General features: G+C 39.9%; 1 protein-coding gene and 1 pseudogene across 2 annotated transcripts; both read left to right on the top strand.

Annotated features, from left to right (window-relative positions):
* Nucleotides 1-24,511: 24,511 nt before the first annotated feature.
* On the top strand, nt 24,512-42,375 carry LOC143627653 (expansin-A8-like; annotated as a pseudogene). The gene is made up of 3 exons (XR_013152629.1): nt 24,512-24,707; nt 24,797-25,109; nt 41,807-42,375. The product of XR_013152629.1 is annotated as an expansin-A8-like (transcript).
* An 11,613-nt stretch (nt 42,376-53,988) lies between these two features.
* On the top strand, nt 53,989-56,583 carry LOC143626244 (transcription factor MYB15-like). The gene is made up of 3 exons (XM_077096397.1): nt 53,989-54,293; nt 55,102-55,231; nt 56,176-56,583. Exons 1-3 carry the CDS (start codon nt 54,161-54,163, stop codon nt 56,504-56,506), a joined length of 594 nt encoding a protein of 197 aa, XP_076952512.1. The 5' UTR covers nt 53,989-54,160; the 3' UTR covers nt 56,507-56,583.
* The last annotated feature ends 10,239 nt before the right edge of the window (nt 56,584-66,822 follow it).

The raw sequence follows: 66,822 nt of genomic DNA, 5'->3' as shown, positions 1-66,822 counted from the left end.
TATTTCTCAATCTTCTAGGTTGCCCACCTTAGTGGGCCCACAAACCGGCTCAACTTTGGGGGTCTAAAGCGGATTCTATAGTTAGGGTCATGTTCGTGTATTTATTTATTTTTTTATTTTTAATTTTTGGATTCTAACACGTGGAATATGATGAAACACATTTTTTGTATATGATTTCTAAAAGACAGAATCACATAATTTTAACAAAAAATTCAAGAGATTGAGAGTTGTCTAAGTTGTGATTAGAAAGGAAGAATCGAAAACAAATCTAACATAGTCGAGCCCTAAAAAGATCGGGGGACCCTAAATATGGGTCTCAAGTTTCAACTTAATCTTTTGCACTATAAAGGCCGAGCCGTCTTGGACAGCCAATGTGAGTTGCTTTATGCTAAATATTGCATACCATTGAATCACAATCATGGTGACGATTTTACTCTCAGAATCAAATAAAACAAAATTTATATAAAAAAACCTAGTTTTGTAAGAAAGACTCGTGCAAAAGCCAAATTGTGTCTTAAAAAGATAAAATATGTGAAGAGTGCGAGAATCTATCATACTTTAAACAACTCTATATTATAGTACAGAAAGTATCTATCTAGTTTCGTTTATACTGATCGTAAACTTTAATAATTGAGTAGCATACACATGGGTTATCATTTAAATGATAAGTCCCTATGATAACTAACTCCTTAACCTCGCAATAGAGGACATGATCTATGGGTAGGGTTGGTGTAGCATACCTAACTTAACCGATATAAATGCACACATGCCCTAATATGAAGGTTGCACTGGCATGGAAACGTCATGTGGGCTCGTTGTCTGTTGAGTTCCTATACAAGATCACAATATTAACGAAACCTTTGATGGCTACAACCAAGACAATACATGGAACTATCATGTTAAACTTATTATTACAACCTACAATATCATAATTAATGTCAAGTAAAATAATATTAATTGCTTATATACATTGATGTTAATAGATTGTGCATTGAACATATAAAATAGATTGATCTTTGGATTTTTCATAACCGATAAGTATTAATTATATGCAGTTTGGTTGTTTCAGTTTATATGTTTTGGTTAGTTTAGTTAGCCAGCTGTGCAGTTCAAGTTTGAGCCAATTAGGGGTGTTCTTCGGGTTTCGAAGTTTTAACTTTAGACCCGAAAACCAACCCAAATCTCTCACGATTTTTCGGGTTCGGGATTTTTTGAGTTGAGTTAATCGGGTATCAAAGAAAACAAATAGAAAATAAGAAAAGTAAATAAAAGCCACAACACGAAAACTAAAACAACATATTCTTCTTTGTTCGTTATGTAAGTAACTAAATAATAAATAAGCATAACCCGGTAAAGCAACATATTATTCTATTACGGTTGTTATTAACCACAAATTGAAAAGATATATAAACATTAAATAATCTATTAACTATAATAGGTGGAACAGGAACAAGTGAAATGTGTAGAGTGTTCCGTATACTGCGTACATACAGATAATAAGATCATGTTTTTAAACAAATAGTTTATTCGTGTTGACCCGAAACCTATAAATCAGACCTAAGAACCAACTCATATTACTTTGGTTAGGGTTCGGGTTGGCCTTTTCTCAAGCTCGGGTTAGTTTGGGTTCAGGTTTTCTCAGATTGAATTTCGGGTAAAAATGACATTTCTAGAGCCAATTCAAATGGTTTCAGTTAATATTTTGGGTAAAAAAAAACATAATAGTTTCTCTAGGAATAGAACGAGACACACCTTATACATTATTTAACAAAAAGTTGTAACAAAATATTCATAAACATTATATGCTATACAACATTATAATTTGGAAAGTCGATGGATTTCTCAATTTTCACTAATTACTTATTACAAATTTTTATGTAAATGATACATGGGTTTTATAACGAATTCTCTAACATGGGTTTTGGCCAACACCCGCATATTCACATGCTAATTTTAATACGTTAAACATTTGATTATATGAACAAACATATGGTTACACTTTTCTTTAGCCGACCCTATGTCGATTATAGACTAGGTGTCATGTTATGATAAAGTATAATCAGTGGTTACATAATGATATCAATGCCTATCACATTTATGTGTTACGTGTTGCCCTTCTTTTAAAATAAGTGCAACAATGTATTTAATATACATTGTATAACAGTTAAAGTATACAGTTTTAGAAAGGAAAATTAGTTTTTATTGGTTCAAAATATTGTCTTTTGGTCAATGCCGGTCCCAACTAACGAACTGGCTGCTGATGGTCTCGACTTTTAACGTATTTGTTCCTAACGGTCCGCGACTAACAGAATTCTAATGTCGTTAGTTTCAGGTCGCCGGAAAAACGTTTTTGGCCGGAAAACACACATTTTTCCCGAAAACTCAATAATTTTGTCCCAAACACCATGGTAACTTTGTATCATATCTTTAGAAACCTTTTTTCTAGTAAAAGACCTAATTATTGAGGTCATTGGAACCATAGAACCATCGTCGGAATCAGTTGATGGTGCTTAAGTGATGATGGTTGGTTGACGATGTGTCAATTGGTGGTGGTGGCGGTGTTCAGGTGGTGTTTTCCGGCAAACAAATTGACTTTCCCGGCCAAAAACGTTTTTCCAGTGACCTGAAACTAACGCCGTTATGATTCTGTTAGCCGCAGAACGTTAGAAACAAATACATTAAAAGTTGGGATCATCAGCAACCAATTTATTAGTTGGAACCGGCAATGACCAAAAAACAATAGTTAAGACCAATAAAAACCAATTTTTCTTTTAAAAATATGCTTTAAATGTTGGCTTTAGGTAAAAAAAAATTAATAAAAAAGCTAAAATGAAAAGATATATAAAGAAACACTAACCGGACCCCGGGCAGATTACTGGTAACCTGGGGGTTAGATAGATGTTTCCCACGAGGGGTTAGACCCAGAGAAGATGGTTCTTCTGATAACCTGCAAAACAGACACCGTGAGCTTGTCACTGAGAAGGGGGGGGGGGGGGTTCCTCCTTGTGACCACCCTCCGGCGTGAGAATCAGACTATATTGCTCTTTAAATATAAGTGTATATTAAGAGATTGCTAGAGCAGATATCAGGTATAATATGATGATATAAGATAAGATGAGATGGTCATACCATTTGTGGTATTTATAGCCGAAGGTAGGTTTCCAAGGAGGTGTGGCCAGCTGCAACAGTGTTCCTGTTCCACCAACAGTGGCCTACGCACGTGCCCTGCTGGTAGTTGGTGGGTAGGCAGCGGCTGATAGTGACCAGGCCTGCTGTGTACTATTCCTTTTCCACCAACTGCCGGCTACGAACGTGGTATGGCAGTAGTTGGTGAGTAGGCAGCGGCTAATAGTGATACAGTACAGGAGCATGCTGCTCGCCATACTGTTGTCAATAAGCTGTCGTATCTTTAGTCAGATCTTTTTCCCATACCTCGTCAGGTACAGTACAGAAGATCTTCCCGTATCGTACGGACTGGCTTATTTGGGCGGGAGTATTCCCCCTCCCGCCCTTGTGCGGGAATGTTCCCGGCTTTGCTCATTCCCTCAGGTGACACTGAGTGATTGAGCGCTAAGTGCCTTGTGCGTGTAGCCTTGCTGCGCGGGTGGCCTTCCCTGATGGCTTGTATCCGAGGCTGCGGGGACAGGCGGAGTCCTTCACCATTGGGAGGCATTTCCTGCGGGAACAGCTTGCGTACTGCGCGTAAGGACGTCACGTCTCTGAGCATGGTTGGTCCTGCGGATCCAGTTGGTTTCTGCGCAGACGTCCCTCTTCAAGGTGAGTCTTGCGGGTCCAACTGGGCTCTGCTGGGACCTACCTCTTCAAGTCCCCCCAGTCCAATGTTCTTCTCATGAGTGTTTAATAAAGTGAGGTGAACTTTTGGACTTAAGCAAAGGGTTTTTGAAAAGGGTTTTTTAAGGTTTTCCATGGGGATTCTTCCCGCGGAAGTCCTTGTCACTTGCAGAAATTCCCGAGTTTCCTGCTTGGTCTTTGGGTATGATGCGGGTAGGTCTGTAACCTCCTCGCAAGTCAGGAGCGTTGAGTCCCACTTGTGTGGATTCTCCATGAGGTTTTGGTAGTTTTGAACATAGTGATCAATTATGTTAAAACCACCAATTCCATCATGGAGCTTCAAACAACGTAGTTCTCGACGTTCCCGCTATGCGGGGATGTTATTTCCGTTTCCGCAAGCATTGCCCAGAAGATCCTTCTTGGTTTCAATTCCCAGCGGAGCGCTAGGTATGTGAAGGGTTTTGCCTTAACACTGTACCTGCGCTCGTCTTACGGTTACTTTACTTCCAAGGTATTCCTGGCGTCAATTCCCTGCGGGTGCTAGGTATGTGAAGGGTTTTGCCTTTACACTGTACCCGCACCCGTCTTATAGTTACTTGGTTGCCGAGGTATACTTGGCTTCAATTCCCTGCGGGTGCTAGGTATGTGAAGGGTTTTGCCTTAACACTGTACCCGCATCCGTCTTACGGTTACTTGTTTGCCAAGGTTTACTTGGCTTCAATTCCCTGCGGGTGCTAGGTATGTGAAGGGTTTTGCCTTAACACTGTACCCGCATCCGTCTTACGGTTACTTGTTTGCCAAGGTTTACTTGGCTTCAATTCCCTGCGGGTGCTAGGTATGTGAAGGGTTTTGCCCTTACACTGTACCCGCATCCGTCTTACGGTTACTTGGTTGCCAAGGTAAGGGGTATTTTCCCGCTTACTTTTTGATCTTTTTGAATTTTGAATTTTGAAATTCGAAGAGTTGGTGGAAAGATAAGAACAGTCCAAACATCTGAAACGTCGTGCGACGGTTTCTTCTGACTGTGTCAGGACGTGCAGGAAGTTATGGTGACGTGACAGTACATGGTCATTCCAGACGCTTTTTCAGGCGCGTGGGCGCGATTTTTCGGGCGCGTGGCCGCGAAATTAATGGTATGCGTCCTGTCAACAGCTGTTGCCAGCTTGCTTTTTGCCACGTGTCATAGTTTCATTGCACCTTCGTTTTCTCTCTCTTCCGCATTAATTTCATCGCTTTAATTGCGATTAGTATATAAAGGGGGAGAGGGCTCTTTGTAATCCACACTTTCACTCTTCTCTTCATCTTCTTTGCGATTTCCGGTGAATACTCACCTTTTCAGGCAAGCATTCCCCCGAAATCGATTTCTTCTTCTTTTACAAGATGTCTCGTGATCTCGAATCTACAGTCGATGACAAGAGTACTGCTGGCGAGTGCCAGTGTGCTCTGCCTGGCGATCTGTATCGGTACGTCGTCAGGAAGTTCATGCTCGAGTCTCTCGAGCCTGAGTTTCCTGAACCCCACCAGACGGTGTACGATGCCCCAGAGGCAAGATCGGGGTTTATGCCGCATTCTTTGTCTATGGGAATCTTAGGTTCCCATTGACAAAGTTTGTTTACCGTGTCCTTGAGAGGCACGGCGTTCATTTGACCGAGTTGCACCCCATGGCGATCGCCAAGATTCGCCACTTCGAGTGGGTGTGCCGGATTTTGGGCATTGAGCCCTATGTTGACCGCCTGATGACCTTCTACACTTGGAGGTGCATCCAGGGGTGGTATACCCTGATAACCCGAATCAAGGGTTTGAAGATTTGCGCGACCGAGCGCAGTCTTCGCGCGTGGAAGCGGGAGTTCTTCTTCATTTCCGCTCGCGCCATCCCCCTTGCCATGAAGTTTAAGAACGGGCAAGTACTTCCCAGCCTTCACGCCTCCAACTACGAGGAGGCGGAATGGTTCTCGAAGATATCTCGGGTCCAATCTCCGGTTTACCGGTTTGCGGAATCCGGGATGGTGATGCTGGGGATGAGCCGGGTGTGGAAGGCTGCCGATGCGCAAAAGATCCCAATCGTCCTCGAATACGGTTTGAACTCTGTTCCTTACGGTATGCTTTGTTTCTTTTTGTTGATTTTGAATTTCTTCTAACTTCTTTCCTGTTTATTTCAGAGGGGAACGACTTGCAGTCGATCCTGAACCCGCGGGAGACTGACGGTCCCGCTCGGATGGGTACTCGTGCTCTAGACGAGAACGAGTTGCCCATCCTAGAACAAACGGCGGATCGGTTCGTGGAGGTCTATCCGCAAGGCCACGAGATCCTTAGCGCCAGGCGGCCAGGTAAGGCGCTATTCGACCCTCGACCCCTCAATGTTGAAACCTCTGCTGGAATTCCTTTAATCGTATGTTCTGATGAGGAATCCGCAAATGGTCCTCCGTTGGTGCGGAAGAAGAAGGCTGCCGGCGGAAAGGGGAAGGAGAAGGTGGCCTCCACTGCCGATCCGGTGCCTCGGTCTGACTCGGAGACCGAGAGCGAAGAGGTGGCGGGGAATCCCGGTGGTGATAAGATCACCATTCCGGAGGCTGTGACAACTGTCACCGAAGAGCCCAGGATGACGACGGTGAGCGGCGTGAAGAGGCCGGCTCCATCGGGTTCATCCCCTCCCGTCCACACTTTCAGGCTCAAGAAAACCCGTAAGTACAACTTTAGCTTTTATCTTCATAGTCTAATATCGTTAACACTTATCTTCTTTACGCAGGCGTGGATGTTGACGCATTCCAGGGTGGAGCGCAGAGGAGTACCTCTCCGCCAATGACGGTAGGCTTGGTCAGCCTACCTGAGGCGTCGACCCAGGCGCCTGCGCCTGCTTCCGCTGGTTTAGTTGCTCACTCCTTTGAGATGACGTCACCGCCGGCTGTGAGTGCTATTTTTACAGCATCTTTCACCGAGCCGGCGGTTACTTTTGCTGCGGATTCCGCGGCGGCGACCGCGGCGGCTGCTACCATGCCCCCGTCATCGGCAAAGACGGCCGATCCATCAGGTACGCATGGGGCTTCTCGCCAATCTCTGCCACCTTCCCATCTGCCTGACCTCTTGGATGGATTTCCCTTTGGGTTCAGGTGATGGGTTCGGCAGCTATCGGCCTGTTATTGACCCTACAGGTGCGTAGGGTTCTTTTGGCCCATTTTATATATTTTCTTTATCATCTTTTCCTAACTGCTGTGTTTTTGCAGTGTCGGATTCCAATGAAGTGTATGTTCCACGATGGAACATTCGCCGAGGAACAACCCTTCGCACCCCTGTGGAGTGCGTGGAATGGGCTCGTCACGCTGCTCCCAGTGGTGCGTTGGGGGAAGCCATGGCTAGCTACCAGGAGGGTAGGCTAACCAATGAGCTTCGGGTTCTCCTGGCCCGGATGCTGCCGCGTGTCGAGCTGCTTTGTCGTGAAAACGACAAGTTAAAAGCAGCTCGCGTTAAAGAAGTAGCTTAGGCGCGGGCTGTCCGGGAGGAGAACCAAAGGCTTTCCGCCGTAGCTGCGGAAAAGGAGAAGGCCTTCAAGGCCCTCGAGGTTGAAGTTCAGGCACGACTCGAGGCCCGTTCCAAGGCTGCCCAAGCTGTTAATGAACAGCTTCGGCTGGCTAAGGAAACTGCAAGGAACGCAACCGAGAGGGCCACCAAGGCTGAAGCTGTTGCTGAGCCTCTACGCGTGGAGAATGAGGAGCTTAAAGCCAAATTAGAGGCTCTCCAGCAGGCTCATGATGCCTTGGCGATGGAAGACGCCAAAAAGCTCCAAGAAATCCTGGACCAGAGGGGGGTGCTTGACCATGCTGAGCGTAAGCTAAAGGGCGTCGAAGAGGCTGCGGCTAAAGAAGTGTTGCTTGCCAACCTCAACAAGAGTGAAGCCGATCGCGCCCGTAACGAAGCTCAAGCTGCCCTCCAAGAAGCTCTGGTTGCCAAGGAATGGCTTCTTCGAGAAGCGTTGTCTCAGGTATGTTTTTCATGTCTTTACGCTTTTCTTTGTAAATAGAAAAGGTTTTGACACTTGTATGTTTTCTTGTAGGTTGTGCATCGGGTCTTTGCTGAGACCTCTTATGATGATGCTATGAGCGCAGCCCTCAACGCTTCTCACGAGGATGGGGAAAAGGTCGGCTTCCTGCTTGGTCTAGGGTTCGTTGAGAAAGGCATCCCGCCTTCCAACTTCCCTTTGTATAATGTTGATACTGAAGCTGTTTACGACCAAGCAGTGAATCAATACGCCGCCTTCCCGCATCCGGTGGTGGAGAAGGTGAATGAAGTTGCTGCTGCTGATGATGGGCTAGCTATCCTTAAGGCTTTCCTTGAACTGCCACGCTCTACTGACGGTGCTGGTCCAAGTGGAAGTGGCCCTGAAGCCTGATCCTGAAGATCCCTTCCCACTGCTAGAATAGATTTAGCTTGTATAGATTTATTTTCTTGTAAGCGGGTAGTTACCCGGTCATTCTTGTAATGAATCATTGTGAAATATAAATCTTTGTGCGGGTAAGACCGCTTCTTTTATTGGATTCCTTGCTTTATAAACGTTATATGACTTGCATACTTTGGTTTAAATTAGCAATTTTCCAAGTGTAGAATAAGTTAACCTTTGAACGTGGTAGATAATAGGTTGAAGTTTTGCTTCCTCTTTCGTGATTGTGCGGGTAGGACCGTCACTTGCACTTAGTAGGATGGCTAAACTTTACCTGCGTCTAACCTGCGTGTAGGTTTTCCTCATCCTTCTTGAGGATAAGTTAACCTTTGAACGTGGTAGATAATAGGTGTGAAGTTTTGCTTCCTCTTTCGTGATTGTGCGGGTAGGACCGTCACTTGCACTTAGTAGGATGGCTAAACTTTACCCATATCTGACCTGCGTGTAGGTTTTCCTCATCCTTTTTGAGGATAAGTTAACCTTTGAACGTGGTAGATAATAGGTGTGAAGTTTTGCTTCCTCTTTCGTGATTGTGCGGGTAGGTCCGTCACTTGCACTTAGTAGGATGGCTAAACTTTACCCATATCTGACCTGCGTGTAGGTTTGTCGTTTTTTGGGTTTATGCGGGTTTTGCCGCCTTCCCCATGCAACGACTTTCCACGTAATTATGCGGTGAAAACCGGCATATTAGTGTTGAATAAATTAACCGTTCGACGCGCGGTTGTTAATAGGTTAGTGTTCAGTTTCCTCTTATCATGATTCATGCGGATAGACCGGCACTTTCATTTAGTGGGATAACTGAACTTTTCCCCTTCAACTGACCTGCGTGAAGGTTTGTCGTTTTTTGGGTTTATGCGGGTTTTGCCGCCTTCCCCATGCAACGACTTTCCACGTAATTATGCGGTGAAAACCGGCATATTCGTGTTGATAGTTCATAAAAGTATAAATGTAAAATCATCAGCGTCAATGTTTTAAGGAGAATCATTTCCATTAGAAGTGGCTCTTGGCATTTTCTTTACAAATTTGGAATTGATTTACATGCAAACTGTGTAAATGAGCTCCCTTCCATGTTGTTGGGATGGGAGTGCCATCGAGCCGATACGCACCTGGTTCGGGATCTCGTTCTTTACGCAGCATGTAGTCTCCATATTGAAGCTGGAATTTTATTCGTGTTTTCCCCAGCTGGGGTTCTGCACGCATCAGCCTGCTCAGCGTTCATTGCGCCACGAGGTGCGCGAGCGTCCCATCTCTGACAAATGCTTCGACCATGTCCTTTACGTCTATACATTCTTCGGTGTTGTGGCCCTTTGTCCTGTGAAAGTCACAGTATTTGCTCCGATCAGCATTGTGGCGATGTCGGATTATTTGAGGCTTTGGCCATGGGAGCTCCTCGGTGGCGAATATCTCGGTGACGCTTTTGGTGAGCGGCGTCCATCTGGAGTTCTTGTTTGACTGTACGTTATCCCTTCCGCCTAACCGATTTTGCAAGCCGGATGAGGTGTCAAAGTTTACCCTTGACTGCCAAATTCCTAGCTTTCGCTTTTTGTTTAGTCGGGCGGTAAGGACGTTGCCTTCCCTTGTTTTCTGGGTGTAGAGGTTTGTGCTCTGTGGGAGATCTCTACCCAGTTGCTTCTCCGTTTCTGCAAAGCGTTTTGCTGCTGTCATGATGGCATCCCATGTGGATGGCATGCCATCTTTACCCGTTAAGGTGCGGATGAGCTCTGGGTCGTTCGCGCCCTGGATGAAAGCAGCGCGAACAAGATCTTCGCTAATGTTACCCAGACTTAACTTCTTCGAGTTGAAGCGAGTGATGAAGTCTAGCAAAGATTCATCTTTTTCTCGAATACACTTGAGGATTGTCCATTGCTCCTCGGTATACTTTCTTTGCTGGCTAAAGTGTTGGCTAAACTTCTGCTGGAAGTCAGCCCAGTCGTAGATATGGTTGACCGGTAGACGATCGAACCACGCTCTAGCAGCCCCGACAAGCGTCATTTGGAACATGTAACACCACGTGGGTTCCGTCCAACTACTGACGGTTGCCCCCGCTATGAATCTGTTCAAATGATCATCTGGGTCGGATATACCATCATATGTGCCTATGCTGGACATTTGCTTGGCACTTTTTGGGGCAATTGCTTCTGCAATGTCCCTTGCAAATTTGGACGTTCCCGCATTTGCAACGTTTGGTCTGAATGTTTTGGAGAAGTCTCGTGGACTTCCACCTGTGCTTTTTGGTTTGAAGGCTTGTCCAAAATGCCTTTTCGGTTGGGAGTCCGTTTCCTTACGCTTCCCTTTTGCCCTATGGCGAGGGTTCGCGTCGGAGTCGGACTCCTCCGAGTCATCGTCCCAGTATTCTTCGAATTCGTCAGCCTGTTGGACGGAACGCAAGTGTTCGTCCAACTCAGCTTGGAATTCCTTTTGACGTGCCTCCGCCCATGCCTCAACTTCATCGAGTGTTTGGCGGGGGAGTCTTGTTCGTTTCTCTAACTGGGTATCGGTGAATCCCAGTGAGCGATTATTTACTGCACTTGCCCCAGCTTGAGTAACTGGGGTAGTGTTCGTAAAATTTACTTCACTTGCCCCGGCTTGGGTAGCCGGGGTAGTGTTTGTAAAAACTGTGTTGCCGGTATTCCCCCCAGTAGCTGGGGTTGTGGTTACCGGAGTTTCTTTAACCATCTTTCGAGAAGTTTGAAAAAACTGGAGAAAAATGTTCTAGCTTTATGCACGGATGGCGCCAATGAAGAAACACTAACCGGACCCCGGGCAGATTACTGGTAACCTGGGGGTTAGATAGATGTTTCCCACGAGGGGTTAGACCCAGAGAAGATGGTTCTTCTGATAACCTGCAAAACAGACACCGTGAGCTTGTCACTGAGAAGGGGGGGTTCCTCCTTGTGACCACCCTCCGGCGTGAGAATCAGACTAGATTGCTCTTTAAATATAAGTGTATATTAAGAGATTGCTAGAGCAGATATCAGGTATAATATGATGATATAAGATAAGATGAGATGGTCATACCATTTGTGGTATTTATAGCCGAAGGTAGGTTTCCAAGGAGGTGTGGCCAGCTGCAACAGTGTTCCTGTTCCACCAACAGTGGCCTACGCACGTGCCTTGCTGGTAGTTGGTGGGTAGGCAGCGGCTGATAGTGACCAGGCCTGCTGTGTACTATTCCTTTTCCACCAACTGCCGGCTACGAACGTGGTATGGCAGTAGTTGGTGAGTAGGCAGCGGCTAATAGTGATACAGTACAGGAGCATGCTGCTCGCCATACTGTTGTCAATAAGCTGTCGTATCTTTAGTCAGATCTTTTTCCCATACCTCGTCAGGTACAGTACAGAAGATCTTCCCGTATCGTACGGACTGGCTTATTTGGGCGGGAGTATTCCCCCTCCCGCCCTTGTGCGGGAATGTTCCCGGCTTTGCTCATTTCCTCAGGTGACACTGAGTGATTGAGCGCTAAGTGCCTTGTGCGTGTAGCCTTGCTGCGCGGGTGGCCTTCCCTGATGGCTTGTATCCGAGGCTGCGGGGACAGGCGGAGTCCTTCACCATTGGGAGGCATTTCCTGCGGGAACAGCTTGCGTACTGCGCGTAAGGACGTCACGTCTCTGAGCATGGTTGGTCCTGCGGATCCAGTTGGTTTCTGCGCAGACGTCCCTCTTCAAGGTGAGTCTTGCGGATCCAACTGGGCTCTGCTGGGACCTACCTCTTCAATATACATTTATGTTGAGGTGACTTAATATAATGATATAAATTTCTTATTCAAAATAAGTCTTTATCTCATTCAAGAAATTGGGGCAACCAAAGACAAGCCCTTGTGAACAAACCTTACACAGGTCCCCGCAAACAACATGCACAGTTTGGATTAATTCAACATCACACTTTCCTTTTGTGGCTACCATTTAAGGTTGATTGATACTTGTCCCAAACAAAATAAACTTCTATTGTTTACATGTTTTAATATTCACAAATGAACAAGTTTTTAAAATTTTAAAAAAATATGTAAAATAAAAAATTGTAAGCACCACATATTTTTTTTATATAACACCTCATCCTCTTCAAACATGTTTCTTTATACGCCACTGATGTTATGTAAATAATGTAGAAGTTGCCCTTTGCTTACACATTAGTGTTGTTCATTTTGCAGTTGTACACACATATTTGTATTTTGATGTAAAAAAGTGTTCATGATGTTTTTATACAAGTATTGTAACACCACCCAATATATACATGATAATATTTGTGTTTTTAAGGTATTATCATATTGGATGCAGTGGTCCCTGTGAAAAAAAAATTAGTACCATATACGTGTTAAAATCATGTCCGACCCCTGCGACCCCTGTAAACAAATGAGATTGGAAGATGAAGATAAAATATTGTTTCTGGACTTGCCGAAAAATTTCCGATGACTCTGTGGACTTATCAGGCGGAGTTTGGTTAAAAGAGGAAGAAGACCGTTGATAACTTATTATTAAAAGTGTGAATTAAAAAATATAAATATATGTAAAAATTAGGTCAAGTATACACAGAATGTCAAATAGCATTGGTTTTTATTTTCTGTTTTTATTTTTTAACAGCCCAATGTTAATAGTTATTTATTTATTTTCTACAATAGTTAAAATGACTTTATGTTATTGTTGTATTCAAAATATTTCTTTACCTATTTATTTATTTTTTACTTTTTTTAATGGCATCTAATTCAAACTAAAAATATTATTAGACATGCATATAAAGGTAAACTTTTGCCATATGGATTATTTCGGGCCATGAAATTTAACTATTTAAGAAAATAAAGATTGAGACTTTTCATGTTAAGTCACTGAATATATAGTCACGCCAAAAACAATACTAAATATTATGTTTCACGTACTTTTTTTAGTTATATGATATTTTGTTTGATAATCTTATTTATATGTGAGTCCTTGGTTTTAAATGGCGTGAAGCGCTCTGATGCGTTATGTCCCAAAATTCGATGCGCGATGCGAGCGCATCACGTATCTGATGCGTTCTTTGTTAAAATAATTCTAAAAAATAATTACACATGATATTTTAACATCTTAACTTTTAAACTTAAAAAAATAAAAAAATATGGGTAAATAACATTAAATGAATAGTTTTGCTGATTTTTTACCCAAACTAAAATTTAGCTACTAACTTGGAAACGTGGGTAAAAGCAGTAAACGAAAATTCTGTTGATTGTTAGGCCCAATATATTGTATATATAATGTATTAAATAAATTGAAAAGCCTTTAGTTCAAATTTACAACTAAAAAAACTTCATGTACAAGTATATGATAACAATTTTAGGGTTTATATAATTATATATCAATTTAGCCGCCACCTCCTCCTCCATCTCCCAACCTTCTACATCGATTCTTCTTTATCATCATCTCCAGGTAAGTAGTAACTTCCATAACTAAAAGATCCAATCCAGTTTTCAATTGAAAAGGTTCGATTCTAGCCCTAATTACACGTTGAGCGCATCAGATCGCATTATGCAATGGGCCGCAATATGCGAAATTAGGCGCAACATGTAACCCCAACGCATCGCAGCAGTTGATGCGCCCAAGACCTCGCATCATCGCAATATGCACGCAATTTAAAACTAAGTATGTGACTCGATCAAAACAACCGAATCAGACCGAAAAAAAAGTTTATATACTACTTTAACCCGACCCGAACGCCGGACATGACCCAAAACAATTAAATAACAATAGCCAACTCGGTATCGATCAAAAAAAATTGTCAGACCCCTATGAACAAATTTTCTGGATCCGCCATTGATTGGAAGACAAATTATTAGAAGTAATAAACATTCGATTCATAATATGTGGAATGAGGAAAATCGACTTGGACTAAATTCTAATAATGTCAGCGGCTAAGGCTTAGCCTTTAATACCCAAAAAAACATACGATTTTAAAACTAAAAGTTTTCGGGTTGACCCGAAACCTAGAATTCGGACCTAAGAACCAACCCGAATTACTTTGGTTCAGATTCGGGTTAGTATTTTCTTGGGTTCGAGTTTCTAGGGTCAGATTAGTTTGGGTTCAGGTACGGGTTTTCTTGGGTTGAGTTTCATGTTACGGGTAAAAGTGGCAGTCCTACTTTCAACGATTATAAATAAAAATTACTACATTCATTTTAATCAACTTTAAATCGTCTAATATTCTTTTAACTCAGAATAATCACTATTATTCAAATATGGTTTTAATGTTAGTATGTATTTTTCATTTTTCTGACAATTACATTCATATGAAATAAACAAATCCTTTTGTTATATTTAAATTTTCGGTTTTTATGTTGCTTGATTATACAATTTTTAATTGTAAAATATAAAGTCAATTAAAAATTTGTCATACACAAAATATTAATGACAATAAATTTATCATGGGGTCAAGTTATTCTACAAAGGGTAACAAAAATGAGAAGTGTGAGAAGACATAAATAATTGACATGTGTCAATTGAGGAACAAAAGAAAAAGGGTATAGAGGTAATTTTACACATTTTCTCTCTCCACGTGCAATGCACATGTTAATACCACCATCATTTTAGAACGTTTATAACTTTTTCGTATGATATTTTTTTTTAAAAAAAATTCATCATAATAACAAGCGTTTTTTTATCTTTAATATGAGTATGATTTTTGTTATATAAAATTTAAAACAAAAATCACGTCATTGTGTTTTTTTCGCTTATCATTGTGTTTTTTGTCGTCATTGTGTCTTTTCGCACACCATTGTGTCTTTTTCGCTTATCATTGTGTTTTTTTCGTCATTGTGCCTTTTCGCACACCATTGTGTCTTTTCGCTTATAATTGTGTATTTTTTCGCACACCACTGTGTTTTTTCGCTTATCATTGTGTCTTTTTTTGTCATCGTGTCTTTTCACACACCATTGTGTCTTTTCGCTTATCATTGTGTCTTTTTTCGTCACTGTGTCTTTTCGCACACTATTGTGTCTTTTCGCTTATAATTGTGTCTTTTTTCGCACACCATTGTGTTATTTCGCATACCATTGTGTCTTTTCGCTTATCATTGTGTCTTTTTTCGTCATTGTGTCTTTTCGCACACCATTGTGTCTTTTCGCTTATAATTGTGTCTTTTTTCGTCATTGTGTCTTTTCACACATCATTGTGTCTTTTCGCACACAATTGTGTCTTTTCGCTTATCATTGTGTCTTTTTTCGTCATTGTGTCTTTTTTTCTTCATTGTGTCTTTTCGCACACCATTATGTCTCTTCGCTTATCATTGTGTCTTTTTTCGTTTTGTGTCTTTTCGCACACCATTGTGTCTTTTTTCGTCATTGTATCTTTTCGCACACAATTGTGTCTTTGTTCGCCATTAATACATGTTACACAATAACTTGAAACGTAAAACACAATAGTGAATACGTATAAAACAATGACCTAAAACGTAAGACACAATGGCCTAAAATGTAACACACAATGGTGAATATATATAACACAATGACTTGAAATGTAAAACACAATGGAAACAACATATTACACAATGACAAAATGAACAACAAAAAAACACAATTAAAAAACCCATTAATTTTTATTTTTATATAACAATATGATACTCATATTAAAGATAAAAATACGCTTATTATTATGGTGAATTTTTTTTTAAAATAATATCGTATGAAAGAGTTATGTACATTTTAAAATGATGGAAGAATTGACATGTGACTTGCATGTGGAGAGAGAAAGTCAACAAATATGGGTTATTACCTTAATGCCCTTTTCATCAATTTTTATTTATTGAATTAATCTTAGCCATTCAAATCTAAGATCAATGGACTGGATTCCTTCTCACCATTTTCATTTTTTGTTGTCCTTTGTATTTTAACTTTACCCATTTATCATGATCAATTAATTTCAAATTGTAAAAATTATAAGGATATCATCCAAGTTCAAAAACTCTATATAACATCATAGATGAATTAAACACGTAGATATAAATTTGTAAATGAGTATATCCTTTTCTTTTTAATTTTAAAAAACTAAAAATGTCGGTCATTGTTCCCCCTTTTTCCATCACAAATTTGCCCCTTGATCTACATGTGGAAAGTGTGACCCTTTTTAATTTTAGATTATAAAAATGCGGTTTTATAATTAGCGTCTTATCCCATATTCCATTATTAATTAGCAATGATTTTTTTGCGGTTGGCGTCAAGTGGCATAAGATGATGGTTAAGACTTGGTATCTTATAATTTTAGATTTGAGACCAGATTTAAGAGGGTTTTTTCAGAGTGGTGGTCTGGTGGGTTTTCTCTTTGATAGTTTTCCTTAATGAGTCAGGTCTGGAGTGTCAAAATCAGTATAGACGGTTAACATATCGTCTCAGAAAGCTCACTCAAACATTTGGAGGATGATGGTTAAGACTTGGTATCTTATAATTTTAGATTTGAGACCAGATTTAAGAGGGTTTTTTCAGAGTGGTGGTCTGGTGGGTTTTCTCTTTGATAGTTTTCCTTAATGAGTCAGGTCTGGAGTGTCAAAATCAGTATAGACGGTTAACATATCGTCTCAGAAAGCTCACTCAAACATTTGGAGTAGCTCCAAATGTTATTAAATAAAACATTGGTCCTTTAATTCATTATTTATAATACAATATATGTTATTCTTAATATCCCCACTTATGGTCTATTGGTAGAAGGTTTGGTTCTCTAGTGGAGCCTCAACTTCAATTCACAGTTTCCCACTTATGTCACTTTGGGTGGATATAAACTATGAATGATTTGAGCCTGGTCTTGTATAAAGGTTGTCAGTTCGAACCCCGACTCCACCCGAGTTTTCGTCCCACTATGTGTTCGGCTAGAGAGTTCTGCTCTTGTGTGTAACATCTAAATATTCTAATAATAAATAGAGAATGTTGCGTTAAATTTTCGTGCGTTTAATAATACTAATTAACGTCTAATGAGGAAAAGATCATGGACTTGGATTTAATTAAGATGGATTAAGGGTAATGGGCCTTAAGTACATGGGTCTTAAGGAGTATAAATACCTCCTTAAACCACCCTATAACCCTAAATCCTCATTTCCTTTCATCCTAATCTCTACACACTCCAAACACACACACACACCACCTCATACGAGAGAGAGAGAGAGAGAGAGAGAGCGGATTCGAGTCCAAAATTAAGCCAACCATTATTATACCTTCAATATACAAGCTAGTTACGAGATAGCCAAGCAAACTGAGCACATAAAGGTATGATTTCGTTCTTAAAGTTCACGTTTTTATAAATGATTAGCCACGAAACTTAAACGTACAGTAAATCGGGTCTAAACGAAACGTAAAGTAGCAAACTTGACGTTGGAAACGAACTTAACAAACCTATGGCTATGTACGGCGACTCGTTTTGAACGTTCTTAAGCTTAAAGGTCCAAGCTTTATAGCATATACGGGTTATATTTGAACGAAAACGGTTAGGAAACGATTAGTGGGTGATGTCGAACCATAACAAGGGTATTAAAATCGCCAAAATGCTTGTTAAGATCGATAGGAACCAAACCCGTAGCTGAACTGAATAACTCCGCTTGCAAACAGCAGACCACGAACTTCGCCTGTGTTAGAAGTTCGCTGCTGTAAGAACTTCGCTGAGTATATAAGTTCGCAAGGACTAAGTTCGCGAGGACTAAGTTCGCGAGGACTAAGTTCGCTAGGACTAAGTTCGCCGAACATTAAGTTCGCCTACGCTTAAGTTCGCTAACGATAATTTCGCTTAATAGTCAGTTCGCCAAAAGTTATGTTCGCTGAGAAATGAATTAAAATCCTAGTTAGAAATGTGTTAAGACGGTTAATGTAAATAAAATTTCGCCAAAATTTAACCCCAGCCAGGGGCTCTGCCCCTTGGACCCCGCTAGGGGCTGCCGCCCCTAGAACCCCGCTGCCAGGGGCGCTGCCCCCGGACCCCCGTTCGTTGCAGGTTATATAAAGATAGAAATACGATATGAGTAGTAATAGTTAATTGATACATGTAAATATTATAAAGTTAGCCGTGCACAGCTCAAGAAAGGGATTACGATTAACGGTGAACGTAACCGCATTCATGTGAGTTTCTAGCCCCATTTCCTTGTTATGTTTTCGGGGTTGTGTGCATACTCGATGTGATAGGTAATACACTTACCTTAAATGGTAAGTGTATGCCATGTATGATTTAGGTGATAGATATTATGTTATGGTTGTGAATGAAAGCTTGTCAATACGTGAACGATCTTCGGATATTGCACGTGTTGACAAGGGAGGTATGTACATTGTGAATGAAAGCTTGTCAATACGTGAACGATCTTCAGATATTGCACGTGTTGACAAGGGAGGTATGTACATGAAAGGTGAATGTGTATGATATAAATATCTGTACGATATGTGAGTATGTAATAATGAATAAAGAAAGTATATGTATGAGTATGTAAAGATAGTATGAACGAAGATGAAGAAAGAGGGATCAGACCCTAATAATATCTGAGATAGAGAAGACGGGATCAGACCCTAATAATATCTGAGATAGAGAAGATGGGATCAAACCCTTATAATATCTGAGATAGAGAAGTAAAAAGGGATCAGACCCTAATAATATCTGAGATAGACAAAAAAGGGGATCAGACCCTAATAATATCTGAGATAGACAAAGGAAAGAGGGATCAGACCCTAATAATATCTGAGATAGAAAAGGAAGGGATCAGACTCTAATAATATCTGAGATAGAATGGACAGTAAATATAAAGTATGAACTTAAAGTATGTACGTATGCATGAAAGTATGAAATAAAAGTAAATTAGTAAAGTAATTATTATGTATCTTCGGATGCATGGTTGAAGGTAAGTGAATGTATTGTATGATGTATGATTAACTAGAACTCACTGCGTAGCTGACTTTTAGTATGCACGCAGGTGAGTAGGATGCGACAGCTGGCGTGAGTGGAACACATGGCAGAAGAATAAAAGCTTGGCATCTGAAGACCCTTTTATGTTTTATAAGTTATGTTTTAATTTCGAAAGACAAGAAGAATGTTTTAAGATATGTTTATGATTTGATATGTAATATTTTATGAAAGTTTTATATTCCGCGTAAAGTTTTTAATTAACTATGATTTTAGAACTGCGTTTATGAGTAAATCCAACACCAAAGTAGGGCTACCGGCAACGGGGCCTTACATTGTGATGACACAATGACTTTCAAGTGGCACTCGACGGTATGGATTCCCGGGGAAACACTCAAGCCAAACTATAAAGCCAGCGTGAGCCCGATTAAGGCAACATAGTCTGAATAGAGTGAGGCAACAAGGCTCTCAAAATTTTGAGAATGCGATAGTCTTAATTCTTAAATACAAGAAAGTCATCATTCTAATTAATATATATATTAGCGTGCGCGCGCACACACACACATGTGTATATATATATACATGTGTGTGTATATCAAGTTAATTACTAGTAATTGTATAACATAAAACGGTTTAAGCATTCTCACTTTTTTTTGTTGACTTTGTATCTTTCTACGTTAATTCCCTATGTAAATTATGTTGAAAGTGAAAGTGAAAAGGGCTGGCTAAACATGTCTTATCGTGTTAAACATGCTAGAGACGACGTGTTTAACACATGCATTAAACATATGAATACGAATTGTTTAACTACTTTACATCTCATGTCAATAAAAAAATATTGTATGTTTCATGTACCAATAAGAAAAAAATGATGAATCTACTAATTTCAATTATATAAAAATGTAAAAACAAATTACATAACATATTTTTTTATTTAACATGTTTAATCGTGTTTTAAAACATGTGCCCAAATACTGATCCCAAACATTCAAAATCTAATAAACTTGAACTCCATTGAAGTATAAATCCACGTGCAATAAAAAGATTTAATCATTTCTATTTTCCATCATGAATTTCAATAGGAAGAATAAAGGTATACTAGTAATATTATATAATTGATTTTTATATGTAAATAAATAAAAAGGAAAATAGGGATAAATAATATTTTAGGGGCTTTCAAATCCAATGGTTTATGTCATGAACATAACTAGAGGCTGCCGTTGACATGTATGTAGGCTACAAAACTTTCTATTAAAACATAATCATCCTCTAAAATTATCAACAGCAGAGTAGTTGACATAAATATGAATAAAATTATAAAAGCATTCAGCACTTGAAATAAAATAATATAATCTATCTCTCATGTTTTCTATCTATATCTCTATAATTATATTAAAAATAATATATTTTCTTTCTCATATACAATTAAATAATATTTTTTAAAATTTTTATCATTATCTTGTCTTTTTCCTCCACTCATAACAACTTCAAATATATTAAAAAATATGGTTCTCCTTCACTCACAACCACTTACAACCGTCTAACAAAATTTAGAGATTCCTCTCACATAATTATAAAGAAGCCGCCGAGAATGCTCTTATTTAACATTATGAAGTTTCATTACGTATATATAAAAATGACTGTTTTACACATGTAATAGTGATGCTTTTTCATGAGGTATATGGTTGATTGTATGATTTTTGCTAAAAGTTAAAAATGCCTGCCTCAAATTATGAGTTCATGTCACAAATTAAGATCTCCAAATCTTGATTTCACAAGTGGTTATCATCAAATCTTTGCTTGTGAACAAGACACAAGATTGTTTCCGTAATCACGAGGATCATTATTAGTTAATAGCTGTATGTATATTTATATTTTGTATGATATGATTTAGGATAGAGAAATGTTCGTCTTGGCACAACCGACGGTCCCATAATCACGAGCCTATTTCATATCCGAAATATGTAGGTTCTGGGTTCTAATCAAAACATTAATAACATTATCCTCCAAGGATGTGGTTTCCAGTTTTATTTAAATAACACATTTATTTGTCTCATTTTCTTCCCCATTGAAATGAATGCCTACCAAAAATAGATGAGAAATTGTACTAAAATGGGGGGCCGCAATACCCGCATCTTCATGTGATCATAACATGGTAGCCCCTAATTTCATAAACTCTCTTTCGTTTACCTAATAATATATGCAAAATGATAAATATAATGTTTTATTTTATTTTTCTTGTGTTTAAAACCATTTTTGCATTCTTTTATTAAAACGCTATTGGGTTTTTATAGTTAGTAAAATGGAAGCCTAGTTTAAGAAAAGATCAAGACATGGAATCAAGACTAAATCATTCTTCATCATCTATGGACTTTGATGACTCTAGCTTTATCTTAGGGAAAGTAAAAAAGAAAAAGTGTCGTTCATATCTTACAATATTTTCTTAAGGACTCTGGATCATAAACTAGCTTATGATAGTTGAATCAGATCAATCCTAAATTTACTATTGTGAAGATAAGATAAATGTCGGAGAGTTGTATAATCTCACTCCTCCGACATTAGTTGATGCTACAAAGAGGCTTAACCCATAGCATAACATAAATTTAGTTAAATTGAGAATGACTGTCTTGATTTGCACAAAAGTGCATATAGACGGTCACTTAATCATCTTTGCCTCAGTGTTGGGCCAACACTGTAGAACCATAATAGCCTTCTGAACGATCTAAATAAGGTAAAGCTTGAACTCTATTGATTTCCGAGTCTTTTGACTTGGATATATAGGTCGGCCAGTCTTTTGACAAGCACCCACCCCCCACCACCACTATACGTGCAGGTCTCCATACGTGTGGCTCAAGCCATTAGATGCAGGGAATAGAATGGACATGAATATTAAATAGATGATTACAATTCCAATAACCTGTTTAGTTTAACCTATGAAAATTGAAATAATAATTACGTCATATGTTTAGTTGGCATGAAAAGACGCAAGAATAAAATACAAACGACAAAAATACCCTTGTCACAAAATAAAGAAAAATTACAATAATTAAAAAATGGTAATGGTAGCGGCTGACAGTGGCGGTGGAGATGGTGGTGGTGCTAGCAGTGGCAACTAAGTTAATGGTAGTGGCGACGACATTGGTAGTTAGGTGTTGCTAGCGGTGGTGGCGGCGGTGGCGCCGACGGTGGCCATGTGGTGGTGGTCTTGATGAAATAGGGTGAAAAAGAGAATGTAATGAAAAATAGACAGGAGGCGTGAAGGAATGATTTTGATGTGTTTAGAGGGTGCGTGATTGATTTTTAACCGATGATTCGTTTCATTGACTAACCAAACATTCTATTAATTACAAGGTCAAATTCTTATTCCGGCTACCTTAAAATTGTTTCAAATTGTTGAAAGCCATTATAAAACTCTAAATTCATAGGATATAACATGTTACCATGAGATCTACTAGCAATATAGACTCCAAACACCATTTAATTTGTTCTAGGGTTCCAATTATAGGACCTAGGGTTTTGTAAATCATGCCATTATGGTACATGCTTTATAAATCATGCCATTATTGTACATGTTTTTTATTCAACAGTGTTAATCAATAGAATTAATGATAAAACTAACAATTGATTATTGGATAAAGTGTACATAACTTCCTTTTTTTTATTTTTTAGAATGTTTTATAGTCACAATAATATTAGTTACTACTCAACAACTTTATGTTAATCATGAGATTTAAACCCATACTATTTGATTCTTTTACTGGAAATGTCGAGGTCACAAACTCTCTAATACTACTCACTATTCTAGACCTTGATGTCAACCATGAGACTTAACCAGCTTAAAAAGAAACATCTCTACCAACACATTGATACCATTATGCCTAGGGATGTCGTATTTATCTGAATCCAACATTGCTTGATATTTAGTTTGTCCCACTCTTTGGGAAATCAACACTAGTTTTGACTTCACAAGTTAAAATAATAGTGTTGTAAGATAGGTCTATTGTGTGATACGTTGCAAGATAGCGTTGGTTAGCGCTGCCGATCTAAGCCCAGCCCCCGCCCTATAAAACGTCCATGTCCTTGGTTTTGATTTAATAAAGATACACAACCATCGTACTACCTAAAATCGCCCGTCTGTAAGAAGAAGATGCTAGTGGGGATGAAAGGTAAAGTAATTAGGGTTTACGTTTTAAACGGTTTATAACGTATAAGAGCATTCACATTCAATACACAAAAAAATGTGAGTGGAGTTTTTATAATGTAGGGAATGGTTTAGGATGTTATGAATGAAGGAGAAAGAAATGCAATGATTTTTTATATGTTTGAAAAGTTACTATTCACACCCTATAATTTTTTATTATATTCTGAAAGTGATTGTGAGAGAAAGAAAGATAAATGGTAATAATAAAGGTATAAGAAAAATATATTTAATTTAAATGAAAGATAAAATATGATAATTTTTAGTGTAATTTTGAATTTAAATCCAGATGATTGAATATGAATGTTAGTAGGAACCGCAAACAGGTGTTGTGGAGCGGGTCAAGGTCCGCAATTTTTTGCATATGGGTCATTAAGGATTTTGTGTGTGTGCTGGATTGACACGTGTCCCTTATTATAAACAATTAATAGGTAGTATAGATTTGGTATTATTTGTTTATAATAAGACCTGAACTAAATTTAATTGGACTAAAGAATCTATGTGGAGTGACAAATATGATCATGAGTCCGAGTCTTGGTAGAAAGATATCTAAACAATGAATATAATTAGTACAAGTGTAAATTCTTGGATTAGAACACCAAGTAAAATTAAAGTAATGTACAAATCAATATATTATCCATATATACTTGGCCAACAAGAAGATAATTAAGTTTCCAAAAATTATGAACACATACATATCATCCATCATTTTCTTTATAGTTTAATGTACTAAAATATAAAATATAGAAATACAAGATAAATAAACTATAAAACCAATCCTCAATAAATTACAAGATAATTGAAAGATACAAGTTGAGGAAATGCATGTGCTTGTGAGGACCTACTTAGGTTTACCAAACAAGTGCATGTTCCATTTTCGTTTTTTTTTTTCGTTTTAATAAACATCCAATCTCTTCCATTTTTAAATTAAAATACACATAAATTATAACATAGTCATAGTGAGTGTTTATAACAAGAAGGGTTTATTTACATAATTTTTGAGTGCATTTTTTTATTCATTAACTTTGATTTTTAACATAGTAATAGTCAGTGTTATTGAAATCATTAGTGATTACTAGTTAAACAATATGTAGAGATTAGTGATTAATCAGGATTAAACGGGATTAATCGACACATAGTCGTAATTTTTGTATGTTCTTGTAAAAAATAAATCACTTATACATCAATGATAAATTAATACAAATATAATAACAAAATGTTTCTAATAATAACAATAATATTATTAGAAAATATATATTATAACATTTTCTCTTCATGCAAATTTCCCTATATAAGTCTACTTTATTTGGTCAATTCTCTTAACCATCTTCAACACTCATCCAATGGCTTTTCCTCATATCACCATTGTTGCTCTACTTATTAGCTTCTTCAACATTGTCTATGGAGATTATGGTCACGCCACCTTCTACGGCGGAGGAGATGCCTCGGGCACCATGGGTACTAATTTAAATGACCATCATTAGTACATGAAACATGTTATTTGGACAATCATGATCAACATGAACTTATGATGATGTTTCTTGCAGGTGGTGCTTGTGGATATGGAAACTTGTATAGCCAAGGATATGGTACCAATACCGCGGCTTTAAGTACCGCACTTTTCAATAACGGGTTGAGTTGTGGTGTGTGTTATGAGATGAGATGCAATGATGACCCTAAATGGTGCTTGCCCGGTAGCATAACCGTCACTGCAACTAATTTTTGCCCACCTAACCCGGCTCAACCTAATGATGATGGAGGATAGTGCAACCCTCCTCTCCAACACTTTGATTTGGCTGAGCCCGCTTTCTTGCAAATAGCACAATACCGGGCGGGTATTGTGCCCGTTGTGTTCCAAAGGTAGCGTTTTCTTCTTGTTCATTGTCCAAAATATACAAAATTTGCATAAAAATATGGGGAAAATTAACATACAAATCAAATTAACGTGTTAATTATAAGAATCAGATAGTGTAATTACGTAATTATACTTACACTACACTATAATTATATTATGTTGAATATATAATTAAACTAAAACTAATTCTTTTTCAGTTTTTTCAAAACCTCTGGAAAGATGGTTAAGGTTACTCCGATGCTAAGGCCAACGAGTGACCAAGAAACTCCGGTAACCACAACCCCAGCTACTGGGGGAACACCGGCGAGTACACAATTTTTACGAACACTACCCCGGTTATCCAAGCCGGGGCAAGTGCAGTAAACAATCCTTCACTGGGATTCACCGATACCCAGTTGGAGAGACAACAGACGAGGCTCCCCCGCCAAACACTTGATCAAGTTAAAGCGTGGGCGGAAGCACGTCAGAAGGAATTCCAAGCTGAGTTGGATGAAGGCTTACGTTCACTCCAACAGGCTAACGAATTCGGAAGCACTCGACAACAGCTCAACATGAGCAATGAGTGCGAGTACTTGGACGATGATTGGGAGGAGTCCGACAGTGACGCAAACCCTCGTCATAGGGCGAAAGGGAAGCGCAAGGAAACGGACTTCCAACCAAGAAGGAATTTTGGAGAAACCTTCAAACCAAGGAACGCGGGGGGAAACCCACGTGACTTCTCCAAAACCTTTAGACCAACTGTTGCAAATGCGGGAACGTCCAAGTTTGCAAGGGACATTGCGGAAGCAATCGCCCCGAAGAGTGCCAAACAGATGTCCAACATCGGCACTTATGATGGTATATCCGACCCAGACGATCACTTGAACAGATTCATAGCGGGGGCAACCGTCAGCAACTGGACGGAACCCACGTGGTGTTATATGTTCCAGATGACGCTGGTTGGAGCGGCCAGGGCGTGGTTTGATCGTTTACCGGTCCACCACATCTATGATTGGGCGGATTTCCAGCATAAGTTCAGCCAGCACTTCAGTCAACAGAGGAAATATACTGAAGAGCAATGGACGATCCTCAACTGCGTTAGAGAGGAGGATGAATATTTACTAGACTTCATCACTCGCTTCAACTCGAAGAAGCTGAGTCTGGGCACCATAAGCGAAGATCTTGTTCGCGCCGCTTTCATCCAGGGCGCCGAATACCCAGAGCTTATCCGCACATTGACGGGTAAAGACGGCATGCCATCCACATGGGATGCCATCATGACGGCGGCCAAGCGCTTTGCCGAAACGGAGAAGCAACTGGGTAGGAATCTTCCCCAGAGTACAAACCTCTACACGCAGAGGACTAGAGAAAACAACGTCCGGACCGCCCGACAAAACAAAAAGAGGAAGCTAGGTATTTGGCAGTCAAGGGTAAACTTTGACACCTCATCCAGCTCTCGCCCTCTAGTAGGCGGAAGGGATAACACGCACCCATCAAGCCGAAAACCCCGGTGGACGCCACTCACCAAAAGCGTCACGGAGATCTTTGCTACCGAAAAACTCCCATGGCCAAAAGCTCCAATGATCCGGCAGCGACATAACGCGGATCAGAGCAAATCCTGTGACTTCCACGGGACAAAGGGTCACACCACTGAGGAGTGTACATCCTTGAAGGATATTGTTGAAACATTCGTCAAGGATGGAAAACTTACACACCTTGTGGCATCAATCAAGAATGGAGGGAGGAATGATAACCGATAGAAAGGCAACGGACGAAAGCCCGTTGACATCAGCATCCACATAGTTCATAGTAACGTCAGAGGAAGAAAAAGACGAACAACAGAACCATGCGCGTGGAAGGAAGCTGAGGTGCGCTTCCCGCGAGTGCCAAGAGGACCCAGCAAAGAAGGCCCTATCGTCATCAAAAGCCAGCTGGGGCACTACATCACTTCCCACACTCTTGCTGACAACGGCGCCTCGTCAACGGTTATGTGCAGGCAGTTCTTCGACAAGCTAGACGACGAAGACAAGGAACGCCTGGAAACGGTCTACGCCTCGATGGAAGGGTTCGACGGCAGCACAAACACCCCCTGGGTATCCTATCTTTCCCCGTCATTCTCACGGACGGGAAACACTCCCGCACAGAAGACGTGGACTTTGTCGTAATGAGGAAGCCACACCACACATACGACATTCTCTTCGGGAGAGACGGGATGGCAAGATTCAATGTCGTGGTATCTTCAGTTCACGGCATGATGGGATGGCCAACAGCTGAGGGTGTACCGATGATCACCGGTATTCCCCAGGTATGCATCGCATCTGTCTCATCTAAACCCAAACCAAAGATGGCTAAACCAACCATCACCGAACCAGAAGAATGGGCCTTCAATGGCAAATACCCTGACCAGGCTGTTACCATTGGCCCAACAGTCACTGATCCTACGCGCACCTTACTCAAACGCTTACTACAGAAAAACGCTGACATCTTCGCGTGGACACCAGCTGACATGACTTGTGTACCTCGAAGTAAGGCAGAGCATAAGCTCAAGTGTGACCCGGCTTTTACGCCAGTCATACAAAGCGCAGAATAATGGGGGCGGAACAAGCTAACACGTGTAGAACCCAAGTCAAGGAACTACTTGACGCGGGCATCGTACGCGTTAGTAGATATCAAACATGGGTTGCAAATCCCGTCATGGTACCGAAATCTAACAAACAATGGTGCATGTGCATAGATTTCAAAGACTTAAACAAAGCATGCCCCAAAGATTGTTACCCGTTACCCGAAATTGACCTTAAGGTAGATTCGTTAGCACCGTTTCGCCTTAAATGCTTCCTTGATGCGTATAAGGGGTACCATAAAATCCACATGGCCGTTGACGATCAGGACAAAACCGCATTTCGGACGCCCGATGGCACATTTTGTTATCAAATGATGCCATTCGGACTTAAGAATGCCGGGTCCACATACCAACGCCTGATGGACAAAGAGTTTCATGCCCAAATTGGGAGGAACTTGGAAGTCTACATGGATGACTTGGTCATCAAAAGCCCTGAGCCAGAAGCGATGTTGAAAGACATCGAAGAAACTTTCAACACGCTCAGAAAGATAAACATGAAGCTCAATCCGAGCAAGTGTTCCTTTGGGATGGAAGAAGGGAAGTTCTTAGGAGTCATTGTTACTAAAGATGGCTTCAGAGCGAACCCTGAAAAGGTCGAAGCCATTATCAAAATGGAATCACCTACTACCATCAAGCAAGCTCAGACACTGAATGGACGACTAGTCGCACTTAACCGCTTTTTGGCAAACCATGCGGATAGGTTGTTCCCATTCGTGTCAACATTGAGAAACTGTTTAAAGAAAACGCACTTCCGCTGGACACCAGAAGTGGAAGCAGCTTTTCAGGAAATTCGGTCACGCTTGATCGAACTCCCAACGCTCACAGCACCAGAAGCGGGGGAGGAATTAATCCTATACCTTTCCGCCACAGATAGAGCAACCGGGGCAGTCCTGCTAGTAGAGAGAAAAGGCATCCAGATGCCAATCTACTATGTTAGCCGTGTCCTAACAGACGTAGAAACCCGGTACTCTACCCTGGAAAAATTAGTCTTAGCACTTGTACAGGCTTCACGCAGGCTAAGACGATATTTCCAAGGTCACCCAATCACCATTCTCACCAACTTCAAACTTGCAAACGTTCTAGGCAAACCCGAATTGTCAGGACGCCTAGCCAAATGGGCAATAGAATTGGGAGAATACGCGATAAAGTACAAGCCAAGACCAGCCATAAAAGGCCAGGTCTTGGCCGACTTTATTGCAGAAGTCCCCGCTTCGCGGGAGAAAGAATGTCAGGAGGAGGCTCAACCCTCTCCAGCACGGGACATCGATGATGTCTGGCGACTCTACACTGATGGAGCAGCCAACAACGAGGGTTCAGGCGCAGGGTTGAAACTAACCAACCCAGCAGGCCAAGAATACACTTACGCTATTCGACTGGATTTTCCAAGTACGAATAACGAAGCGGAGTATGAAGCATTCTTGGCCGGGCTGAGAATTGCGCGTAAGATGGGAGTGAAAAACTTGGAAGCCCACGTGGATTCCATGTTAGTAGCCAACCAAATAAACGGGACGTACACGGCCGTGAACGACACAATGGCCCTGTACCTCGCACAAGCAAAAACCCTTATGCGCGATTTTAACGATTATAAAGTCATACACGTCAAGCGTAGCGAAAACAAATCTGCGGATGCGTTAAGCAAGCTTGCATCATTAGCCTTCACCCATTTGGGAAAGAACATCCGCATTGAACTCCTTGGAGCACCATCAGTCCCGCACAAGGAAATCTGTGTCATCCAAACCGGCACAGAAACGTGGATGACACCAATAATAAATTACCTTGCGGCGGGTATACTACCAGAGTAAAAAACACAGGCAAGAAAAATACGCTGTAAAGCACTGAACTATCAACTCATCGATGACATCCTTTACAGACGTAATTTTCTTGGCCCACTCCTAAGATGCGTGGACAACCAAGATGCTGGCTACCTCCTAAGGGAAGTGCACGAGGGCATCTGTGGAGTACACGCAGGTCCACGCGCTGTTGTAGCTAAGCTAAACAACGCGGGATACTTTTGGCCGGGGATGCATACGGATGCGCTGGAATACATCGGAAAGTGTAGTTCTTGCCAACTCTACGCACCCAACACGCATCGCCCGAAGAATGAACTTGTTCCAGTCACCTCTTCATGGCCATTTCAGAAGTGGGCCATCGATGTGACAGGCCCATTTCCCACAGCAGCAGGGAACGTTCAGTTTCTAGTGGTAGCCATCGACTACTTCACCAAGTGGATAGAAGCAAAACCCTTAGCCCAAACAACCGCAAAACATATCAAAAAATTTATTTGGGAATTTATTATTTGTCGTTTTGGACTTCCACAGAATTTGGTGAGCGATAACGGCACCAACTTTGCTGACAAGAAGCTACAAAAGTGGCTGGAAGAACTTCAAATCACCCACACCTTGTTGGTGCATTTTGTGACCGTCGCTATGCAATTCTGATCAGCGGAAACGAAGTACGAAGTTAGAACAACTTCGCCATAGGCGAAGTTGTAACAACTTCTGCCATAGGCGAAGTTGTAACAACTTCGCCTACAGGCCCAAACCCGCGAAGTTTATATATATATATATGTGTGTATTGTTCAGGTTTGAAAATCCAGAAAGTGAGAGTGTTTTGTGATCAGTTTATTTGTCTAGAGAGAAACCGAGAGGGAGAGTCGTGTGGGACGACCCGAGGTAGAGCTCACCTCGGGTCGGCCATGTTTATGTTTATATTCGGTATGTAACGTGGTTTTGATTATTATAAAAGATCTGCAGATTTGTTTATCCCATTCGTGTGTTTGTTCGTGTATGTGTTTGTGTGTAATTGTGTTTTTCGTCTTCTACACCATTAAACGAGCCTAGGAGGATTCCGCACTCCTAGACCTCGTGCGGATCTCGTATCGATCGGCGAAGCCCCCGGGGGGACTTACAAGTGGTATCAGAGCCTTAGGCTCTTATGCTATGGTTCGAGATCTGCGTTTTGGTGTTTCTGGCACGTTTCTGATGAGTTTCTGGCCGAACAGCTGCTGCAGGCGAAGTTACGGGGTTCAGGCGAAGTTGTCGCTTAAATTTTAGGGTTTAGGCGAAGTTAGCAGCCAGGCGAAGTTATGGATAGGCGAAGTTATGGACAGGCGATGTTGACTTTTAGGCGAAGTTGACTTTAGGCGAAGTTAAAAAAAAAATTTTTTTTTGGAGTTTTATTCTGTATGGCAGGTGTACACGATTATTGTGAGACCGAAGACGTTGTTCCGTCAACGAGTGAAACTTGTTATCTCTTGGTCTTACGTGTGAACAAATACGTGTCAACTCTGGATATGGAGTTGAGGTTGTGAATGGGATATTGATTGAAACTGGATATTGACACATATTTGGGTATTTGTAGGCAATGAAATAGTTGTTGTTCGAGGTTGACCAACTGAAGAAAGTCAAATTGAACTGAAGGTTTTCGTCATTACTGGATTGCGGTCAGAGCATATTATTTATGTTATTTTCAAGGCGTTCGAGAATTGGATCCTGAAACGTGATGCTTATTTATTAAAGTGAAAATTCTAGAACAAGTTGGATTTAATCGGGAATTAAAGTGTTTATGTTCTTGATCGTTATCCCTGGTGATTAAAGATGCTTCGGATTAATTAATGGTCATGTGTGTTAGATTCTGTCAAGGTGGTTTTGTGATGAAATTGATCACTTGATGTTGAGTAGTTGAAGATTAAACCTTATCGTATGCCGACGTGTTGGTGAAGTTGTGGAGGGAGCCCAACTTCACGTGTTGGTGAAGTCAGAAGGACTCACGTGATTGGTTGAGATGATCAATTAGGCACGGGGATGCATGCATTTCAAAGACCTCAATCTATATAGTCGGAGAAGCTTACACTGAAGGGGAGATCTGATATGGAAGACGTTGGGTGATTGGGATTTGTGAAGCTACAAGACAGTTTCAGGCATGGGTGGTTGAAGAGCAAACAGAAGATCATCTGTTAAGAGGGAGTCTGTTGGTGCATGTTTTGTAACAGATGATCTTTTGTGTTTGTTAGAATTGAGAACAACGGTCAAAGGGGAGTCTGTTGGTGCATTTTGTGACCGTCGCTATGCAATTCTGATCAGCGGAAACGAAGTACGAAGTTAGAACAACTTCGCCATAGGCGAAGTTATAACAACTTCGCCATAGGCGAAGTTGTAACAACTTCGCTTACAGGCCCAAGCCCGCGAAGTTTATATATATATATATATATATATATATGTGTGTCTTGTTTAGGTTTGAAAATCCAGAAAGTGAGAGTGTTTTGTGATCAGTTTATTTGTCTAGAGAGAAACCGAGAGGGAGAGTCGTGTGGGACGACCCGAGGTAGAGCTTACCTCGGGTCGGCCGTGTTTCTGTTTATGTTCGGTATGTAACGTGGTTTTGATTATTATAAAAGATCTGCAGATGTGTTTATCCCATTCGTGTGTTTGTTCGTGTATGTGTTTGTGTGTAATTGTGTTTTTCGTCTTCTACACCATTAAACGAGCCTAGGAGGATTCCGCACTCCTAGACCTCGTGCGGATCTCGTATCGATCCGCACCTACGTAGAACGAGATATCTCGTGTAGATCCGGTTGGAGTTGATGATTTCCGCGAAATCATCACGTTTCTTTTACGCTCGCGTATATTCCACGCGATTACGACAACACTGCCAATATCCTTGCCATCAGTGCCCGCCTTTCTCCCTGACATGCATACAATCATGACATGCATGAGAAAGCGCCACTGGTCAAGTAAAAACCCCTTCCTTCTCTGCGTATCTCCCAAGGGACCAGAGTATCCCATCCTCAGAAACGCTCCATCTCGGAAAGGAGCCACAAAATCTGTCGGGTCATCCCTCGTCTCATCTCCAAATCGTAAAGCCGCCCGAATCTGTTCAGATGAGAACTGAACAATGTGATTGTTGACTGTTGCTCGCATCACCGGGGGCTCGACCCTACAGTCATATTCCACGGTCTGCCAAAAATCCTCAGTGTTTGGCAAGGATATTGGCAGTGTTGTCGTAATCGCGTGGAATATACGCGAGCGTAAAAGAAACGTGATGATACGCTAGATAATTTCGCTGACATGTTTACGAAAGCGCTTGACAAAACTAGATTTCAAAACCTTGTTGAGCTGAATGGGATGATCAATCCCGAGTAACCCTGCTTTTTGTCTTAGTATTATCCAAAAAAAAAAAAACTTGTAAGTCTCCCCGGGGGCGTCGCCGATCGATACGAGATCCGCACGAGGTCTAGGAGTGCGGAATCCTCCTAGGCTCGTTTAATGGTGTAGAAGACGAAGAACACGATTACACACATACAAACACACGAACAAACACACGAATGGGATAAACACATCTGCAGATCTTTTATATAATAACCGAAACACTTACATACCAAACATGAAAACAAATGACGGCCGACCCGAGGTGAGCTCTACCTCGGGCCGTCCCACACGACTCTCACTCTCGGTTTCTCTCTAGACAAATAAACTGATCACTAAACTCACTCAACTTTCTGGATACCAAACCTAAACAAGACACGTGTATATATATCGAAACAACTTCGCAGGCTTGGGCTTGGGCCAGTAGGCGAAGTTGTTATAACTTCGCCTATGGCGAAGTTGTTCTAACTTCGTACTTCATTTCGGCTGAACAGAATTGCATAGCGACGGTCACAAAACATGCACCAACAGACTCCCCTTTGACCGTTGCTCTCAATTCTAACAAACACAAAAGATCATCTGTTACAAAACATGCACCAACAGACTCCCTCTTAACTGATGATCTTCTGTTTGCCTTCAACCAGCCGTGTCTGAAACTGTCTTGTAGCTTCACAAATCTACCAATCACCCAGCGTCTTCCATATCAGATCTCCCCTTCAGTGTAAGCTTCTCCGACTATATAGATTGAGGTCTTTGAAATGCATGCATCCCCGTGCCTAATTGATCATCTCAACCAATCACGTGAGTCCTTCTGACTTCACCAACACGTGAAGTTGGGCTCCCTCCACAACTTCACCAACACGTCGGCATACGATAAGGTTTAATCTTCAACTACTCAACATCAAGTGATCAATTTCATCACAAAACCACCTTGACAGAATCTAACACACATGACCATTAATTAATCCGAAGCATCTTCAATCACCAGGGATAACGATCAAGAACATAAACACTTTAATTCCCGATTAAATCCAACTTGTTCCAGAATTTTCACTCTAATAAATAAGCATCACGTTTCAGGATCCAATTCTCGAACGCCTTGAAAATAACATAATAATATGCTCTGACCGCAATCCAGTAATGACGAAAACCTTCAGTTCAATTTGACTTTCTTCAGTTGGTCAACCTCGAACAACAACAATTTCAATGCCCATAAACACCCAATTATGTGTCAATATCCAGTTTCAATCAATATCCCATTCATAACCTCAACTCCAGATCCAAAGTTGACACGTATTTGTTCACACGTAAGACCAAGAGATAACAAGTTTCACTCGTTGACGGAACAACGTCTTCGGTCTCACAATAATCGTTACACCTGGCCATACAGACGAAAACTCCAAACAATTTTTTTTTTTTTAACTTCGCCTAAAAGTCAACTTCGCCTAAAAGTCAACTTCGCCTGTCTTTAACTTCGCCTGCCCTTAACTTCGCCTGAATGATAACTTCGCCTAAACCCTAAAATTTAAGCGACAACTTCGCCTGAACCCCATAACTTCGCCTGCGGCGCTGATCGGCCAGAAACGCATCAGAAACGTGCCAGAAACACCAAAACGCAGATCTCGAACCATAGCATAAGAGCCTATGGCTCTGATACCACTTGTAAGTCCCCCCGGGGGCGTCGCCGATCGATACGAGATCCGCACGAGGTCTAGGAGTGCGGAATCCTCCTAGGCTCGTTTAATGGTGTAGAAGACGAAGAACACGATTACACACATACAAACACACGAACAAACACACGAATGGGATAAACACATCTCCAAATCTTTTATATAATAACCGAAACACTTACATACCAAACATGAAAACAAATGACGGTCGACCCGAGGTGAGCTCTACCTCGGGCCTTCCCACACGACTCTCACTCTCGGTTTCTCTCTAGACAAATAAACTGATCACTAAACTCACTCAACTTTCTGGATACCAAACCTAAACAAGACACGTATATATATATATATATCTAAACAACTTCGCAGGCTTGGGCTTGGGCCAGTAGGCGAAGTTGTTATAACTTCGCCTATGGAAGAAGTTGTTACAACTTCGCCTATGGCGAAGTTGTTATAACTTCGCCTATGGCGAAGTTGTTCTAACTTCGTACTTCGTTTCGGCTGAACAAAATTGCATAGCGACAGTCACAAAACATGCACCAACAGACTCCCCTTTGACCGTTGCTCTCAATTCTAACAAACACAAAAGATCATCTGTTACAAAACATGCACCAACACACCTTTACCTCAGTGGCGCACCCGCAGGGTAATGGTGAGGTGGAAAGAGCAAATAAGAGCATCATCGACGGCATAAAGAAAAGACTCTTGGAACACAGATCCGGCTGGGTGGACGAAGTTCCACACGTCCTTTGGGCAAACAGAACGCTGAAAAAGGCAAGTACGGGAGAAACCCCGTTCAGCCTCACTTATGGCACTGAAGCCATGGTCCCGGTCGAAATTGGTCTACCCTCACCAAGGGTCTTGACTCAGCCAGAAGACAATAATGCAGAAAGACGGTTAGACCTTATGCTAACCGAAGAACACAGAGACTTAGCCGCAGCGCGTGAAGAGAATTATAAGCGACAAATGCAAAAATACTACAACACGCGGGTAAAACTCTGCAACTTCAATGTAGGAGACTACATATTGCGTAACAACGAGGCTTCGAACCAAGAGCGCCCAGGAAAGCTGGCCCTGGTCTGGGAAGGACCATACATTATCAAAGAAGTTTTGGGAAAGGGCGCATACCGGCTCGAAAGGCTCGATGGCACCCCCATCCCAAGAACATGGAATGGAGCTCAATTACGCAAATGTTACATGTAGATCAATTCCAAACTTGTAAAGAAAAGGCCTAGAGCCACTTCTAATGGAAATGATTCTTCTTTATCACATTGTGTTGATAGCCTTACCTTTATACTTATGAACTTTCCACACTGATATGCCGGTATTCACCGCATAAATAAGTGTGAAAAGAAGTAAGTCGTTGCGTGTGAAAGGCGGCAAAACCCACATAAGCATAAAAACGGTAAAAATTTCTAAGGAAAAGATGAGGAAAACCTTCACGCAGGTCAGATATAGGTAAAGTTTAGCCATCCTACTAAGTGAAAGTGACGGTCTTACCCGCACAATCACGAAAGAGGAAGCAAAACTTTAACCTATTATCTGCCATGTTGAAAGGTTAACTTATCCAAAGTACTCAAGAAATTGCTAAGTTAAACCAAAATATTCGTGAAACAAAACATATAAGGTTTACAAGGCAAGGCATTAACAAATAATTTATATCCCATCAAAATTCAAATATTACAAGAATTGTTGGACATATACCCGCATACAAAAATATAAATCTATTCTAACAGTGGGAAGGGATCTAAAGGATCAAGCTTTAGGACCACTCCCGCTTGAACCCGCACCATCAGTTGAGTGTGGCGGTTCAAGGAAAGCCTTGAGAATAGTTAGCCCATCATCAGCAGCAGCAATTTCATTCACCTTCTCCACCACCGGATGCGGGAAGACAGCATACTGGTTCACTGCTTGGTCGTAAGCAGCTTCAGTGTCCACGTCATAAAGAGGGAAGTTGGAAGGCGGGATGCCCTTCTCAACAAACCCCAGACCAAGCAGGAAACCACCCTTTTCCCCATCCTCATGGGAAGCGTTGAAGGCTGCGCTCATGGCATCGTCATAAGATGTGTTCGTGAATATCCGATGCACAACCTACAAAAAAAATATATGTATCAAAAACTTTCTAAGTATAAAGAAAAGCGTAAAGATATTATGAAGCTAAGCATACCTGCGACAACGCTTCTCGTAGAAGCCATTCCTTGGTGATCAGAGCTTTCTGGAGGGCAGCTTGAGCTTGGTCACGGGCGCGTTCGGCTTCATTTTTGTTAAGGTTGGCAAGCAACACTTCCTTAGCAGCAGCCTCTTCAACGCCCTTCAGCTTACGCTCAGTGCGGTCAAGCATACCCTTCTGGTCCAGGAGCTCTTGGAGTTTCTTGGCATCTTCTAAAGCCAAAGCATCATGAGCCTGCTGAAGCCTCTCTAGTTTGGCTTTAAGCTCCTCATTCTCGGCGTGCAGAGGCTCAGCAAAGGCTTCAGCTTTGGTGGCCCTCTCGGTCGCGTTCCGCGCAGTTTCCTTAGCCAACCTAAGCTGTTCGTTAACAGCTTGGGTAGCCTTGGAACAGGCCTCGAGCCGGGCCTGAACTTCAACCTCGAGGGCCTTGAAGGCCTTTTCCTTCTCCGCAGCAATGGCGGCAAGTCTCCTGTTCTCCTCCCGGATAGCCCGCGCCTGAGCCACTTCCTGGCTACGCGCCGTCTTTAACTTGTCGTTTTCACGACAAAGCAACTCGACGCGCGGCTGCATCCGGGCAAGGAGAATCCGAAGCTCATTCGTCAGCCTACCCTCCTGGTAGCTAGACATGGCTTCCCCCAACGCACCACTTGGGGAGGCGTGGCGTGCCCATTCGACACAATCCGCAGCAGTCCGGAGGGTCGTTCCCCGGCGGATACTCCACCGAGGAGTGTACACCTCGTTGGAATCACGAACTGCAATAAAAAAAACAGATAAAAAAAAGATGATAAAAGGGATAAGGCCAAAATATCCCCACGCACCTGTAGGGTCGACAACAGGTCGATAGGCACCAAACCCATCACCTGAACCCAAAGGATATCTATCCAAAAGGTCAAGGAGATGGGAAGGAGGCAAAGATGGGCTAGAAGCCCCAACCCTGAACGTACCTGAGGGACCGGCCGTAGTCACCGGCGCCGGAGGAGGCATTGTAGAGGCCCCTGCGGTAGAAACCAACGGAGGTGAACTCACTGGAGGTGAACTCACAACCGTGGCCGTCGCTGCGGAAGAACCCGCAGGAAAAACCACCGCCGGCTCAGTGAAGGATTCCGTGAAGTGGCACTGACAGCCGGCGGAGATGAACCTACCGTCATGGGTCCAGAGATGTTCCTTCCCGCTCCACTCTGGAATGCGGTTGCATCCACGCCTGCACGAAGACAAGATATATAAGTATGATGGCGGAAAGATATGCAGTTAAGCTGAATATAATTTATACTTACGAGTTTTCTTGAGCTTGAAGGTTCTGACAGGCGGGGACGAACCCGATGGAGCCGGCCTCTTCATGCCGGTCACCGTCGTCGTACTGGGCTGCCCGGAGGTGACAGCTGTCTCAACCTCCGGAACAGTGGTCTCACCATCACCAGGGTTCCCCACTGCCTCCTCGCTCTCGGTCTCCGAGTCAGACCGGTTCCCCTGATCGGCAGTGGAGGCAACCTTCGACTTGCCCTTTGCGCCAGCAGCCTTCTTCTTCCTCACGAAGAAAGGCCCATCTGCGGATTCCTCATCAGAAGATGACAAAATTAGAGGAATTCCAGCAGAGGTTTGAGCATGGAGAGGGCGGGGGTTAAAGAAACCCTTACCTGGCCGCGTGGCGCTCAGAATCTCGTGGCCTGGCGGGTAGACCTCCACAAACCGATCCCCCGTTTGCTCCAGGATGGGCAACTCGTTCTCATCAAGAGCACGAGTACCCAGCCGAGCGGGACCACCGCTCTCACGCGGTTGCAGAAGCGACTGCAAGTTGTTTCCCTCTGAAAATAAAAAGAAATGGTTAGAGCAAAAACCCTAAATTAGCAAATAATATGAAGCATACCGTAAGGGATAGAGTTCAAACCGTATTCGAGGATGATGGGTACTTGCGGAGTCTCAGAACCGGCATCCTTCCATACCCGGCTCATCCCAAGCATCACCATCCCAGACTCCGCAAAGCGGTAAACCGGAGTCCGGATCTGGGAGATCTTGGCGAACCATTCCGCCTCTTGGTAATTGGAGGCGTGAAGGCTAGGGAGCGCCCTCCCGTTCTTGAACGTCATCGCAATGGGGACGACGCGAGCGGAGATGTAGAAAAACTCCCACTTCCAAGACCGAAGACTGCGCTCGGTAGCGCAGATCTTCAAACCCTTGATCCGAGTGACCAAGGTATACCAGCCCTGGATGCACCTCCAGGAGTAGAAGGTCATCAGGCGGTCGACGCGGGGCTCAACGCCCAGAATGTGGCACACCCATTCAAAGTGGCGAACCTTAGCGATCGCCATCGGGTGCACCTCCGTCAAATGTACACCGTGTTTCTCCAGAACACGGTATACGAACTTCGTTAATGGGAATTTGAGATTCCCATATATGAAGAATGAGGCATAAACCCCTATTTTGCCCTTAGGGGCATCATACACCGTCTGGTGAGGCTCTGGAAACTCAGGCTCGTAGGGCTCGAGCATGAACTTCTTGACGATGTAGTGATACAAGTCAACAGAAAGAGTACACTGGCACTCGCCAGCAGTACTCTTATCGTCCTTATCAGACGTGGACGACGAATTCTCGAGGTATGAAAGAGAACAATTTCAGGAGAATGCTCGACGGAAAAGTTAGAGTATTCGCCGGAAATCGTTTAGAAGAAGAGTGAAGTGAAGGTGTGAATTAAGATGCACCCTCTCCCCCTTTATATACTCATCGCAATGAATGCGATGAATTTAATGCGGAGGAGAGAGAAATCGCAGGTGCAATGAAACTATGACACGTGGAAAACAACTGTTGAAAGGACGCGTGCCATAAAATTCGCGCCCACGCGCCCGAAAACTCGCACCCACGCGCCTGGAAAAGCGTCTGGAATGACCATATACTGTCACGTCGCCATAACTTCCTGCACGTCCTAAAACCGTCAGGAGACGCCAACGTCACTTCACTCGTTTGGACTGTTCTTATCCTTTCACCAACTCTTCGAATTTCAAAAAGATTCAAAAAGATTCAAAGATTTAAAAATAAGAGGGAATATACCCCCTTACCTTGGAAAGCGAGAAACCATAAGACGAGTGCGGGTACAGTGTCAAGGCGAAACCCTTCACATACTTAGCACTTGCAGGGAATCGAAGCTAACAAGATACCTTGGGAAACAAGAAACCGTAAGACAAATGCGGGTACAGTGTCAAGACGAAACCTTTCACATACTTAGCACTTGCAGGGAATTGAAGCCAAGAAGGATCTTATGGACCATGCTTGCGGAAAGAGAAATAACACCTCCGCGTGACGGGAACGTTGAGAATTAGATTATTTGAAGCTTCAAGATGGAATTGGTAGTTTAACATAACTGATCAATATGTCCAAAACTACCAAAACCTCGTGAAGAATCTATGCAAGTGAAACTCAACGCTCCCGACGTGCGAAGGGATTAAACACTTACCCGCATCATAACCAATGATCAGGCAGAAAAGTTGGGAATTTCTACAAGTGACATTAGGAAAACTGCGAGAAGAATCCCCACGGAAAACCTTAAAAAACAAAAACCCTCTTTAAAACCCCTTGCTTAAAGTCCAAAAGTTCACCTCACTTATTAACAACTCATGAGAAGAACAATGGACTGGGGGGACTTGAAGAGGTAGGTCCCAGCAAAGTCCAGTTGGACCCGCAAGCCACACCTTGAAAAGGTACGTCTGCGCAAAGACCAACTGGTTCCGCAGGACGCACCATGCTCAGAGAGATGAAGACCTTACATGCAGTAAGCCAGCTGTTCCCGCAGGAAAGCCTCCCTTGGTACAGTACCCTACCTGTTCCCGCAGCTGTGGGTACATACCAAGAAGGAAGGCTACCCGCACTAACGGTAAGGCTACACGCATAAGGCACTAACTCTTACACTTCAGCAATGTCACCTGAGGAAGGAATGAGCAAGGCGGGAATACTCCCGCCCAAATGAGCCAGTCCGTACGCTTCTGGAAGATCTTTTGTACTATACCTGCCAAGGTATGGACAAAATAGACAAGATCTGACCAAAGCAGCCCATGAACCAATCACAGGGTGACAGCTCACCGACAATAGTACGAGGAGGAGCATGCTCCAGTACAAAATGTCACTATCAGCCGCTGCCTACCCACCAACCACCAGCATGGCACGTACGTAGCCCACAGTTGGTGGAAAAGGAATATTATACAGCTGGCTGTACCTGCTTGGAAACCTACCTTCGGCTATAAATACTCCAACACCTTGGAACGGTATCATCATCATATATCATCTGATATTATCTTATCGTCTCTAGTTATTTCTCTTAATATACACTTATATTCAGAGCAATCTAGTCTGATTCTCACGCCGGAGGGTGGTCACAAGGAGGAACCCCCCCCCCCCCTTCTCAGTGACGAGCTCACGGTGTCTGTTTTGCAGGTTGAGAAGAATAACCATCTTTGCCGGACCTAACCCTCGTAGGGAACATCTACTTAACCCTGAGATTATCCTTAATCTGCTGGGGTTATTTAGTGTTTCTTCAACTTGTTACCACGTTTGTTTCACTAGATAAAAGGCAAAATACTTGTAGTTAAAACTTTCTAAGTTAGGGTTATTTTGAAAGTTAGTTAATGTTCAAAATTTATATCATGTCATACCTAAGAAAAATCATCAAATTAAAACTTATTACACATGAGTTGTCACATCAATGTTTTGAAGGTTAGATTGAAGACAAAATCAATATTTGGGTATTTTAAAATGTAATCTCACTTTTTATATAAAGTTAATCGCCAAAAGGAGTCTCATGATGACCCACTAAACCTTTAAACTCACCTAAACTTGTATATAAAAAAAGTGAATATTTATAGGATACATGAAGAACCGTATAAATTGTTGTTTTCAGAAGAAAAAATGCACATTTATACATCGCTATGAATATTTTCATTTCTGACCCTCTTTGGGATTAATAAAAAACACTCATTTTTTCTTTTGAAATACTATTAAGTAAAAAGGTTCTATGTTGACCTGAGTCAAAGGTTCTAATTTCATACTGAAAATGCTTATAAAATATGTAACTTTTGATGCAATGTTATACATTATATGGTGTTGCTCATCAATGGCTTTGTTCAATTCCATTGTATAGGGTACCTTGTGTGAAGAAGGGAGGAGTGAGGTTTACAATAAATGGACACTCATACTTCAACTTGGTTTTGATCACCAACGTCGGCGGTGCAGGAGATGTACATGCAGTATGATTAAAGGATCCAAGAGTGGGTGGCAACAAATGTCACGAAACTGGGGGCAAAACTGGCAAAGTAACTCGTACCTCAATGGTCAAAGTCTTTCGTTTCAAGTTACCACTAGCGATGGAAGAACCATCACGAGCTATGACGTTGCACCAAGTGGTTGGCAGTTTGGTCAAACATATCAAGGAGGGCAATTTTAAGTTTTTAAAGACATGAAGGGTAAAAGTTAAAAAGTCAGAAACTTCAAGGTGAAAAATGAAAGTTCGAAAGTATTTTGAGTTTGTGTGCTGCAGAGGTGACAAGTTAGCACCCGCTTATATCGCAAGAGTCGGTATACACAATATGTATGGGTTGTAGTGCTATGATTCTTTTGCGCTTCTATTTTGTCAACTTATAATGTGTGAAAAATATATTTATCAAGAAAATTTTACAAGAATTTATGTTTGAAATTATAGTATAATTGAATTATCTTTTGACTAATGCAAATCATAATATTTATCAAACAAGTTAGAAGTTGTGGGCGCGTACGCTTTTTTGATAACCTCATTGGTTCTTAAGCAATGGGGACCCGAATGGACAACGCGCATTTGGTGGGGGACAAAGGGTAGCACCCCTTAGAAGCGGTGTTTAAGGGACGACATTTCCTGGCAAGGTCCAAGGGCATTGGTCATTCACTTTGATATCTAGTTCTCGTAATTCTCACACACACATATACATTGTTCTTGTTAGAAGTCACCAAAATAATTATATTTAAAACAGTAGTTAATTATAGAGTAACTAGATTGAGGCCCGTGTATTACACTGGTAATTGATAAAAATTTTAAACTTTAACCATTAAGTGAATTACTGTCAACAAAATGATCATATATTGTTAATACAATTACAATTTATATAAAAATTATAGAAATTACATAACTAAGATTACACAAATATGTTACAAATAAGTACTCCCTCCGTCCCATTAGAAGTGCTATGCTTTAAAAAACACAAAGTTTAAGATAGATTGAATGATTACTTTTCTTGCTTATCAAATGACAATAATGCCCTTGAAAATTGGGTCCATTAATATTGGTTATTAATGTTAATTGTGTGTGTTTAAGGGTAAATTTGGAAATTTACTAATAAATTTTGAAAGTGGACATTTGTAATGGGACAAACAAAAAAGACACATTAACACTTTTAATGGGACAGATGGAGTAAAACCTTCCTTGTACACTACATTTGTGATTGTATTGGTTGGTATACATTGTTTATCAAAAATCAAAATCTTTAGTCCATGTCTGCTTGTAACTATTTATAAGGTAACATATATGCCTACTTATAACTCTTGATATAGCTATGTATAGTTGTCTGTGTGACAAATAAGGTTATTCAAGTACATATCGCGACCCTAGATAAATTATAATATATATCTATGAAACTAACAAAAAAATATTCATACACATAAAATAGCATACATTTTGCTCAATTAATATGTATGATGTCATTTGAGATCACTTGCTCATGTTTATCCAAAAAAAAAATTTGATTATCCCAAAAGACAGATTACCTGAACTTTGATATATAATCATCCTTAGAATCTTTAGAATCTGAAATTGATTAATCATGATAAATTATTTGTTGTTATTAATATTCTGCATATGACAAATTTTAATTAATTTTATATATTAAAATTAACAATTGTATAATCAAAAAACATATAAAACCCAAAATTTAAATATAATAACAAAATGATTTGTTTCATTTCATATGAATGGAAAATGACAAAAACATACTAACCTTAAAAGTCATGTTCAAATAACAGTAAATTCTTTTTTTTTTAAATTGTGTATAGTTTTATTATTTTAAATATAAACTATAATAGACACTTTAATTATCTAGTACCCAACATGTAACACTAACATAGCCTCAGATCATTGTATTTGTCTAAAAATAAAATTACTAAGTAATATAATATTAAAATGATTTGAATGAATAACTGATGAAAATGATATTCTAGGTTTTCATATCATAAATGATTTTTGAAAAGCGAAAATAGTGGAAAGGGATTGAAACATATTTTTTTGTTTAAAAATTTGAATGCCTTTAATTAAGTAATTTGTCTTATAAGACATATTAAATTAATATACTTGAATGTATAAAAAAGTATAAATCAAGTCATAAAATATATGTTTCTGTAGCATTTTTGTCTTGAGTTATGAAAGAAAATATTGAAAATTAAATATTGATATTCTTGTTGCTAACCTTTTATACTAAACAAAAAATTCATATAAATAAATGATAGATAATTCATATAGTAAATCGCTATTCATATGGATTATAATTATTATATTCAACTTCAATGATTTAATGTTAAACACCGAGATATATATAAAATGTATTCTTCATGTTTGCAATATTTATATAGAATGGTTGGAGAAAATTAAGAAAATACACATTTTCCTGAGTTCAAATACATATGAGAAAATTTTAATCCAAATTTGAAACCAGTCTTATATAAAAAAATTATGCATTGCTACTCAAATCTCAATTTAAAAACAAGTTATAGTTTACCTTGATTATAATTACCTATGATTTTAAAATTTTATTTTAATAGGTTTGCAACCTCAATTTTGATATTTTCTTATTTTATTATCTTTCGTCATTAATGTTAATAAATGAATCGAACAGGATTTACATTCAAGAAAACTAAACTTCAATTTATATACTTAAATGACTTAAAATATAATGATCAATACTAAAATGTTAAAAAAAGAGGAAGAGAGCTATAAGAGTGACAAGATGCAAAAGTGGGTAGTCATTTATTAGAATAGATAGATATTATAATTAGACATAATTGGATGTGCTATTTTCATCAGAACGCATAGCCCTATAGAAATTGAATATGACCTAGCCTCCTCTAATGGGTTAATTAAAAAAGGGCCCAGGTCCACTATACAGCCCAATATAAAGCGTAATAATGGATGTTAATATTTTACTTCATTTTTTTTTAATTTTGAAAAGCTTTAATATTTTACTAATGGGTTTTATTAAATAGGAGAAAAGAAAGGAAAGAAAATTAGAAGAGAAAAGAAAGGAAAGGAATGAAAAAGATTTGTGTTCCTAAGTTTTAATGAAAGGGAAAGAAAAGAAAGTAAACTAAAAGTTTTATGTGTTCCCAAAGATAAAAGGAAAGGAAAAGAATGTTACATTTTTACCATAATACCCTTTAGATAAAATTAAAATAAAAAACATTTCCAACATGACAAAAAGATAATGCTCTGTTTTATACGATTTATTTACATATAAAAGATGAAATCAAGAGTGTTTTATGACATATATTTAAGTTCACAATTGAATTAAAGTTTCAATAGTACGTGTATGTATACCTGCGCATTTCATATGTGATTGTTTATGTCTGCATCTATGTCTATATTTACAAATAAACCACCATTTCCCCACATGCATATCCAAACTTTTAATATGCTTGCATATATATAATTATAAATATACCAAGATTGTCCCACTTGTTTATCCAAAACTGCAATTCGTAAACATACTGAATACCAAACACTATCACATTATGCGGACATTATATAAAATAGCCACATAACATAAATATGATTAACCATGTTTCATATAATACATAACCAACATAACCATAACAAAATGTTTTCAAATCCATAACCAAAACTACCAACAAAACAAAATAAATAATGTCATCTTCGTCTGAATTACAACGTTCTATTTTGTAACTATTTTGACATATCTATTTCATTGTTTGGATACATCAAATAGTTGGTCGACATTTACCGCTATTTAAAAGGTCGTGTAACATCTCTTCTCGTACATATCTTCTTTGTAAAATTTCATCTCTAGTCGGTAAATTAGCTTGTACCGTTGAAGGCCTACGTCGTGTAATGAAAGCCACCATTAAACAAATCAGGTTAATTGCTTGCAGTTGTCTAGCTCGCACAACATGAGCTATCTTGAGTAGTTGGTCATCCATTGTAAGTTTATAAACTGTTGAAAAATGTTATTTGATTAGAATATAAGACATATAAGAAGGTTTATGTAACTTTACGAACCGAGAAACTTTGCATATAATTTTAAGGGTGTTCACGGTTCGGTTTCAAACCGTGAAACCATCCAAGCAAGTCACGAACGGTTTACAATTCATACTGAAAACCGTTCACAAGAAACTGGACTGGACCGTAAGATCTATAGTTTATATTATGTATGCTTAAAGCAAATATGGGCCTAATGGTTACTATTCTTCAAAATAACAGTAAAGAACTATAAACCAAAATTTGAGAAGATATTTTTATTTTATGATTTGAGAAGCTTTGAGCATACAATCACTATTTCGTCTTTCAGATTATCAAATTTTAAGCTCATAAAATTTCAAAAGCTTTGTATCTCAAATTAACAAATAAAAATAAATTGACAATTATTAACAAATAACATCCTTAGCCTGTCGATTACCTCAAAGAATCGAGCATTATACACAGAAGTTTCTAATTTTACAGTACTTAATAGTATCATACGACAGACTGTTATACTTGTGGTTTGCTGAATATAATAAAGTTTGTGTTTTTCCATTTTTTTTAACATACAAGCCGTATAAAACTTTTGAGTACTTACAACATAAAAGTGTATTTTTTAAGCATAATTAAATGTTAGAAGAGAAAAAAAATCATAAAAATGAAAATTGGCCTTTATACGTAAAGAAACTAATTATTTGTATCTTTTCTACCGGTAACTAAAAGAAATAAAAGAAAGGAAATTGCTATCAATCATTTCTTAATTAGTTACTACAACGCTAAAGATGTAAAATCAAAACAAATTATTAGATAATAAATTAAGAATACCTAACGAAAGAGGGGTTGAAACAAGCGTTGAGAAGCAAATGTGGCCTGTGGGTGTGGGTATTCTTGGAGCGTCGCCGGCGTCGGAGTCCTGAAATGAAGAACAGTGGGTAGGTTTGGTTAAGGTAGAGAAATTGAGAAATGGTAAGATTGAAAGGATGAGGGTAACATGGTTTTTTTAATTATGTTTAGGTTGATAACTTTCCTTCAACTTTTCTTTCCATCCGTTTCTTTCCGATTTGGAGAGAAAATAAATGGCATCATTTTTGTGTACTTTTCCTTTCTTTTCTCTTCATTTTCCTTTCTAAAAAACTAAGGAACACCTCTTTTTCTTGATTCTTCCCACTTTCTTTTCTTTTCTCTTCTAAAATTAGACTCAGGAATACAGTGTCAATGCTCCTCACGGCTTGATGTCTAAGTTATGGCAGTTGTACTTTAAATCTAGCCCATAAATGTGGATCTTATTTTACGGGTTGCATCACGGTTTAGGACATGTTTTGTATTGAGTTTAAAAACAATTTATTACGGTATTGGCTTTTGAAAAAAATGATTTGTCATTTGGTCATTCAGGCATATGGACAGATCCCCTAGCCAAGGTCGAGTATATCCGAATTGATTATTATTTGTTCATCTCTGACCCTGCAAATACGAACTGATTGTTATTCGGTCGTCTCTTGATCGTTGGTTCACAAAATTCACACAAATGTACATACTTTGTATTCATAATTTTATCTGATTGAAAAGGAGGGGGGAGGGGGCACCAAATTCTTTCGATCTAATAGTGTATGTCACGACTCTTATATATCCAATCATTACATATTAAGAATCCCTAATAATTATTATCTTTGTGTACAATGATAGTATATTATAAGTGTGTGTAACAAAAATACAAGCAAAGCCATGCAATGATATACAATGTTAGCACTCCATTAGTGGTTAAGCTTTTGATAGAAAATAAAAATAAATTAAAAATGAGACTTATATACCGAATGATTTGATTTTTTTCCATTATTGTTGTTGATAACCGTATACCCAATTTGACTAACACGTTACAAAAGTCTGTATATTTGTTAAACCTAATGGTATTATATGACTAACATTTCCTCATAGACCAGATACTACACTTGATGTTAGTCAAAAGACTGAGAAATTAATAAATAGGTATAGATATAACTATCCCCCACTTTCGATACCACGACACTAAATATGTAACCTTGTACTCATTTGTAACAGCAAATATATCTTTATTTACACACACAGTTGATTGAAAGAAGACCTGTTAAAACACAAATGCATGCTTACATTAGTAAAAAACATTATTACCTACGGTTTGTTAATAATTGCTCAAATAATATCACCAAACTATTTGAGTGCAGACATTACCTACTATTTGACAATTACAATAAGTGTTAAAAACACCCACAACAACGACAAGTCAAGGCGATAATATTAGCATAAGATTTATATTTAAAACGTGCAATGATTATTAAAACAAATTTAATTTTATGCGAAAGAAATCAAATTTGGATGGAAACGGAGAAACTAGTCTAGTTTGGTCCTTTTGGACCACTTCTGATCGACTATGGATGTTGCCATCTCAATATTGATATTATCAATTATATAGTTTTAAATTATTTTATTTTATTTAATAAGGTAAAAGTAAACAAAGAGTTAAAAAAAACATAATGTTGACCCCCAAAAGCAAGTAGCAAGCAACCTCCAACAGGCTATATTATATAACCCAGGCAATAACCGTGACATACAAAGAATATTAACATGATCGATTGTATTTCGTATGCAAATTCTGCATAGGTTGGGAATAGAAGAGATTTTTTGTTCATAAGAAAAATGTATTGGCTTTTAACTCATTAACACGTTTTGAACATAGCTGGTTGTAGAGCATATGAAATTAAACTCTGGAACTAATCATGCTTAGGTAGAAGTAGTACTAGCATGGATGACCTCCTATAAGTTTCCACCGGGGTAACCAAAAACAAATCCGTAAGCTCGTGGGTGGGCTATCCATCGAGAGCAAAACAGACAATATTAGTGGTAAGGTCGTCTTATAAAATCTCTAAAAATTCGAGGGCTCGGGGCGAGTAAATAAAATGCCTCTAAATATAAACTCAATAACTCTTGTATACAAAGTAAATAATACAACGATAATTATGAAACAAAATAAAACAAAAGTATAGTAGCAAAATAATTTAACTAAAATATTTAAATGAATTATGATTTATGAAGTTATTCTATAATTTTTTGGTTAAATTGAGTGGTCTGTTTACTTTAAATATAGAAAAGTAAAACACAGAACTATTAACATGGGGTCTAATAAGAATTAGGTTAGGGACACCTTATTATATATATATATATATATATATTTAAAAAGCATCCTTCCGTTATCTCACAAAACCCTAACAGACACTTCTGAATTGATCCACATCTACTGATTCAATCGATTCTTCACACTTTCAATCGTCATCACTGTTTGTCTTCCCATCACAAGCCCTCGCCGTCGCCATGTGTTTCTTTTCTGTATCGGAGATGGAAGAAGATGAATATGCTAAAAGGATTAATCCACCAAGGAAGGTGTTTTTCCTGTTTCTCTATATATTGTTAATTTGGGTGTTGTAATTGACTTACCTCAGTTTCAATTTGTCTTATTAGGGGCTGGCTTTTTTGTAATGCACAGTTAATATGGAGTAACTTTTTCAATTATATTGCTTACTAGGTTTATTCCCTACATTTTAAATTTGCCTAGGTTTTTGTTGGTTCTTGGTTAATCGATTGTGATAAAATGAAAAAATAAAATTAGCTTAGGCTCAATGGTGAGCAACCCGGGTAAACAAATTGTAACTCTACTGTCACATGTAATTTAAAAAAATAACACTTTAATATCATTTTTACAATGTTGCTTTCAGGTTCAAATTAAATGAGGTAAGATTATTCTATGAAATAGAATTTAGGATATTTATTCTATGAAATAGAATTTAGGATATTTTTTAACAGTGGAAAAATTATTTATTGAAAGGATGCTAATTGAAAATTTATTTAAAATAAAGTGTTGGGGGATTTGTGAATATGAATCAAGATTTTGCTCATAATTTTTCATTACTTTTTAAGATTTACGTGTGAAGTTTTTTGGGGGTATTTGTTTCTTGAATTAGGGCTTCGTGTTTATCTTTCTCCCGTGAAAACCCTCATACCCATGTCTAAGTTCACACCTGTTGGTACTTGGTTAAAGAAATGTGTAGATCAATATGTATTCTATAAAAGAAATGTGTTAGTTTACCTGTCCTCATATATAAATTTTGTTACTTTTTATGCCCCTACAGTTGATAATTGTGTATTTGTATTAAAGGATTTCTTATATAATATTATGATCCTAATTGATTTTCGTTGTATGGTGATTTTAATTGATTCTAATGCTACATGTTCATGTTAATCAGCTTAATGTCGTCTAATTATTGATTTCAGTGTTTTTTTTTATAAAAAAAAGGGCAAAAAGGTAAAAGGCAAGTCAGTGTAGTGATTTTAACCTTTAACTATGATATAAAAATTATATCTTTTTTTATGGGTAGGAACTCAAATTATTGTGTGATGTGCAGGTGACACACACTCCCTTAATGGAGTTGGGATGCTCATGATGAAATATGTGGGATATGTAGGGATGGCTTTTGATTGTTGTTGTACCGACTGGAAACTCACCAGTGAAAGTGTGCAACTTTATGATGGTGGAAAAAGCGGGACGGATATGTCCTTAAGAGGAACCCAGATTCAACTTCTTGAAAGACATGTATTTTATTATTTACTATTTGTGTTTTTTGACGATGAAAGATATTACAATATTAATAAGTTTTGTTTAGTTTTTCATTGTAGAAAGCACATTTACAACAGTTTGTTCTTACTGAAGATGAACTCAATAATGCTGCAACGGCTCTAACCACACGCCAAAGCCTTTTAAAGCGGTTGTATTGAAGTGTTGACTTTGACCTGTTACACCCTCTTGGTCTTGATGGTATCTCACAGACTATGAGTAATCTTAGATAGCTAGAGGCAATACTGCATGAGTCAAAGCAATTCCTGTTAGACTTTGACCTTCTAACACTATTTTATTTCGTTTATGTTGAGTTGGAAGTTTTGTCAAAGGAAAGATAGGCACCTGGATTAAAGGCGAGCTTGGCGTCAATAATATATGAAGTTCAGCGTTTAAACATGTTATATGAAGTGAGATGTGAAGCTGAAGATTCTTTAAAGAGAATGGAAGAAAATTGAAGAATTTGATGCGCGTAGATTAGAAATTAATTCCATTACAATCTCTTATGCATTCAGATCTATAAATTTTTTTTGTAGGCCCAAGAAGTAGAGAGGAAAGCTACAAATCTTAAGTGATCAATGACAGAGGAAGGAGATTCTTGGTATGGACTAAATGTTCTGAATCAAATATGTTTTTTCTCCATTATTCAGGCATGTCATCTGATGTGGGTGGTTCATGCTGGCTTTGTTTTATCCTTTTTTGTATTTATTTCAATCGCATAGGTTTGGATTTGAAATAATGTCTTATGTTTGGTATTTGATAAATTCTGACATAATTTGTATATGATTGTCATTATATATTGAGCTCTATAACCAGTGTCTGATAAATTCATATATTTTTTCATCTACATTGTAGCTAATATTCTTTGTAAATGGATAAAAATGATCCACCAGAAATACGTTGTATTTGTAGTGATGCAAACAACTTTGAATCTGGCAGAAAACTGTATCGATACAGAAAACCGCATGTACATGCGTTAATGTTCTCGATGAGCAGCAACGCGCGCGGGTCAAATTAGTAGTTGAAAATGTAAAAAGTCATGGCCTTTAGTTTAGTTTAGATTTAACATTGACCTAATGTTTAATGGGGTCTGGACTTACCTTAAACAAATAAAAACCAAAAAATAAGTGAAAAGTTTAAATTTAATATTGGACCTAATGTTTAATGGGGTCTGGACTTATCTTAAACAAATGAAAACTAAAAAATTTGAGAAAACAAATGAGTGAAAGAAGATTTGAACCTGAGCACTCATAAGACGATTTGAACATGGGCAAATCAGTATTGGTGGGAGAGTGTTTTACTAGTTAAGCTAGATTATTGATTTTAAATCATAATGGTTTGTACACAATATATATATAAACGTCGGATGGGTCTAAAAAGTTGTTAGGCCTTGGGCCATTGTCCTCGCCACACACCCTATGGCTCGGGCCTGATTGGTGGTATGAAGGACAAGATGTTACAATAACGAAGAGGGTTATGAGAAACATCACTATTATGAAATGATAGATGATGAGCTATCCATCGAGGCAAGCAAACAATATTAGTGGAATGATGGACGGGATGCCACATTAACGATGAGGGTTTAAAGGGCCAAGAGATACATCACTATTATGAAATAGTAAAAAGACGACTAGAGTTTTAATTTAAACCAAACGTTATATGATAACCAACCAAACCAACTAGAATACTTCATTTTATAAATATTTTTAAACTGGTATATAATCATCCCTATGTTTGTAACGATAGGATTATTATGTAAGGTTTTATACAATGTTGAAAGATAATTTTGAAATAAGGTAAAAGAAAGCTAAAAGAGTTAAGGACAACTTAACAAGTTTAGTTTAATTAATTAGTATTTTAATGTTTAGAGCTATCAAGTTTGATTTAGTTAGTAGAGATAATGTTACTATTATATTATACCTGAAAGATGTATTTAAGCATGATTAGTATAGGTTTTATTGCATAAATAAATGATGTCGGATCATTAAATTATGTATGATTTTTGTTCTTAATAATATTGAAAGAGTTACGATAAGTTACATTATAACCGACGTTTATTTTGTTTGATCCAATTAAGTCCAACGGAAATCAATCGAATATACTAATATTAAAGTATGTAAAGTAACAACTTTATAACTTTTTATTAAATACAAATATGGTAAAGTCAAAGAATGGATAAACGTGGGTTGGTGTACCTAATTAGTAAATAACTTGACAGTTTGGCTTCGGTACGTGGTACTAGTTTATTTAATAATCAATATAACCCCTACATTTTTACAGGATTACAGTATGACCCCCTTTCAATCTTGTAAGTAATTATACAGTCCCTACATTATGATAAATTGCAAAAGAAATCCTACTATAATGCCTTTCATTTTTAGATTGGTACGAAAAATATTTTACCAAATATTAAACTAATAAAGTATATATACGAGCAATGCAGTAAAATCGGCCGAGTACTCGGCATTTACTCACTACACGACACTCTTCTGAGTCGAATTTCTCATACTCATCCTATATTACTCGCACTTAGCTTTAAGAAATCAACTCGGAGCTATTCAACAATTACTTAGATCTAGTCGGTGGTTAACTTGGAGCTGCTCGATAATAATTTAGATTTAGCCAATTAACTCGAAGCTAGTCAACCATAAATATTAAAGAATGCATATCACTTACAAAAGACTTTAGTATTTGAAAATGTAGCATTTTGATTTATATTAATAATCACGTTTTTTATTATAAATATTAAATTTTGATTTATATTAATAATCACGTTTTTTATTATAAATATTAGTGAACTTATTATATTTGACACATATAATTTCATGTATAGTTACTTCCATGAGTACTCTTCCCAGCTCCCTAGTCATTCAACTTGACAGTGTCTCATGAATCATGCAACCATGTATATGATAAATAAATTACGTTAACGCCGAGCTACCCCTTCAACATTCAACAACCAAGCTTTTTTTTAATCCATATACGAACTAATCTCAACAACGAGTCGCCTTAAGGCTCCACGCTTGAAGTGGGTCGGCCTTGGGGCGCGGAGGGCGCGAAACACCACAGGGGGCACCAGTGGTGGGGGCGTAGAGGGAGGTGCGGCCTTGGAACGTCGGGCGCCTCTCTCTCTCTCTTACACACACACACACACACACACACACACATATATATATGTATAATAGGGCGTTCAAGGGGCTTTATACCACAATAGGACGTTATAGGTTGGGGCTTTGATGCCTCCGGTGCTTACGTGGCACTATGGAAGTGCTGCAATGCCCCCGCCATAGGTTCCAACCTAACAATTCTAGGCAAAAAATCAAATTTTCGAAACCGGTACTCATCACACATACATGTTTCCAAAGTCAACAACCAAAATGATCAAACTATCAAAACCAAAGGGGCTATACATGTACTCCAAACAAAGACAAAAGTATTAGACCGTAACAATTGACATTAAAATAACAGATGTTGATTGCTAACTAACCTTTAGACTATCAACTAAACATGGAGAGAGAAACAGTGGCTAGATAGAGCTACAACACAACACAACACACTAGACCCAGATCTCATCATCAACATCTACAATGGTTAGAGCACCTTGCGTTGACAAAAATGGCATCAAAAAAGGTGCTTGGAGTGAAGAAGAAGATAATCAATTAAGATCATATGTTCAACGTTATGGGCATTGGAATTGGCGCGAACTCCCTAAATATGCTGGTAAGATCCCTTTGGTTATCGAGCCTGATCTCGAGCCTTGTATGGGTCGGAAGCCTTTAGGAAAAGTTCTCGAAATAAGCTGAGCTCGAGCTCTCGTAAGTCAAAGCAAGCTGAGCTTGGACTCTATGATAATTATATATAAAGGTAGAGTAATTATGTAATTACTCTATGATGTAATTACATAATTATTCTACTTGTATATATAATTACTCAACTTGATTCTTACTCAACTTGATTCTCACGTTTAGCATGTTAATTTCATTTGTATTTTGATCCAAACCCTATATATATGTATATATTTAAAATATGTATTTTTAATGTTTAAACCTAATTAATCAACTAATTAGGGAGACTCTGAAGGTGGGCGATGTGGGCACCGGACGGGGCATTCTTTTTCTAGGGGCACAACAATTTTTAAAAATTCCCAATGTTATATATATTATTTATTAGAATACCCTGATTTTGCCAATTGTTATGTTTATTGCTATAACTTTAATTGTCGTTTAAAAAAAGTAGTTTTCGTTATTTAGTTCGTTAACGCTTAAGGGGCATATTTTTTCCGGCTCAGTCGGGGCACGTGAATTCCCAGGCCGCACTGCAACTAATTTAAGCACATTTTTTAAATAAATTATTGTACAACCCAAATTATAACAAATTAATCTCATTTAAAAATTTAATTGTTTAAACTCAATAAAAAAAACCCTTTTACTAAGGCCCAAATTTTTTTTCACATGTGGCCCAAAATTTCTTTAACGATTCTCAGAGACGGCCGTGGTTATTTGATTTTGTTTTGGTAATTGTTAATTAGGGTTAGCTAGATGTGGCAAGAGTTGTAGATTGAGATGGATGAATTATCTTCGACCGACGGTTAAAAGAGGGAATTTTAGTAAAGAAGAAGAAGATCTTATCACCAAGTATCATAGTGAAATGGGAAACAAGTATGTGTGATCTATTTTTTTTTCAACCTTTTAAATATTTTATGGTTAGGGGGCATTTGATCATATTGTTGATTTGTTGTTTTATTGATATTATTTTTAGTTTTTGACCTTTTGTTGTTGTTTTGATTGTGTCACACTGTGTGTTATCTAGTTACCTTATTACCGTAACTAGTTTCTAAACCGAAACCAAACCGTTCCAAAAACCCGTTTGAGAGAAACTAATTTGAAATATACCCAGCTGTAGGTTTGATATCGGTTTGAGAACCTCTCCGTTGAAAATGGTTAAAAGTTAAAACTAAACTGAACCAGTGAAAACCGGTTTTAAACCGGACCGAAACAAAAAGTGACGGTTTGGTTTTATGTTTTCCTAAAATGGAACATTTTGTTCGGTTTTAAGTGTAATTAAAACCGAAAATACCGAACCGATTCTATAAATTTTATTTTCTGTTTGTTTTGAGTTTTACGTAATTTATAATAATTTAATATAAAGCATAACCCAAAATTTCAGCCTAAATGTGTAATAATTAATTAACTATTAACTAACAAAAGAATTTAGGCCAAAATTCTATACTTTTGACCAACTTTTTTTGTCGGGCCAAAAATTTTAAGCACAAACGGAAAAACCAAAAAAATTGAAACCGAAACCGAAACAAATCCAAACCAAAGACCTAAAAATATTGAAACCGGACAGTTTTTCAGAATCTCAATTTTTGGTTTGGTTTGAGCCAAAAACTGAACCGAACCAAACGAACATCCATTCACACCCCTAGGAACAAGTTTCCTACCGAACCAATCTTTTTTCACTTGGAAACCGGTTTTGGAAATATAAAACAGATTTGTGCATCTCTACACTCCAGGCCCTAGCTACCAATATTCTTGATTCAGATCAATCAATTATGTAAATAAATAGTTATGCTTATAATGCTATACTTGATGTTTTGCAGATGGTCTGCCATTGCTGCAAAATTACCAGGAAGAAGCGATAACGAGATAAAAAACCATTGGCACACGCACCTAAAAAAGCGCGCACCCAAACACGTTCCAGATGTCCCGAGAAAAGAAGAACCAAGTTTCGGTGAACAGATTATGCAATTTAACATACAACCTTCAAGTTCTAGCAACAATATTATTTCAAATGAATTAGTAACATCCTACAGAGTATCAAACGAGTCGATGGCGTCCCAACGAGTGTCTGATGATTCATCATCGTCTTCATCGGGTTTAGAAAGACGGTTTTTGATAGACTTGAATCAAGAATATGTAGAGGAGGAATGAGGATGGAGTGACTGATCAAACAGAGGTAAACTGTTGTTTTATTCAATTTTCAAATCATTTTGTTCTTCCTTTCTTTAGATTTACATGTGCAGCACAAGAATACTTTGGTTAAATATAGAAAGTTCTTAACTTTTTTATATCATGATAGTTCAATTTGTTGTCTTAGACACGGTTGTAAAAATCCCAACGAAGCATCGATTTATCCCCGATTAATCGCTAGTCCCACTTCACTGATTAATTTTGGGCTAGTAATCGGTCGATGGTCAAATCCGGCCAAAATGGTGGTTTCCGGAGAGTTTCCGACCAAAATCATCGGTTTCCGACGAGATTCTAGCAAAAACCAACGGTTTCCAACGAGATCTCGGGCAAAATATGTTTGTGTGCGTATAAAAGTGAAAATTACATATTAAAATCTGATCCGCTTAATCGCTAGTCTCCACCCCACCGCCGGACTAGCGACTAGCGATTTTTACACACTGGTCTTAGATATGAATGCAATGTTTTCAATTGAATGTCACAAAGAATTACGGATACGATTTTTTTTAATTTATAAATATTTAATTTGTGGCAAAAGTCGCCGTTCTAAAAAAATATACATTGACACTTAAATGGTTGAATCGCTAATCATTTAGGTGCTATAACAAGCTTAAGAAATGACCATAATGCCCTGAACCTGTCTAGTGAGGGAAATGTTTAAATTTTGCTTTACTCGTCTTTCAAATCTTGAGAGACGCCTTAACAGTGATACCAGTGGCATTGCAGATTGCTTTTGTTGGATAAACTCTTGATTGTATCATTGTTCTTCGTCCTTGTGCAAAGCTTTTTACGATTGAATGGTCTAACTGCATGCCATTAGGACGCACTCATATTAATGTGTTAGAACTTTACTGTAGAATGTAAGATAAGATCTAAAAATTAAAAACTATGAGAATCAATGATTCAACGTAAATATCACTATCCAAACTAGTCCCCTTTTGGTCATTAGTGAGTTGTTCTAAGATCGCCCTAGGACCACCTTAACTCTTTTAAGAGTCGTGAGCAACGATCCCGCACACCCTTAATAATTTGTTGAATTGAATTTAATTTAATTGTATACAAAATCAAAATATACAGTTTTTCTTTTCGAACGGCTGGATTATATATAACTCACTGCCTAGCATGAAACTAGACAGGAAAAGAAGAAAACAATTACACAAATAATAAAGGGTTTTGTAACTAGTTTTTTTATAAACAACTTAGTTTATACAACATATTGTATTGAAGTAACTAGTTTGAGGGTTATGAATCTCTTTTTAAGACGCCAGTTTTAGGGATTTCACATATCAATAACTTCATGTTGTAGTCTTCACCATGAATAACAGGAAAAATGCTTCCATATACCCTTTAGATACTTCGCTCATTTAGCAGTGCGGTACAGAGTTAGATTTTACGCGTTACCGAATGTTTAGTGTGTGTGTGTGTTTGTTTAAGGCCTGGGTTGATAGCTGGCCCATGGGGATTAGGCCCTGCTCAAGATGTTAATAGCCCATTATCATTCTTTCACAAATAGAAGTATAGAACCAAAACCAAAAAATAAAAAAAGGCTCCTTCCAATTGTTTCATAGGCCCTGTCCTTTTCTTCCAAACCCAATTGCCAATTTGCCAAGCCCTAATCCTACTATTCTTACAAACCGAATAACAAACGACTAACGACCGTCGAAATTCTTGCCTTTCGAATACCACAGAACAACGTCCATCTTTAAAATCGAGTTCACAAATCGCAGGATGAAGGTTCGCAGTCCCAGTCGAATATCCTCTATAAGAATACACCATTATTGATTGTGGAATTAAAGAACCAAATGTCATTTATGTTATTAGTTCGTGTATTTAATTTTTATCATTAGTTTATCAGTGCAATGTGTAAGGCCCCGTTGCCGGTAGCCCTACTTTGGTGTTGGATTTACTCATAAACGCAGTTCTAAAATCAGAGTTAATTAAAAACTTTACGCGGAATATAAAACTTTCATAAAACATTACATATCAAATCATAAACATGTCTTAAAACATTCTTCTTGTCTTTCGAAATTAAAACATAACTTATAAAACGTAAAAGGGTATTCAGATGCCAGGCTTTTATTCTTCTGCCATGTGTTCCACTCACGCCAGCTGTCGCATCCTACTCACCTGCGTGCATACTAAAAGTCAGCTACGCTGAGCGAGTCCTAGTTAATCATACATCATACAATACATTCACTTACCTTCAACCATGCATCCGAAGATACATAATAATTACTTTACTAATTTACTTTTATTTCATATCTTCATACATACATAATTTATTAAGTTCATACTTTATATTTACTGTCCATTCTATCTCAGATGTTATTAGGGTCTGATCCCTTCCTTGTCTATCTCAGATATTATTAGAATCTGATCCCTCTTTCCTTTGTCTATCTCAGATATTATTAGGGTCTGATCATTTTCTTGTCTTTCTCAGTTATTATTATGGTCTGATCCCTTTTTACTTCTCTATCTCAGATATTATAAGGGTCTGATCCCGTCTTCTCTATCTCAAATATTATTAGGGTCTGATCCCTCTGTGACACCCGGTAAATTCCCAATCCCTTAAACCAAGTAATCAACCTAAATATTAGGTAATTATGTTATATGCGCCTTGCGCGAGCGCGCCATATTAGAATCAGCGCGTGCATTTGTTATGTGCGCCCTGCGCGAGCGCGCAATGTTAATCAGCGCGTGCATTTGTTATGTGCGCCCTGCGCGAGCGCGCAATGTTAATCAGCGCGTGCATTTGTTGTGTGCGCCTTGCGCGAGCGCGCTATGTTAGTCAGCGCGGGCATGTTATGTGCACCCTGCGCGAACGCGCCATGTTAAGAACCAGCGTGGGCATATGTTATATGCGCCATGCGCGAGTGTATTGGTTTTATGTATCCATAACTTAATGTTGTCTATTGGGTTGACCGTCTCGCATGATGCTAAGGCGGGTGCATCCTAAATCGTTTATGCGCGTGCGGAAGGAAACTAACCTCCCCGCATGGCGGGAACATTGAGAGCTAGTTTGTCTGAAGCTCCAAGATGGAATTGACTTCAACATGACTGATCACTATGTTGAAATACCAAGACCACCTGGAGAATCTACAAATGAAACTCAATGTCCCTAACTGCGAGAAGGTTACGCACCTACCCGCAGCAAAGAAATGTCCTTCACGCAGAAAGCTATGCGCACAAAGTAATACGCGCAGAACACTTGGCTTACTCTCCAGATGTAAGGAGATTACTCCCGCCCAAAAGGAAACAGTAGCGTGTTTCAGAGATTTTTCACTTTTTACTGTACACTGACAAAAGTACCTGAAAAAAGCATACTGTAGCATGAAAAGTCAACTGTCAGCCACCCTACTCCCACCAACCACAGACCTGCATGTCCTGTCCAAATCAAATCAAAAATCTTTTATCCACTACTCCACTTTTAAATAAATAATAATAATTTCCATACTTTATCATCATTACACCTAGATATGAAAAGATTACAATCCCCTAAAGCAAGGGATTGTGTTCCCTTGAGTTTGCCTATAAATATGTAACCTAAATTATCACCCAAAACACACTTCAAAGAACTGCAAACTTGCACTAATCCTCTCCCAAGCATCCGTTGTTTTCATTTCCGATCCTGTTACTAGGTAAGCCGAGAATATAACCTTGAGATCTACTTTTCAACCCTTATATTCTCCTATTTCTTGATCTTAATATATATACTTCTTGTTATTTAATCGTATTCTAGACCTTCAATTCCGAGGCCAACACCAAGAAAACCCGAATCTCGATTAATCCCTTAACAAGAACCACAGGTGAGTCTCACAGCCCCTATTTTCACTGTTTTCACTACTTTTAAACTGTTTTCGGGGCGAGGGACACGTACTTAAATAATGTTTTATCATGGTATACTTACAAGCTAAGCAAGCGATTATGTGTTTAAATTATGTTTCATGATGAGCAATGCGAACGGTTATCTATGGTTTTCGATGTATGTGCGCTAGAATTCGAGTAAGTGATCACTTTACCATTGGAACTCGAAGGGTAGGGACTGCTGGTTTGATCCACCCACTCGTAGGGGTCGCACCTCTTTGCATGGACGAGTGCCTAGTATGGTCATGGGGCAGTACTACGGGATTGAGCCCGCTCGTAGGGGTCGCGCCTCTTTGCATGGACGAGCGCCTTGTTTTCCGGCACAACGTCCGCGCGTAAACCGCGGGACGGAATTATTGATTAGCTCGTAGGGGCAGCGCCTCTTTGCATAGACGAGCACGGTTTTTCAGAAATGTCCACGCGTAACCCGCGGGACGGTATTACTTATTTTGCTCGTAGTGGCAGCGCCACTTTGCATGGACGAGCACGACTTTTCAGAAATGTCCACGCGCAACCCGCGGGACGGTATTACACTATTTTAGCTCGTAGTGGCAGCGCCACTTTGCATAGACGAGTACGTTTTCCAGAAACGTTCGCGCGTAACCCGCGGAACGGTCCTAACAGAAATATGTTGTCAGATCTATGTTTTCATACGGTGTATCAAGAATATGTTTAGACATGAAACCAGAAATGTGTTTTAATATGATTTTCGCCAAGACTATGACGCGATACGATTTATCAAGTTACTAAAACTTGTGAACTCACTCAGTTTATACTGATTCAAATGTTTTACGTGTCTTTCAGGAGATAACTAGGTAGCGCATGGAGTCACACTTAGAGCACCTCACGCTGAACATCTAAAACTAGCTTTTTGGAAGATTTTAGTTCTATCCCTTCGATGCGCGTGATTGTTCTCGCCGCGCAAGGGGATATGGCGTGGAAATCTTCAACAGTTTTTATATTTGGATGTTTTTTTTATGTAATCTTTAATCAATGTAATGTATTTGTATTAAACATTTCATGCGCAATGAAAATCTTATCTTGAATGTTTGCAATGGCCCGTGCTTAAGTATCAATCCCCACTCGCGCGCGCCCGGCTGTTTCCGCCGTTCAGGGCCGGGTGTGACAGATTGGTATCAGAGCACTGGTTATAGCGAACTAGGAAAAGAAGTTTTAACCTAGACTATAACCGTTGGGGAATCGCATGAAATATTTTTCAAAAAAAAAAAAATATATTTTCAAAAGAAACTATGCACACACTTAGGAACACGGGTCACACAGTGTCTAGTAAATAAAGAAAAACATTATGTGCTCAGAGTACATGCGCTAAGTTTGATATATTTTCATTCTCTTTTAAAGCGAGAATGCCTCCAACTAAAGCCAAGGGAATTACCATGACACCCGAGGAACTCGCGGAAATAATCGCGCAAGCGATCGCAACACATGAGGCCAGCAAGGCCGAATCTAGTCAGGGTCGTCAGAACGAGACCCCAGAACCCGAATCAGGAGCCTTGGACAAAGGATGCTCCTACAAGACATTCATGGCCTGTAAGCCTTGGCCATTCAAGGGTACCGAAGGGGCCATTGGGCTCTACAACTGGATTGACAAGATGGAGACAGTTCTCTCCATTAGCAGATGTAGTGAGAACCAGAAGGTCCTTTACGCGACCTGCATGTTCCAAGAAGCAGCTTCGTCTTGGTGGAAGCTTCAAGTGAAAACATTGGGGCGAGAAGTTGCTCTCCACAGGACCTGGGAGGAGCTGAAAGAGATGATGATGAAAAAGTTATGCTCTCGCGCAGAAATTCAGAACCTACAACAGGAATTCTGGAACCACACCATGGTAGGAACGGATATCGACGCCTACAACAACCGGTTCAACGAGCTTTGCCAGTTGGTGCCAGACATGGCAAACACGGAGGAAAAGAAGATCGAGAGGTATATCTTTGGGTTACCTCCTGTTGTTAGGGTTCCGCTCAACGCCGCAGCGCCTCCAACCTTTGATGAGGCGGTAGCGCGGGCCATCACCCATACAAGGGATACGGTCCGTGCAGGTATGTTGACTACGCGCGGAATCGAGCAGCGAACCTCTGACCCCAAGAGGAAGTGGAACTCTCACCACCGAGGGTCCGACTCCAAGCAGCCACCGTTCAAGAAGCAGGAGAGCGCAAGGGTTTACGCGATTCAAGCCGCGGAGCCATCAAGGAGAGGATACAGCGGGCCTCACCCATGGTGCAACAAATGCAAGTATCACCACGAGGGTGAATGTGCAAGAATCGAATGCGCCAAATGTGGCAGACCAGGGCACAAGACGATGCATTGCCGTGTCAGAGAAGCTGGAGCAAGCGACAACTGCTACGCATGCGGGAAGCCAGGGCATTTTAGTCGGGATTGCCCGCAAAAGGGAAACCAAGCTCGCGGGAGAGCTTTTGTGATCGGCGCAGGCGAAGCTAAAGAAGAGCCGAATGTGGTAACCGGTACGTTTTTGCTTAACGGCCATTTTGCATCTGTCTTATTTGATACTGGCGCTGACCTAAGCTTTATATCCACTGAGTTTAAAGACTCCCTAGTCTTAGCGACCAGTAGGCTAGACACACCTTATACTATAGAACTAGCCAATGGTAGGCAGTTATGCGCGAACGAAAGAACTGAACAATGTGTAATAGTCATGGGAGGTCACGGGTTCAATATTAACTTGTTGCCAATAGACTTGGGAAGTTTTGACATTGTGATAGGTATGGATTGGTTAGTCGAGAACCACGCGGAAGTTATTTGCCATGAGAAGCAGGTTCGGATCCCACTGTTGAACGGAGAAACCTTGGTAATTCAAGGGGAAAGAAGGGGAGTTGCGACGAAACTGATTTCGTGCCTAAAGGCGCGCAAGTGCTTAAGGAAAGGGTGCTACGCCTTCCTGGCGCATGTAGTAGAAAAGAAAGGAGATGAGCGAAGAATTGAAGACTTACCAGTAGTGCGCGAATTTCCAGAAGTTTTTCCTGAAGATTTGCCCGGATTACCGCCGCCGCGACAAGTCAAGTTTCGTATTGATTTAGTCCCAGGAGCTGCGCCAGTAGCTCGAGCGCCTTATCGACTAGCTCCATCTGAGATGCAAGAGCTATCCAATCAGTTACAGGAACTATTGGATAAGGGTTTCATACGCCCAAGCTTTTCACCTTGGGGAGCTCCAGTACTGTTTGTTAAGAAGAAGGATGGTTCGTTCAGAATGTGTATTGACTATAGGGAACTGAACAAGCTGACAGTCAAGAATCGGTACCCCTTACCGAGGATTGACGACTTATTTGACCAGTTGCAGGGATCCAGTTATTATTCAAAGATAGATCTACGGTCAGGATACCACCAACTTAGGGTCCATGAGGAAGACGTGCCGAAAACAGCCTTCCGAACTAGATACGGCCATTATGAGTTCTTAGTGATGCCTTTCGGGCTAACTAATGCGCCGGCTGTATTCATGGATCTGATGAACCGCGTGTGCAAACCATACTTGGACAAGTTTGTGATTGTGTTTATAGATGATATTCTGATTTACTCTCGGACCAAGGCCGAGCATGAGCAACACCTGAGATTGATTTTGGAATTGTTGAGGAAAGAAAAGTTATATGCGAAGTTTTCCAAGTGTGAGTTTTGGCTTAGAGAAGTTCACTTTCTCGGTCACGTTGTAAACGAGAAAGGAATACACGTCGATCCTTCCAAGGTCAAGGCCATCAAAAACTGGGAAGCGCCAAAAACCCCAACTGAGGTGAGGCAATTCCTAGGACTAGCTGGCTACTATCGACGCTTCATTGAGAACTTCTCCAAGATAGCTCTACCTCTGACCGAGCTAACTCAGAAAGACAAGAAGTTTGTTTGGGGCGAAAATCAGGAAGCAGCGTTTCAAATGTTAAAACAGAAGTTATGTAGTGCGCCAATTTTGTCTCTGCCCGAGGGGACGGATGACATCGTCGTTTACTGCGACGCTTCACATCAGGGACTTGGATGTGTCCTTATGCAGCGAGACAAAGTCATAGCGTATGCCTCGCGCCAACTCAAGACCAATGAAAAGAACTACACAACGCATGATCTGGAACTTGGAGCGGTTGTCTTCGCGCTAAAGATTTGGCGCCATTACCTCTATGGTACAAAGTGTATAATCTTTACGGATCACAAGAGCCTTCAACATATATTTGATCAAAAGGATTTAAACATGAGGCAACGAAGATGGGTGGAATTGTTGAATGATTATGATTGTGAAATAAAGTATCACCCTGGAAAGGCGAATGTGGTAGCAGAAGCGCTAAGTAGGAAGGAGCGAATAAAAACGCTACGAGTCAAGGCTCTAAGGTTGACCATTCGCGCAGATCTCTCTACCCGCATCCGAGACGCTCAGCAAGAAGCCTTGAAACCAGAGTTTGCTAAAAACGAATCCCTTGGGGGTATGATTAAGAATTTGGAACTTAAAGAGAACGGCAATCTATATTTCGCTAACCGCATATGGGTCCCTCTCAAGGGAGGATTGCGCGAGCAAGTACTAAACGAAGCCCACAAGACGCGGTATTCCGTACATCCTGGCGCAGACAAGATGTACCAAGATGTTAAAACACTGTATTGGTGGCCCAATCTTAAAGGCGCCATCGCGACGTATGTCAGTAAGTGCCTGACGTGTTCAAAGGTAAAGGCTGAATATCAGAAACCGTCGGGGTTACTTCAGCAGCCAGAAATTCCCATGTGGAAGTGGGAACAAATCTCTATGGACTTCATCACCAAACTGCCAAGGACACCTGGGGGTTATGACACGATCTGGGTTATTGTAGATCGGCTAACTAAATCAGCACACTTCCTGCCGATCAAGGAAACCGATAAGATGGAAAAGTTAGCCCGATTGTATATTCGAGAAGTTGTTTCAAAACATGGAGTCCCAGTGTCCATCATTTCTGATAGAGATAGTCGGTTCACCTCAAGGTTTTGGAGATCGTTACAAGGGGCTTTAGGTACTCGTCTTGACATGAGTACGGCATATCATCCCCAAACGGATGGGCAAAGCGAGCGAACAATCCAGACGTTGGAAGATATGCTGCGCGCGTGCGCAATCGATTTCGGTGGTAGCTGGGATACTCATCTCCCATTGGTTGAATTTTCTTACAACAACAGTTATCACACAAGCATCAAGGCTGCGCCGTTTGAAGCTTTGTATGGGCGCAAGTGTAGATCCCCACTGTGCTGGGCTGAAGTGGGTGACAAACAAATGACTGGTCCAGAATTGATCCAAGAAACAACAGACAAGATTTTTCAGATACGGGATCCCCTTAAGACAGCGCGCGACAGACAGAAGAGCTACGCAGATGTGCGAAGGAAACCATTGGAGTTTCAAGTAGGGGATAGAGTACTGTTGAAAGTCTCTCCATGGAAAGGAGTCCCCCGTTTCGGCAAGCGAGGAAAGTTAAATCCGCGCTACATTGGACCATTTGAGATCCTGGAAAGGATCGGTCCGGTTGCTTATAAACTCCGTTTACCCGCCGAACTCAGTGGAGTTCATGATACGTTTCATGTGTCCAACCTCAAAAAGTGTTTATCTGATGAAACGTTGATTTTACCGTTGGAAGAGATTCACATCGACAAACAACTGCACTTCGTAGAAGAACCTATAGCCGTAACCGATTGGAAAGAACAAAAGTTGCGCAGAAGTCGAATCAAGTTAGTAAAGGTTCAATGGAACTCAAGGCGTGGGCCTGAATTGACTTGGGAAAGAGAAGATCAAATGCGCATGAAATACCCACACCTCTTTCAGAACATGGCTTCTGCCAGCGACGTCTCCTAAATTTCGGGACGAAATTCGCTTAACAGGGGGAGAATGTGACACCCGGTAAATTCCCAATCCCTTAAACCAAGTAATCAACCTAAATATTAGGTAATTATGTTATATGCGCCTTGCGCGAGCGCGCCATATTAGAATCAGCGCGTGCATTTGTTATGTGCGCCCTGCGCGAGCGCGCAATGTTAATCAGCGCGTGCATTTGTTATGTGCGCCCTGCGCGAGCGCGCAATGTTAATCAGCGCGTGCATTTGTTGTGTGCGCCTTGCGCGAGCGCGCTATGTTAGTCAGCGCGGGCATGTTATGTGCACCCTGCGCGAACGCGCCATGTTAAGAACCAGCGTGGGCATATGTTATATGCGCCATGCGCGAGTGTATTGGTTTTATGTATCCATAACTTAATGTTGTCTATTGGGTTGACCGTCTCGCATGATGCTAAGGCGGGTGCATCTTAAATCGTTTATGCGCGTGCGGAAGGAAACTAACCTCCCCGCATGGCGGGAACATTGAGAGCTAGTTTGTCTGAAGCTCCAAGATGGAATTGCCTTCAACATGACTGATCACTATGTTGAAATACCAAGACCACCTGGAGAATCTACAAATGAAACTCAATGT

Source organism: Bidens hawaiensis, unplaced genomic scaffold (assembly GCF_021521415.1).
Source record: "Bidens hawaiensis isolate Kalapana, Puna unplaced genomic scaffold, B.hawaiensis_p1.1 tig00000458_1, whole genome shotgun sequence".
Classification (NCBI taxonomy): Eukaryota; Viridiplantae; Streptophyta; class Magnoliopsida; order Asterales; family Asteraceae; genus Bidens; species Bidens hawaiensis.
Note: the sequence above shows the minus strand (reverse complement) of the source record. Positions and strands in the feature narration are given on the sequence as shown.

Excerpts from the sequence above, each read along its gene's own strand:
- LOC143626244 (XM_077096397.1), top strand. The coding sequence starts at position 54,161 with ATGGTTAGAGCACCTTGCGTTGACAAAAATGGCATCAAAAAAGGTGCT. Across the intron at positions 54,294-55,101 it reads CGAACTCCCTAAATATGCTG|GGTTAGCTAGATGTGGCAAG; the intron begins GTAAGATCCCTT and ends ATTGTTAATTAG. Across the intron at positions 55,232-56,175 it reads CATAGTGAAATGGGAAACAA|ATGGTCTGCCATTGCTGCAA; the intron begins GTATGTGTGATC and ends GATGTTTTGCAG.